The 72,089-nt window shown below is 34.7% G+C and overlaps 2 protein-coding genes and 1 pseudogene across 2 annotated transcripts in view; 1 reads left to right on the forward strand and 2 right to left on the reverse strand.

Moving 5' to 3' along the window:
- The first annotated feature begins 20,725 nt into the window (after positions 1-20,725).
- On the forward strand, positions 20,726-24,494 carry LOC138396357 (NKG2-A/NKG2-B type II integral membrane protein-like). Its single transcript, XM_069489572.1, has 6 exons — positions 20,726-20,912; positions 21,296-21,400; positions 21,537-21,590; positions 22,105-22,256; positions 23,919-24,019; positions 24,383-24,494. Exons 1-6 carry the CDS (start codon positions 20,726-20,728, stop codon positions 24,492-24,494), a joined length of 711 nt encoding a protein of 236 aa, XP_069345673.1.
- Positions 24,495-52,883: 28,389 nt separating this feature from the next.
- Positions 52,884-57,562, reverse strand: LOC138396648 (NKG2-A/NKG2-B type II integral membrane protein-like; annotated as a pseudogene).
- Positions 57,563-69,126: 11,564 nt separating this feature from the next.
- LOC138396867 (NKG2-C type II integral membrane protein-like) overlaps positions 69,127-72,089 on the reverse strand; it is a 4,202-nt gene continuing 1,239 nt past the window's right edge. The window contains exons 4-6 of the mRNA XM_069490606.1: positions 71,817-71,968; positions 70,091-70,191; positions 69,127-69,238 (exon numbers count right to left, since the gene is read on the reverse strand). Of these exons, the coding sequence (XP_069346707.1) occupies positions 69,127-69,238; positions 70,091-70,191; positions 71,817-71,968 (365 nt within the window). The remainder of the gene's footprint in view (positions 69,239-70,090; positions 70,192-71,816; positions 71,969-72,089) is intronic.

Below are 72,089 nucleotides of genomic sequence, written 5' to 3' on the forward strand. Positions count from 1 at the left end.
AAGTTTCACTTAAATTATGTTTGCTAACTTACCCAGATATATCAATATGTTTATGTGTTCTTGACTAGGTTTCCTGAGGTTGTTGTAAATTTAGGAATTTTCTAACGTATTTTATATTTTAGGTTATTACCCTGAATCTTCATATAAAGAAATCAATTTCCATTTTAATTTTATTGTAGATTAATTATACCTCAGTTGCATCACTCAGAGTACTTGGAAGCTTCCACTGAATGAGGTAGGCTAGTAGAAAGATAAAGAGTAGCAGCACATACCTTCTGTCCCCCGAAAGTCACGTAGTGCAGAGGCCAGGTTACTCTCATAAAAATCCCTGTGGTAGCTGGGAAATAAAACGTAAAATTTCAAGGCATAAATCCAGGATAAGAACAAACAATGTCTGTGATCTTCACAGTAACCTGTGAAGGCTCAGAGTGAGGCAAGAGTGGAAAAAGTAGATTTCTCAGCACTGTGTGTGTCACTGAAGGTCTGAACAGGAAATTGTCACACATGGGCTTCTTTGATATCAGTTTATCTCATCACACACCTCCAAAATATAGGAGACTTTGGGATCCTATTGCAAGGACAAAGTAGAATTCTAAAATGTGTCATTTAGTTTTTCCATTTTAAGTGACTGTGAGAAGCTCCTTTCCTATTTTACGAGATATGGGGAGACAAAGGAGTTGACTGCCCATGCAGTTAACCTTTTCTCATCTCAATCACAAATCTGCCAACTTAATTTTTAAGACTGTCTTAAATGTTTAATGGAACAAAAAAGAGAGCACAGATATAAAGCCATCTACCTATAACCAACTGATCTATGACAAAGGAGCCAGCAAGACATACTGGGGAAAGGAAGCACTATTCAATAAATTGTGCTGTTATGGTAGTAATACTCACTGGGTGCCGGTCAGGTTGGGGGGTGGGGGGTGGGGGCTAGAGGGGATGGGGTGAATAAACCCACAGCTAATGGAGATGGGGCACACTGTGTGGGGGAAGGACATGCTTGTGGCCCTGGCTTGAGTGGGACAAATGCATTTCATGAAACCAAAATGTTTGTACACCCATAATATCCTGAATTATAAATAAATAAATAAATAATAAAAAATAAAGCTAACATGGGAAAAATAAATAAATAGTGCTGGGAAAACTGGATAGTCACATGCAGAAGAAGGAAACAGGACACCTATCTCTCATCAGATACAAAAATTAACCCAAGGTGGATATAAGACTTAAATGTAAGGCATGAAACCATAAAATTTCTATAAGAAATTGTTGGAAAAACTCTTCTGGACATTGGTCCAGGCAAAAAAATTATGATTAAGACCATATAAGCAATTAAAACAACAAAATATATGCATAGAGATTTGATAATATTCAGAGATGATATTTTGTAACCCCGGGTGTCAGTTGTAATTTCTCTTTTTTCATTACTGATTTAGCTTATTAGAGTCCTTTCTTTTCTGCTTCTGGTTAATCTAGCAAGAGGGGTGCATCAATTTTGTTTATCTTTTCAAAGAACAAACTTTTTGTTTCATTAATCTTCCATATAGTTCTTTTGTTATGGATTTCATTTAGTTTTGCTCTAATCTTGGTTATTTGTTTACTTCTGCTTGCATTGGGGTTGGTTTGCTATTTCTTTTTCATTTTTTTTTATTTTTATTTTTTGTTTCAGCATATTATGGGGGTACAAATAATTGGGTTACATATATTGCCCTCGTCCCATCAGAGTCAGAGCTTCAAGCATGTCAAACACCCTCTCCTCCTCCCTCCCATCTGCCCCACACCTCTGAATGTTATTACTATATGTGCACTTAAAGGTTGATCAGTTAATACCAATTTGATGGTGATTACATGTGGTGCGTGTTTTTCCATTCTTGGGGTATTTCACTTGGTAGAATGGTTTCCAACTCTATCCAGCATAATACAAGAGGTGCTATATCACCATTGTTTTTTGTGGTGGAGTAGGACACCATGGTATACATATACCACATTTTATTAATCCACTCATGTATTGATGGGCACTTGGGTTGTTTCCACATCTTTGCAATTGTGAATTGTGCTGCTATAAACATTCGAGTGCAGATGTCTTTTTCATAGAATCTCTTTTGTTCTTTTTGGTAGATGCCCAGTAATGGGATTGCTGGATCAAATGGTAGTTCTACTTGTAGCTCTTTGACATATCTACATATTACTTTCCACAGAGGTTATGTTAGTTTGCAGTCCTACCAGCAGTGTATGAGTGTTCCCATCTCTCCGCATCCATGCCAACATTTAATGTTTTGGAACTTTTTGATAAAGGCCATTCTCACTGGAGATAAGTGATATCTCATTGTGGTTTTGATTTGCATTTTCCCAATGATTAGAGATGTTGAACATTTTTCCATGTGTTTGTTAGCCATTAGTCTATCTTCTTTTGAAACGTTTCTGTTCATGTCCATTGTCCACTTTTTGATAGGGTTATTTGATATTTTCTTGCTGATTTTCCTGAGTTCTATATAGATTCTAGTTATCTGCCCTTTATCGGATGTGTAACATGTGAATATTTTCTCCCATTCTGTAGGTTGTCTGTTTCCTTTGATGATAGTTTCCTTGGCTGTGCAGAAGTTTTTTAATTTGACAGGATCCATTTATTTATTTTTGTTGTTGCTGTAATTGCCTTTGGGGTCTTCTTCAAAGATCTTTGCCTAGGCCAATGTCTATAAGAGTTTTTCCAACATTTTCTTCTAGACTTCTTATGGTTTCACGCCTTAGGTTTACATCTATTATGCACCATGAGTTGATTTTTCTGAGAGGAGAAAGATGTGGATCCTGTTTTTGAGTCCATTCATTAGGTTGTTGATTTGTGATCTTTCTGTGTTATAGATGTGGACTTTTATGGCTTGAATTTTCCTCTCAGGACTGTTTTAGCTGTGTCCCACAAATACTGATAACATGTTTCCCCTTTATCATTAGGGTCAAAGGATCTTTTGATTTCCATCTTAATTTCCTCCTTGACCTGTGTATCATTCAGCAATAGGTTATTTAGTCTCCATGGCTTTGTGTATGGATGAGTATTTCTGTTGGAGTGGATTTTTAATTTTATTCTACTGTGGTCTTACAAGATACACGGATTAATTGCTATTTTTTTAAACTTGTTAAGATATGTTCTGGGGTCCTCGATGTGGTCATTCTTAGAGAATGTCTCATAAGCTGATCAGAAGAATGCATATTCAGTGGCTTTTGGGTAGAATGTCTATAAATGTCTGTTAGGCCCATTTGTTCTAGAGTTCTGTTTAAATCCATTGATTCTTTGTTTATTTTCTGTTTGGAGGATCTGTCCTATTCTGTCAAATGAGTCTTGACATCCTTGGCTATTATGGTGCTAGTGTTTATCATTTTGTTTAGATTAATTAGGATTTGCTTTATGAATCTGGGCATACCTGCTTTGGGTGCATAAATATTTAGAATTGTTATATCTTCTTGTTGAATTGTTCCTTTTACCATTATATACTGACCATCTTTCTCCTTCATTACTTTTGTTGATTTGAACACTAAGTTCTCTGATATGAGAACTTCTAATACCCCAGATTTCTTTTGCTTTTCATTACCATGGAATATTGCTTTTCATCCCTTCACCTTGAGTGTGAATGAATCCTTGTGGGTTAGATGTGTTTCCTGAAGACATCAGATATCTTGACTTGTATACATTTATCCGATCAGCTACCTTATGTCTTCAAGTCATTTACATTTATTTCAAGAAGTGATACATGGGATGGATTTCTGTTCATCCTGTTGAGTAGACCATTACTGCTTTGTTTTACCTCTTGAGCCATTGTGGTATCTGGGCTCTGAAGTTTAGGTTTGAATGATTTTATGCTGATGAGTGTCCGTTTTGCTGATCAGTATATAATTTTGGTCTGTGTACCTCCTGCAGAGTCAGTATTGTCTCTGCAAATACCCTCAGTGATTGCTTGTCTGAGAAAGTCTTTTAATTCTTGCTCTTCTAAGAAACCTCAGTTTGCAGCATGCAAAATTCTTGGCTTGCCATTACTGTCTTTTAGAGGACTGCAGATGGGTCCCTAGTCCCTTCTGACTTTTAAGGTTTCAGATGAGAAGTCTGCAGTTAGTCTGATAGGTTTTTCTTTGTAAGTTGCCTGCTACTTTTGCCTTACTGCTCATATGAGTGCCTCTTTTATGTTTACTTTGGCCAACCTAATCCCTATGCATTGTGGCAATTGCCTCTTTATGATGAGTCTCCCATAGGTCCTCTGTGCTGCTGTACCTGGATATCCAGATTTCTAGCAAGGGCAGGGAAATTTTCCTTAATTATATCCTCAAATAAATTATCCAACCTTTATATATTTTCTTCTTTGCCCTCAGAGATGCCTAGAATTCATTTGTTTGGCCGATTTACATAATCCCCCATTTCTTATAGGCTTTTTTCCTTCCCATTTTTCTCTATTCATCTCTTTGACTGATTTGTTTAGCTCACAGGTGTTATGTTCAAGCTCTGAGATTCTTTCTTCTCCTGATGTAGCCTATTCTTAAGATTTTCCATGTGTTTTGCAATTCTTTGAATAAATTGTTTGATTTCCAGAATTTCTGTTTGAATTTTCCTTAATACTTTGATTTCTTTAGAGAATTTTTCATTCATTCTTCCATTTATTTTCTGGAGCTTTTTTGTGTTGGGTTTCAATTTTCTTTTGTATTTCATTGAGCTTTCTTAAAATTCATATTTGAAATTCTTCATCTGACACTTTAACCATTTCATTTAGGTTGGTATCCATTGCTGAAGAGCTACTGAATTCTTGGGAGGCATCTTTCTGCTCTGTTTTTCATGTTTCCAGAGTTCTTTCACTTAATTCCTCTCATCTGGCCTCTTGGTTGACAGCTGGGTTTCCTAGGGCTAGTTTCTGAACCCAAATACCCCAAGCTTTAAGAGGGACCCTTTTGCTCCCAAGGGGTTGCTTTGTACCTACTCCCCCTGAGATGTGGGGAGGAGCAAGACAGATCATGGCTGGAGTGTGAGAGCTTGTCGGGCTTTGCTAAGCTTCTACAGGACTCAGAGCTTGCTTATCGAGTGGCCTGGGGCAGCTGCTGATATGAAGTTCAAGGCAATCTCCCCAATCCTAGAGATCTTCCAAGGCTGGGGGGCCTACTTGTGTGATTGCTAAGGCCCCGAGCCATTCTTTCCTGTCCCTGTCAATAATTCTGTTTCTCTGTGGGGTGGGATATGCACCCTCCTTATTTTCTCCCTGGTACTCCATACCACTCTCCTTTCTGATTAGTCCCCATGCATTTCCTCTCTGCCCAAGACCGCTCTTGACTACCCCACCATTTGTGTGTCTGAACTGCTGGCATGCATCTTCACGTGTTGCTGGTGGATAGGGGGATCCTCAATTGTGCACTCCTGTTCCACCACTAGATCCCAAGGTGAAGGAGGTAGGCCTCTATTTGCAGAGTTCTCTACAAGGGGCACACTCATGCAGAAGCAGAAGCCACAACTCAGAGGTCTGTCGGATCAAGATCATTCCCTGTTGTAGTGAGTGATAGGAGGGGCCACTGCTATGGTTCAGCCCATGTTTCCAAGGCACTCCATTGCCATAGGAATCGGGGGCAAAGCTAAATCAGTCTAACTGCCTCAGCATTCTCCAATAAGGAGGTTTTTTAGCTGGGGGGAGGATGGGGTGCGCTCACAGAATCCCACACCTCTGTGTCCCTTCACACCATCCTGTTGGATATGGTCACAAGGGCTCTCTCACGACACCACCTAAGCCTGAAACCCTGACTTATTCCCTACATCTCCTTGACATCTCCCATCACCTCTCTCCAGATGGGGGGGTTTGGGGTGCAACCAAGTTCCATCTGCCTGTCTGAGCTGCCAGCGGGTGATCCTGACAAATGCCTGTGGGCAGGAAGATCGCAGACTACACCTGTCCTACGGGTTCAGCTGTGAACGTGCCCCAGTCCCTGAGAACCAAGCTTCTCAGCACATAGCACTCTAGCGGACCCTACAGTGGGGACAGGACCTGTGGTCTCTGTGCACCGCTCTCGTGTCTGGCGGGTACCAGGTCCTCCCTGCCTGTCTGCGTCACCAGCAGGCAATCCTGCCCTGTGCAGATGCAGCAGCTCTGTGATTCACGTCGGGTTCAGGTGGGAATGCTTCCCCTTTGCCTATAGACAGGCCCCTCAATACAAAGTTCTTTCACGGTTGCTATGGGGAGGCAGCGTGGCTAAAAGCTACCTTGAGCCAAAATTACTTTCTGGGATGCCAGGAATGGAGGAGGTGCAGAGGGGGACGCGTCCATATGGAAGAATGACGTCTCTTCGGTCCCTCCTGGCACTCCCCCTGTGGGATAAGAGAGCCCTGTGTCCCGCTGCTGGCGGGAGGTACCCAGATAAGGGAAGGGAGCCCCGCTTACCCTTCACTAGGCTCCAGGCCTCCCTGGATTTGTTCCGCAGAGCTGATCTCTTGTCTCTATCCTCCTCTATCTCAGCTTTGCAGCTCCTCTTTGTGGGGTCCCTGGACTCCTCTTTTGTCTCTCCTTCTGGACCACATATGAGCAGTATTTGTTTTCTGCTCTCCTCAGTCCAACCCTCTACTCTTCTGCCAGGAGGGTCTGAAAAGCTGTCTCTAGTCGGCCATCTTGGGGGTCTCCAATGCTCTGCATTTTGTAGCATACATTATTCACTCATTAACGCCTAACACATCAGTACTTTTAACCCTTCCTAACAGTAAAATGATCTAACTATCCTTGCTAGAGTTTGAATGTCTGTGTGTCCACCAAAGTTCATGTTGAAACTTAATCCCTATTATGGTGGTAATAAGAGGTGGGGACTTATAAGTAGTGATTAAGTTATGATTGGATTATTGCCTTAGAAAAGGACTTCTGCTTTCCACCAGTGAGGATGCAGCCAAAAGGCACTTTCTTGGATCAGAGATCAGCCCACACCATGCACTGAATTTCCACAAACTTGATCTTGGACTTTTCTGCCCCCAGACCTGAGAGCAGAAATTTCTATTGTTCATGTTCATAAATTGCCCAGTATGTGGTATTTTGTTATAGCAGCAGAAAGTGACTGAGACTGCCCTGTACTTTTACTACTGATTATGCTGTATTTACTTTCTGAACTCTAATACAAACCTACACTTTAAAGTTTGAAACTTTGTGATTAATATTTTATCCATTCAATATCCATTTAGATATAGCTACACAGTTCATTTTCTTCAACTCGCCTTTCTGCATATCCAAATTTTGATGGAAAAGAAGTGCATCATCTTTAAAAGATATTTAAATTTTATTTTCTGTAGTTAGAATGAGTGGTAACTAATTCTCTCCATTTAAAAAAATTATTTTCCCCAGAGTATGTTTTTGTCTGCTTTGTCAAAGATTAGATGGCTATATGAGGATGGTTTTATATTTGGATTTTCTGTTCTGTTCCACTGGTCTGTGTCCCTGCACTTGTGCCAATACCAAGCAGTTTTAATAATCACAGCCTTGTATTAACTAGTGCAACCCCTGTGGAAAGCAATATGGAGATACCTTAAACAGATTCAAGTAGACCTACCATTCGATCCAACAATCCCATTATTGGGCATCTACCCAGAAGAACAAAAGTCATTCTATAAAAAAGACATCTGCACCCGAATGTTTATAGCAGCACAATTCACAATTGCAAAGATGTGGAAACAACCCAAATGCCCATCAATTCATGAATGGATTAGCAAAATGTGGTATATGTATACCATGGAGTATTACTCAGCTATAAGAAATAATGGTGATATGGCATCTCTTTGGTTCTCCTGGAGAGAGTTGGAACCCATTCTATTAAGTGAAACATCCCAAGAATGGAAAAACAAGCACCACATGTACTCACCAGCAAATTGGTTTCCCTGATCATCACCCAAGTGCACATTTGGGAATAACACCAATTGGGTATCGGACAGAGGTGGGGGGTGGGGGAGGGGATGGGTGTATACCTACATGATGAGTGCGATGTGCACTGTCTGGGAAATGGCACACTTGAAGCTCAGACTCACGGGGATGGGGGGGGCATGGGCAGTATATATAATCTGAACTTTTGTACCACTATAATAAGCTGAAATAAAAAAAAGATGAAAAAAAAATTCTTGAAGGTCAATATTTGTCATAATATTAAAAGAAAAATTTAACTCATTATTCGCTTCTAATGTACTTAGGATACTAGGTATTGTAATTATTAGACATAGTCACAGTATTATATATATTTAGTGTATATTTGGGTTATATATATATATCTGTGTGTGTGCATATATATTTAGATCATATAGAGTAAATTCTAACTGCTCCTAATATTTTGAATAACTTTGGCGGTTGTCTTTATATTTTTATTAAGTCTTTTTCTGAGCCTAGAATCTTTAGTAAAGTTAAATGCCATAATAGTGGAAATATCATACCATTCCATATGAGAAATGACATGACATAGAGTCATTCAGTGCATGACATTTTTGTCAATGATGAATTACATATACAACAGTTGTCCTATAAGATTAAAAGGTAGCTGAAACATTCCTATCTACTTGTTATTTCATAGCTATTGTTTAGCACAATGCATCATTCATGTGTGTTATAAACACACCTACTCTGGTGGCAGTCATATAAAAGTGTACATATGTTTATGTACAGTACATAATACCTGATAATGATAATAAACAACTATGTTACTTTTTACAGTTTTACATGGTTATGATTTTATATACTTGGAGTAGATACTAAGTGATCTAATATCATCCACAAGAGTGTGAACTAATATCTTTTGTATAAGAAACAACCTGGATGGAACTGGAAACCATTCTTCTAAGAGAAATATCGCAAGATAGTACTATCGCAAGAATGGAAAAAGTATTAATAAGTGTAGTATTGATAGCAAGTACTTAAATTTTAATTGGCTCATTTCTCCTACCTTTATCCTCAGTAGATTTATTTGTGTACAGAGTAACAAAAAATGCATGTAGTTTAATCCCTACAACACTTACGTTATCCTTTTGAAGAATATGAGAATCACTGTTAAAATCTTGCAATGTTCCTTCTCTAGTTTTACCCAAGATGCCATGGGAGTCTTTCTATGATGCATTAATTCCTTTCTCCATTATTTGGCATAGAAGTAACAGCTCCAAAGTTCAACAAAAATACATAAGTAAATAAGAAGGAAATTGCTGATATTTTTGTGAAAACCAATCTCTATTTATTTATTGACTTTGTATCTAGTAATAATCTCTATGTGGCAAGAATACTATTTAGCCATGGATATACAAAGTTAAAGTATAAAGCACAAGTCATTCCCCCACTTTTTAATGGGGTGGTTTGATTTTTTTTTTTTTTTTTTTTTTGCTGATTTTCCTGAGTTCTATATAGATTCTAGTTAACAGCCCTTTATCGGATGTGCAGCATACAAATATTTTCTCCCATTCTGTACGTTGTCTGTTTCCTCTGATGATAGTTTCTTTGGCTGCTCAGAAGCTTTTTTTTTTTTTTTCCTTATTTCAGCATATTGTGGGGATACAAAAGTTTAGGTTACGTATACTGCTTTTCCCCCCCACCCCCCCAAGCCGGAGCTTCAAACGTATCCATCCCCTAGACAGTGTGCATTGCACTCACTATGTATATATACACCCATACCCTCCCCTACCTACATTTGCTCGACACCTGATCAATGTTATTTGTAAATGTGCTCTTAGGTGATGATCAGTGAAACCAATTTGATGGTGAGTACATATGGTGCTTATTTTCAATTTGATCAAGTGCCACTTATTTATTTTTGCTGTTGTTATGATTGCTTTTGGGCTCTTCTTCATAAATTCTTTGTTTAGGCCAATGTGTATAAGAGTTTTTCTAACATTTTCTTCTAGAACTTTTATGGTTTCATGCCTTACATTTAAGTGCTTCATCTATTTTTAATTAATTGTTGTGAGTGGTGAGAAATAGGGGTCCTGTTTCATTTTTCTGCATGTGGCCATCCAATGAGATGAATAACTTTATTTCTGAGTGTTCTATTCTGTTTCATTGGTCCACATGTGTGTTTTTATGTCAATACCATGCTGTTTTGGATATTACAGGCCTGTGGTATAATTTGAACTCGGGTAATGTGATTCTTCCAGTTCTGTTCTTTTCTCTCAGTGTATCTGGCTATTTTGGCTTTTGTGGTTCCATATAAATTTCAGGATTTATTTTTTATTTCTGTGAAGAATGTCATAGGTATTGTGATGCAGATTGCATTTAATCTACAGACTGTTTAGTAGTATGGACATTTGAAAAATATTAGTTCTTCCAATCCATAAGCATGGAATATCTTTCCATTTTTTATGTCCTCTGCAATTTCTTTCATCAATTTTCTCTAGTTTTCTTTGTAGAGATATCTCCCTTCTTTGGTTAAGTTTATTTCTAGGAATTTTATTTTATTTATAGCTATTGTAAAGGGAATTACTGTCTTGGTTTCTTTTTCAGATTGTTTACTGTCAGCATATGGAAATGGTACTGATTTTTGTATGTTAATTTTGTATCTTGCAACCTTATGAATTTTTTATCAGTTCTAATAGTGTTTTTTGTGAAGCCTTTAGGATTCTCTAGATATAAGATTATATCATCTACAAACAGAGAAAATTTGACTTCTTCCTTTTGAATTTTGATGCCGTTTCTTTCTTTGTCATGTCTGATTGCTCTAGCTAGAACTTCTAGTACTACATTGAACAACAGTGGTGCAAGTGGACATCCTTGTTATGTTCCACACCTTAGAGGAAAGGATTTCAATTTTTCCCCATTAAGTATGATCCTTAGCTGTGGGTCTGTCATATATGGATTTCATTGCATTGAAGTAAGTTCTTTCTATATTCAGTTTTTTGAGGTTTTATCATGAAGTGATAAATTTTATAAAATGTTTTCTTAGCATCAGTTGAAATGATCATGTGGGCTTGTCCTTTAGTCTGTTGATATGATGTGTAACATTGATTTACAAATGTTGAACCATCCTTACATCCCTGGAGTGAATCCCATTTGATTATAATAAACTATGTTTTAACATGTTGTTGAATTCAGATCATTAGTATTTTTTGAAGATATTTGCATCTATGTCCATCAGACATATTAGCTGATAGTTTCCTGTCTCTCTCTCTTCTTTCTTTCTTTCTTTCTTCCTTTTTTTTTTTTTTTTCGTGGTCTTTCATTTTAGTATCAGGGTGATACAGCACCTGTAGAATAAGTTTGGGAGCATTCCCTCCTCCTTGATTTTGGGAATAGTTTAAGTAGCATTGATATTAATTCTTCTTTGAATACATGGTAGAATTCAGCAGTGAAGCCATTGGGTCCTAGACTTCTTCTTTATTTTTTATTTTTATTACTGTTTTTCCCTCATTACTTATTATTGGTTTACTCAGATTTTGAATTTTTTCCTGGTTCAATCATGGTAGGCTGTATGTGTCTAGGAATTTATCTATTTCTTCTAGGTTTTCCAATTTCTTGGCCTATAGTTGTTCATAGTAGTGTCTAATGATCTTTTGGATTTCTGCAGTACCCATTGTCATGTATCTTTTTTTATCTCTGGTTTTATTTATTTGGATCTTCTCTCTTTTTTCTTTGTCTGACTAGGTATGTCTATTTTGCTTTTCTTTTTAAAAAATCAACTCTTTGTTTCAATCACCTTTTGTACATTTTTTTTATTTTCAACTTTATTTCTGCTCTGATTTTTATTATTTCTTTTTTACTATTGCTCTTGTTTTTCTAGTTCTTTGAGACACATAATTAGGTTTTTTGTTTGAAGTTTTTTTTACTTTGTTGATGTAGGCATTTATTGCTATAAACTTTCCTCTTACAATTGCTTCCACTGTATCTCATAGGTTTTGATATGTTTTGTTTTCATTTTCATTGGTTTGAGAAAATTTTAAATTTTCTTCTTAATCTTTTCAAGGAACCACCAGTCATTCAGGAGCATATTGTTTAATTTCCACATATTTGTATATTTTCCAATGTTCCTCTTGTTATTGACTGCTAATTTTATTTCATTATGATAAGAGAAAATACTTCATATGATTTCAATTTTTTTTAATTTTTTGAGACTAGTTGTGTCACCTAAGTATGATCTACTTTTAAGAATGATCCAAGACAAGAATGTGAATTCTGCAGCTGTTGGATGAAACATTCTGTAAATATCTACTAGATCCATTTGGTTAAGTCCAACGTTTCATTGTTGTTTTTCTGTCTGCTTTCTCTTTCCAGTGATGAAAATGGAGTGTTGAGGTCTCCAACAATTTTTGTTTTGGGCTCTATCTCTCTTTAGCTCTGACAATATTTGCTTCATATATGTGGCTTCTCCAGTATTGGGTGCATATATATTTAAAATTGTTATTACCTCTTGTTCAATTGACACTTTATCATTATATAATGACTTTCTTTGTCTGTTTTTACAGTTTTTATCTTGAAATCTATTTTACCTGGTAGAAGTATGGGTACTCCTGGTCCTTTTTGGTTTCTGTTTGCATGGAATGTCTTTTTACATCCCTTTATTTTGTGTGTGTATCTTTATGGGTGAAGAGTGGTTCTTTCAGACAATATATGGTTGGTTCTTGTTTTTTTTAATCCATTCAGCCACTCTAGGTGTTTTGATTGGGGAGTTTAGTCCATTTGCATTCACAGTTTTTATTGATAGGTAAGGACTGAAATGTTGTTACTTGATTTCTGGTTGTTTTGTGGTTGTTTGTTTCTCCCATCCATCCTTCCTTCCATCGTTCCTTCCTTCCTTCATTCATTCCTGTCTGCTTTTGTTAACAGGTACAGTGAACACTGTGGGTGATAGGCACACGTATAACCTGACAAGCATAAATAAATTGAGATATTTAACCTAAAACATTTTCCCCTATAAAATTTTGAAATAATAAAAAAGTGATTTTCTCTGGTAGTTTCTTGCTTTTATTTTGTGTGTATCTTTGTTTTATTTAATGTTAGCATGATATTTGCAAAAACCACTTTATGACCAATTATATTAAACATATTACAACTATACTTACAAAGAAACAAACAAGCAAAAAAAATTTTAACAGAAATTCTAGACTTTATCCACTACACTTTTTAACTTTTTGTTGTTTCCATCTGTATCTTTTTATATTATCTATCTCTCAAAAAGTTGTTGTAGGTATTTTTGATAGGTTTGTCTTTTAGACACACCACAATTATTACAGCAGTAAAGCAAGTGTATTTGCTGGACTTTTCTATGCAGCCATCTTTCTCTGTATCTCTCTCTACAAATACACAAAATCTTGTGACTAACTGTAGTCACCATGTTGTACCATAGATCTCTTAAATTTATTCTACATGTCTAACTGAAATTTTGTGTCCTTTGACCAACATTTCTCTAATTCCCTCACCTCCAGCCTCTGGTAATCACCATTTTACTCTCTATTCCCGTAAGTTCAACATTTGACACTGCATATGTCAGTGAGATCATGCAGTATTTGTCTTTCTGTGACTGGCTTATTTCACTTAACATAATGTCTTCTAGATATATTCATGTTGTTGAAAATGATAGGACTTCCTTCTTTTTTAAGGCTGAATAGTATTTCATTCTGTATATATATGTATATATTGTATTTTCTTCATCCACCCATACGTAGATGAACACTTAAGTTGATCCCATATGTTGGCTATTGTGAGTAATGCTGCAGTGAACATGAGAGTGCAGATATCTCTGTAATGCATTGATTTCATTTCTTTTGGACATATACACCATAATAGGATTGCTGAATTTTGTGGTCTGCCATGTCCATTATGCCACTCTATATGACCATGTATACCCATTGCTTAGCTCCCATCATTAATACAGCAAGAATATGTGGTATTTTTTTTCCATTCCTGAGACACTTCCCTTAGGACAATGGTCTCTAGTTCTATCCAAGTTGCTGCAAAAGGCATCATTTCATTCCTTGTTGTGGCTGAGTGGTATTCCATGGTATATATTCATGTGTGTGTGTGTGTGTGTGTGTGTGTGTGTTTATAAATACATTTTTTATCCACTCATCAGTTGATGGTCACTTATGTTGATTCTATACCTTTGCAATTGTGAATTGTGCTGCAATAAACACATAAATACATTTTTAAAATTTTAATGACTTCTTTTCTTTTGGGTAGATACCCAGTAGCGGGATTGCTAGATCAAATGGTAGGGATACTTTCAGTTATTCGAGAAATATTCATACGGTTTTCCATAGAGGTTGTTCTAACTTGCATTCCCACCAACAGCGTATAAGTATTCTCTTTTTACTGTGTCACAGACAGCATCTATTGTTCAAGTGCTCAATAATGGCCATTCTGACATGGGTACTGTGTTAGTTCATTGTGTTTTTCATTTTCATTTTTCTCATGATTGCTGATGTTGAGAATATTTTTCATATGCTTATTGGCCATTTTTTGTCTTCTTTTTGGAAAACATTTTTTCATGTCTTTGGCCCACTTTTTAATGGGTCGTTTGGTTTTTTGCTTGCTGATTTCTTTGAGTTCCTTGTAGAATCTGGATATTAGTTCTTTGTCAGATGTGTAGTTTGTAAGAATTTTCTCTCATTCTGTAGGTTTTCTATTAAATATTTACTCCGTTGAATATTTCTTTTGTTGTGTAGAAGCTTTTTGTTTGATTTAGTCCCATTTATTTATTTTTGTTTTTGTTGTATTTGCTTTTGGGGGTCTTAATCATAAATTGTTTGCCCTAGGCCAATGTCCAGGAAAGTTTTTTTCTAGGTTTGCTCCTAGGATTTTTATGGTTTTAGGCCTTACATTTAAATCCCTAATCAAACTTGGGTTAATTTTTATATATGGTCAGAAATAGGAATGCAGTTTCATTCTTCTGTGTGTGCCTATTCAATTTGAAAGCTTGTTATTTCTTTCTTTTACTTAATTGCCCTGGCTAGGCAATATACAGTTAATTATGTCACCATTTTCCTCTGAAATGAGTATTTAAATGAGTTCTGGGTACTAATATAAGTAACCCATTATTTTCCACACCTAATTGGCACTCTCAGAAAGTTTGACAAAACTACAATTTTGATCTTTAAATCCCTGACTGCTTTTTGACTTTTCTACTCCACATTCAACCATTGGTTATCATCTTCCTATATTGTTCCCTATATACAGGTAAATTTGGAGGACATGAGCTAAGCTTACTTTGTCAAATAATTCACATGTTTTAGTGTGTGTGTATGTGTATGTGTGTATATCTATCTCTCTATATATAAAACTTAGGCACCTTTTGAGTGCATTTCCTTAGACATTTAAAAATTGGGAGAAAATCATAAGGTTTTTTCAACAAAATGTATTATAAAACATTTCTATTACACTCTCCCATTCCCACAGTACTAGGTGCATCTGTGTGCATGGGACACTCCAACATTGGCAGAGAAAAGACATTTCAGTCTCTTCTTCCCCTAGGACACTATAAACTTTCATCTGGTTGGAAATGTAGGTAGAGTTAAAGACCGTCTGGACAAAACTTGGTAGTTTTTTTTTTCCCAAAATTTCTTCAAAATAACATCAGGGGATGACACTTGGGTTCTGGAACAATATGAATCAGAATAATAGATGCAACTTGTTTTCACTAGTGGAAATGCATAATCAATAAAAAATTGCCCCTGTTTATTTTTTATATATGAGATGAATTAACTTGTCAAAATCTTCTTTAAAATGCAGATAGATGTCTTTAATATATGATTGAATTAGTTAAATCAGATTACATATTTATTTTTTTCTGTCACTTTTTTTTTTTTTTTTTTTGAATTTCAGGATATTACAAGAGTACAGAGATTTTGGTTACATTTTATGTCTTTGCCTCACCCAAGCGAGGATTAGAGGCATGCCCTTCCCCTCTACAATGCTCACCGTGTCCATTAGTTGTGAGTTTATCCCCCCCCCCAATCCCTGGAGAATATTACTACTGTGTGAGCACCATAGTGTTGATCAGTCAGTGCTAGTTTGATGGCGAGTACATGTGGAGCCTATTCTTTTGATCTTGTGATACCTCACTTCGGATAATGGTCTCAAGCTCTATGCAGGAAAATATAAGAGTTGCTAGAGCACTGTTGTTTCTTATAATTGAGTAATATTCCATTGTATAAATACATCAAATTTTAACAATCCACTCATGAATTGATGGGCATTTGGGTTGTTTCCACATCTTTGCAATAGTGAATTATGCTGCCATAAACATTTGGGTGCAGATGTCTTTATTATAGAATGTCTTGCTCTTTGGGGCAGATGCCTAATAGTGCTATTGCTGGGTGGAATGGTATTTCTATTTTTAGCTCCTTGAGATATCTCCAAATTCTTTTCCACAAAAGTTGCACTAATTTGCAGTCCCACCAGTAGTGGGAACAAGAAAAAAATCAAGCAACCCAATAAATAATGGGCAAAGGACATGAACAGAAACTTTTCAAAAGAAGACAGAATAATGGCCAGCAAACATATAAAAAAGTGCTCAATAACTCTAATCATCAGAGAAATGCAAATCAAAACCACAATGAGATATTACCTAACTCCAGTGAGAATGGCCTTTATCAAAAGTCCCAAAACAACAAATCTTGATGGCGATGTGGAGAGACAGGAACACTCTTACACTTCTGGTGGGACTGCAAACTAGTACAACCCCTGTGGAAAGTAATTTAGAGATATCTTAAAGGGCTAAAAATAGAAATACCATTAGATCCAGCAATTCCACTACTAGGCATCTATGCAAAGGAAAAAAAGACATTCTATAATAAAGACATCTACACTTGAATGTTTATGGCAGCACAATTCACAATTGCAAAGATGTGGAAACAACCCAGGTGTCTATCAATACATAAGTGGATTAATAAAATGTGGTGTGTGTATACCATGGAATACCACTCAACTACAAAAAACAATGGTGATCTAGCACCTCTTATATTATCCTGGATAGAGCTTGAACCCATTCTTCAAAGTGAGGTATCATAAAGATGGAAAAACATGCACCACATGTATTCACGATCAAATAGATACTAACTGACCAACACTAAGGTGTTCACATGGTAGTAATACTCATTGGGTGCTGGTGGGGGTGGGGTGGGGTCAGGTAAACCCACAAATAATGGAAACTGAACGCACTGTTTGCAGGAGGGACAGGCTTGTAGCCCTGGCTTGGGCAGGGCAAACACATTACATGTAACCTAAATGTTTGTACCCACGTGATATCGTGAATGAATTAAAAAAATTTTTTTTAAAGTTACAGTTTAAGTTAAGGAGTTAAGGTTAATTTATTATTGAACAAATAAAAAATTTTTATGAATTTAATGTAGACTAAGTGTACAGTGTTTACAATGTCTGCAATAGTATGCAGTAATGTCCTAGGCCTTCACATTCACTCACTACTCTCTCACTGACTCACCTGGAGAGACTTCTATTCGTGTGGGCTTCATTTATGGTAAGTGAACTGTACAGGTATACCATTTTTTTATCTTTTACACCATATTTTTCACTGGACTTTTTCTATGTTGAAATATGTTTAACACAGAAATATTAACCTTGTGTTACAATTGCATATATTATTCAGAATAATAGCATGCTACACAGGTTTGAAGCCGAGAAGCCAGAGTTTATATGATATAGGCTAAAGATGTAGTAGGTTATACCATCTAGATCATAAAAATATACTGTGTGAGGTTCACACAATGATGAAATAACCTAACAATGTCTTTCCCAGAATGTATCCCTGTTGCTAAGTGACAAGTGACTGTAAAACGTTATTTAATTGGAATTATCAAGTGGATGTTTGTAGACATAGTAGATATTAGTACCACAAATTTAAAAAGAAGACATTAGTGAATTTTATATTATTTGCCATTTTTAATGTTGGTTTTGTTGTTCTAATTCTATAATGTGAGCAATAGAAAGGATTAATTTAGTTTATGAAAATGTAATAATATAAATATAAATAAATTTACTTCTAATAGAAACACATAAAACATGAACACAAGTATATATATCAGATTATTAATTTAGTTTATGAAAACATATTAAAATATAAGTAACAGAAATACATATATACCTAGCCAACCTTAGCCATTCTCCTGGAAGGCTCAAATAATTGCTCTGATTCCAGGGACGTAAATATAGATTTAAATTCCATTTTGGTAGATTTAGAAAGCTGAAGATTGAGTTTTTCTGAAATCAATCTTTAAGAGGTTTCATGGAGTAGCCTTTGGAATTATAAATAACAAACAATCTCCCTTTTCTTAATATGAAATGAGGAATGATGAAAAGATTTCCATTTGATACAAACTAGATAAAGTTATTCCCTTTATGTTTGTGTGTCATTTAACCTGTATTTTAAAAGTCTACTTTTTTTGCTCTACCCGTTTTTAGTTAGGTGGCATTTTTTAAAATTTGTGTTTCCTCCTACATAGTTTAACTCAGGCTTTAGTCATTTACAACTAATATTCCTATTAAAATACAGACAATTCATTATGATTGGAGAATAAGTCAGTGAACAATACTGAGTAGTTATTTAATATTTCAATTTCTGGCATGATGATATAGCTCAATATTGTTTAATATATTATCCTTCTCAGAGACATTTAGCTTTTCTGATAAATCTGAATCGCTTATTTATAAGTATAAAACTGAATGTGAGAATTCTAAGTACTACGTAAGAGAAATCAAAACGATAAGTTTTGGAATTTATGTATGAGTATCAATGTCATATTGATTACAGTAATGTTGAAAATGTAGCAAGGCCTTAGAATAATTAGTAACAAACACATTAAATTCCTACTAATAATGTGATTATGATTTAAAATTATTTTTCATTATAATAGCAATTATGTTAATAAGAGCATAAGGAAAAGAAGTATGCAATGCCAAGTTTCAGCGACCTTGTCTAAATGTAGAACATAGACACTTAAGATACTGTTAACAAAGCCTAGGATTTTAGTGTTTGTGATTGAGATGGAGAAACTTAACTGCATGGCTAGTCAAGCCTCTGTTCTCCTTCATATTGTCCAATATGAAAATAATTTCTAGAGGCACTTGAAAATGGACAAACTAAACAACACTAGGAGCCCAAAGTCTCCTATATTCTGGAGGAGTGTGATGAAATCAACTGACTTCAAAATAGCCCAAGTGTGAGAATTTCCTGTTCAGACCCTGAAGTGACACATTGATGAGAAATCTACCTTCTCCACTCTTGCTTCACTCTGAGCCTTCACAGGGCACCCTGCGGAGATCACAGACATTTCTTCTTTCTTCTCAGGAGTGGCCTGGATTCTACACTAAAAGCTGCAGGACGTTCTGGGGACAGAAGGTAGGTGCTGATATTCTCTTCTATCTCTACCAGCCCATCTCACTCAGTGAGAAATTGTAAATACTAAAATAATATCAGAGTAGAACATTGGTGTTTTTACTTGAATAATTGAAGGTGAAAAAGAAGCCTAAAGTATAAAATATGTTGAAGGGTTTTCTCAAGTACTCAAATTATTGCCAGTGGAGAATTAATCAAGAACTTACACGATTAGGTGTGCTAATCAATACTATTTAAAGTGAAAACCATAACAATCGTGACAATTGATATTGGATTTTATAATCAGTACACATCTAATAATATTTTCTATTTAGCCCAGCCTTTAGAAATAGATGTTTAAAATAAATACTTCATATTATGTATGTCAAACGTGATTTCCCATTTATGTTTTTAGACTAAATGCAGGCTGTTTTACTTTGGGTAAAATAAGAATGAGATAACTAATAAAATGTGAATCTAACCTTAATTATAAATAATTGAAAGACTTAAAAAATATTTGAGCAAAACATTGCAACAAAAATATAAGAGACTCCTATCTGATGAATTATTTTACATGCTCTAATATGAACCAGATATAATAATGGAGCAATGGTAATAAAAACAATTAAAATACTAATATTTTGATAGCTTATAAGTGCCATGTATGTGTTAAGTGTTTTACATACATTATACTTCATAAATCATTTTTTTGATTCTAGATTAGTAAACTATGTTACTAGACACTAGGTAACTTTCGAGGGTTGCACATTATGAATTTCAATACCAGATGTAATTCTAGATCTCGGTGACTACGGAGCTCATTGACTATCTTATCATATTACATTATCTAAATTATCATACTTATTTACACAATGAAAGTGCCTTACGATTTTGACACCATGGGGTCTTTCTTAAAGTTCAAGTGTAAATCACTAACTAAAAGCATTTTAATGTAAGAAATTACTATATGTGCTAATATTACTATTTCTCTATCTCATAGCACTCAATTATTCATGATTAATGAATTGTAAAAGTGTCTTAGAATTAGTGCATTATTTCCAATACAGAATTTTAATAATTTAACATGCAAATTCTAAATGGTGTTAAAATGTTTCTTCAGTACCTGACTTTAATAAAGATATTTGTATTTATGAGCTTCTATTCCTCACTAGCTTATTATTTTTTATTGCTTCAACCAATAATATTATGTCAAATGTAGACTATGTTTTTTGAAAATTACCTACTCAATTATTAGACTTTGTATAAAGCTTTAAGGAAATTAGTATCAGACTTTCACATTGTTCACCCGCAAAATGAATGTTATTACTCAGCCCCCAATACACCCTAGTCTGACTACACCAGGGATCTTATCATTAAATAAATAGTTTATTAACTTCTTAAGCACAGTTATCACAGTTCACAGTCTCTGAATCACACAGCTGCAGAGATGAAGAATCAAACAGTAACCTACTCAGGACTGAATCTGGCCAAGGACCCAAAGAGGCAGCAAAGAAAATCTAAGGGCGAGAAAAGCTCCATTTCTATAACTGAACAGGAAATAACCCAAGTGGAATTAAACCTTCAAAATGCTCTTCTGGATCTTCAGGGGAAGGAGAAAACCTGCTACCACAAATGTGAGCATTTACTAGATCCTCAATATAACTGTTCTGGGATGTGCTGGTTTGGTGAAGAGTTGTGGGAAAGATGAGGGAATATTTTTCATTTGTGAGGATGAGAGCTCAAAGTTTGGATATGGTACTCTAATATGAATCTGAAGGCTAATTTTATTCAGGCGTTGTTAAACATGTAGGCCTTCATCAACATAAATCATGGGGCATCATATTTACTGAATATGCAACAGTGTATTTTGAGAGAAAGATGACCATGATAGATGTGGGTTTAGAGACAAGAATTTATCCCTTTGATTCCCTGTACGTGTGGGTTCTCTTGTATGTAAACCTTCTAATCAACTGTCTCCATTTCTCCTTTCTCAGTGTTTCTGTTTCTCTCCCTGCAGTTTCACTGTTGCCTCCAGAGAAGCTCACTGCTGAGATCCTGGCCGTCATTTGCATTGTCCTAGTGGGCTCTGTGTTAAAAATGGTATTAATAGCTCTTATTCCCTGTAAGTATATTTTTGAATGGTTACAATAGAACTTTTCACCTCAATGATGGAAAGTGCCTCTAAGCATTTCATAAGAATAGGAAATAAAATATTTAGATATTAATTATTTAATAAGGATTGTTTGAATTTTTTCCAGTTACATTAACACAGAAGCTGAACAATTCTCTACAGACTATAAGAATTCAGAAAGGTACATTTTATATTTTATCTCTATCTTAGCCTGGGGCAAAAATATAATAGATTTTTTGGGGGGAAAATAAAATAGAATATTGGATTATAAATGTTCATAAATAAAGATTGTAGGAGGATACTCTCTTTTCTTCAACAATAAATAGAAATACTCTTTAAAATTATTATACCCTATTTTTGCCATTTTACTCAAATTACTACTGCTGTCATCTGATAAGAATTAAATAGTTCTGCTATTCTAAAAAAAGTGTTTTGTTCAGTGATTTCTCAGACATGTGTAGGGTGGATTTTGTTTGATGTTTATCTTTATGTGGGAACATAATTAGGAGAGCACAAACTTGCCATTTTCAGTGCGTGCATGTATGAGCGAGAATGTGTTTTTTACATGTAGGAGCTCTCTGGATGCGCAGATATGCTATGTGCATATAAGTTTATACATTTACAAATACATAGATTGATATTTGTTTTAAAAAATTCACATTCTTTCTGGATAATAATTCAGAGTCTTTCTTCAGCATATGATTGTGGCCGTTGTGCAGAGGAGTGGTTCACATATTCCACCAATTGTTATTACATTAGTAAGGAATGGAAAACTTGGGATGAGAGTGTGACGGCCTGTGCTTCTAACAACTCCAATCTGCTTTACATAGACAATGAAGAAGAAATGGTAAGATGTTAAATGTTAAAAACATTTTATTAAAAGCTTCTCTCAGTCAAGATTATATTTATAGAATTCATCAATATTTATGTGCATACAATTAGCTTATTTATTTTCAAACCTGTAAATAATCCATTGATTGACTTCACAATAGGTTATTTATATTTCTATGTTGATAATACACATTAAATTATTTTCACTTCTTGCTTCTCACACAAAAAAATGCTTGTATCCATGCTTTTATTTTTAAATAAATATTGCTACTTAGTTTTACTATATATAAAGAACTAAATACATCATGATTGTGCAAATTGATCATGCAGTGAATGGACTCATGTAATACAAGACAGATCATGAATTAGAAGTTTCCAACACCAACATCCTCACCCCTGTGTGTGCCCCAATCACTTCTCCTTCCCCTTCCCCAAAATACTGTCTTTACATCTAATACATAAAAAGCTTTTCATGTTTTAGAATGTACATAAATGGAATCACACCTTATTCATTCTTATATCTGTGTCCTTTCACTCCCATGTGATATTTTTGCAATTTATTTATACTAATGAATTAACTATAGTTTAATAATTTTCACTGCAGTATTATGTACATATAACATTTTAAAATCCATTCTATCCGGTGTCTGTGGATGGGGGATGTGAGTTTCATGCCCTCAGGGACACAGAGGCATACTGGATGGAGTACTGTAGCCATGGGACTTCTTTGCTGGTCCTCCTCAGCCACACCTACCCTGGTGTCTCTTGGTGGGGGACAGAAGGACTTCCTCTGGCTACTTATGTTAGCAAGTCTCCTGTTAGACCACCCTTGGCAGTGGTGCCAGCCTTGCTGGTGTTGCCGGCAGGACTCCCTCTCAGTACAGAGGGGGAAATGACTTTACCTGAAGCACCTCTCATTGCATATTAGGTACGGGGGTATAGGAGGCCTAGGTCGCTTTCTTCTGTAATGTGGGAACTTAAAATGCCCTGCCTGTGTGTTGATGCCTGATCCTGGAGTCCCAAACCACTCCACCTTTCTCTTTCCAGCTTTCAAAGTCTACTTGCTTGTGTCTTTCATAACTTTCGAAATTTATGGTTGTATTAGGTAAGGGGAGGCACCTGTTTGGGCCCACTGGTATTCATCCTGTACCAAAATAGGCAAAACTGGGGACTTAGCTAGTTAAAGAATGGTGTGGTGCCCAGAAAAGCATATTTTGGCTTATATATCATTCATTTCCTGAATGGCAGCCCTTTTAATTCCCTTCTAAACCCCAAAATCTAAGAAATGTAGAAATATACATTGATTTAATATTACATTGATTTAATATTATCAGCAGGAGAAATGGATGTACAGTGTCTTGAAAGTTATTTAAATTCATTTATATTAGTTTTGTCAATACTGGTTACTACTAAATTACATGGGTCATAATTTTCTTCATTAACATAATAAGAAGAATGATACTACTAAGTATAAATATTTAAGAGTTCATTTTAAATGAAAATTATATTTGTGAAAGTTCTTAGCACTATATAAAGGGGTTTACAACTTTAATATTGCTTAAAACAGTAATTTTGTTTTGACAGTTATAGATCCAATGAAAGAACACACTACTGGCACTTTAAAAAATTGTTAAATATTCAATAATTATTAAAATATACAATATTTATATTTCTATAGAAATTTCTGGGCTCCCTTTCAAAGCAAGCATGGATTGGAGTCCTTCGTCACAGCAGCCATCACCCATGGGTGTCAATAAATGGTTCCACTTTCAAACCTAAGTAAGTTTTTTAGAGTGGTGGGATATGGTAGAAAAAAATATAAATGGAAAAATTCAGGAGAATAATATGAGGACGTTTAAGTTGAATTAAAGACATGATAAAGATGTAGAAATTTAGTGACATGCTGATATAAATATTAAAGAATGAACAACACTTGTTTCCCTTTATTGTTGGTTTTATTTTCTGTAGTTTGAGGTATGGTATTCAACTGTGTTCCATTTTCATAGTAACCAACTCTTAATAGTATTACATTAAAATATGATTAAATGATAAAATTCTTTCCTTAAAGAATGTGAAAAATCCTGTTGTTTCGTGAATTGTCCCATAAAATATAAAAGAAGTATGAATTTTTCTTCATTACAGAATAGATGAAACCATACATGGTAAACATCACTGTGCTGCACTAGACTCACTCAGTCTTCAATCAAGTGGATGTGGATCTAATAAAACATATATTTGTAAGCACGAGCTTTAGAAGTAAAGCAGTTGAGTTTGGTTTCAGCCAGGTAATATTATATTTTCTGAAATGGAAATAATATTATGATTGCATAAGTCAATGAATTTTAATTTATATAATATTGAAGATATATTCAAAAATAATATTTGTAGTATAATACATACACCAGAAAGAACAGGATATCGTTGCTTTTGTGTCTGTTTTTTTGTTTTTTTGTTTTTTTTGCTCAACATTCTACTTGTGGCATTCATGTGTTTTAAAAATTGCATGTTATGCAAATCTGTCTATATGAATATCAAGAATGGGTGAACCCTTAGAGATTGCAAAAGGAATAGTCATTGTCAAAGGCTAACAGGAGGTTGGACTAGGAAATGACCACTAATTGCTACATTTTTCGGGTGATGAAAATTTTCCAAATTTTGGAAGTACTTTGGTTGTAACTCTGTAAATATACTCAAATTAATTGATTTATACACTTTAAATAGATGAAATTTATGCTATCTACCTGGCATCTCCATAGCAGTTATTTGGAAATCTCTCTCCTGCAATCATGTTTGGGACTGCAAATTCAAAGATTAGGCCTCTATATAAAGTTAACTTTTCCAATCAATATCATGTTATGTCCAGCAATGTATTGGGTTTTCTTTAATTTCTTTCTATCATATTTTGAATTGTTTGGTATTGAAGGCTTACAGAAATACAGATATTTCACCTTTATGCCTTTATAAATAGCATCCTCATTTAAAATTTCCTTTGACTATTTTGCTGCTGTAAATAGAAATACAATTGAAGTTTGTATGTTGATCTCATATCCAGTTACTTCACTGATTTTAAGTATTAATTCTACCACTTCAGGTATAGGATTTTGTGGATTTTCTACATAAACTACTATTTTTCCTATAATAATCACACTTTTATTTTTTTTCCAAGTGCCATAAATTTTTTCTTTCTTTTCAATGTCTAGAATTTTATTTTCAATGATGAAGAGAAGGTACAATAATGGTTCTATGTATATCATATGTATTATTTCCTGTTTTTGATGAGATTTCAACATTTCATATTTTTGAATTTTCTTATAGTTTTAGCATATTCAAGCGGTTTTATAATATTCCCATTTTTCTAACATCTTTTTCTTTGAATCTTTGTTACATTTTAATATTTTTGCATCAATTGATTTGATATATTCTTTCCCTCTGTCATGTCCATAATCTAATCTACTTTTATTTCTTTAAATGTTTAACAAGTTTTGGATTTCTGAGATAAAATCATACTGGTCATTCCATATTATCGCTTTAACATAAGTCAGTGCATATATTACATTAGAGTAACATTTGTTTCATGATCCAGGTTCCCAAGATTCTATTGTTTTCATTCATTGCTACGTACTTGAAAGTTCTTGCTATCAAGGGTGGGGAGGGAATGGCTAGGGGATGGACACGCTTGAAGCTCTGATTCGGGGAGGGGGTATGGGTGGAGCAAGGGCAATACACATAACCTAAACTTTTGTACCCCCATAATATGCTGAAATAAAATAAAAAATAAAATAAATAAATAACAGAGACTAATAATATATAATTCCAAAAAAAAAAAAAAAAAAACACTATACTGAGAAGCATTTCTTTTCTGATAACCTGGAAGCCTTTGTGTATGAGTACTGTTTATTATTCATTAGCGATGCCATCTGAGTTTGTAGAATATATTGGTAGGGATGTTTATATAACAACTTCAATTTGTTTAATACATGTAGGGTTTACTCAGGTGTCTGCTGTTTTACTAATTTTTGTAATATGCACATTTTAAGAATATTTTATTTCACATGGATATTAAATTGTATTTATGAAATGGTTTCATACTTTTTGATATCTGTTAAAACCATAAGATAGTCCTACATTTAAACTAGAAAAAAAAATGTGTGCCTTCTCTGGTTATTTCTTAAATAGTCTTTTATCAATTTTATTGTTGTCAATAAAAATATCTTTGGCTTTGTCGATCATCTCTGCTTACTGCCTGATGATTTTATAGTATTTGTTTTTTTCTTTCTTCTACTTCACTTGTATTTAATTTAATTTAATGTCAGCTTTTTTCCTTTTGTTTTGTTTTGATATGTGCTCAGATAATTCCACTTCTTATTTCATTTTTTGCAACATACGTATTTAAGGCAATCAATTTTTCACAAGAAAGACCTCTCTTCTATTTTAGTCATAATTCATATAGAAATTGTTACTATCCTTTGTAGTAATTTCTTTGGCTCTTACTTTCTTTAGCAATATGACAGAATTAAAACCTATGTAGATTTTCAGATTTTTGGTTACTGACTTCTATATGAGATAACTGTAGTTACAGTATTTTATGTCAAGCTGAAAATGTTCTACATGTCTGTTACAATGTGGCTGGTAGGATGAAGGAACTGATTTTAAGTGTTATTTATTTTTCATTAATTATTATTATTAGAACTGAATAGCTACATTTCAAGTGTCACTGGCCAAGCTGATACTTGAGATTATAGTATATCTTGGAATATTCCCATGAGAACTCAAAAATATGAGTACTCTGTATTAGCGTAGAGTGTATATGTGTGTGTGTGTGTGCATGTGCATGTTTGTAACGGTTAATTGTCTAGTTTAAATCTTTCTGCAGGCTCACTAATGTACCTATGTAATAAGCATTGAGACAAAATTGTTTATTACATGTTTATGATTGTTTATTCATTCACTCCTTTCAGTTCTATGTTGAAATAGGATTGTTAGGTACATACATATTCTAAAAGATTGTGACTAATGGTTTGAAAAAGAAGTCAATCATTTTTAAATTACATTTCTAATAATGATTATTGTGATATATAATGACATTATATTAACCATAGCAGTTTCCTTCCTCGCTGTTTTGCATGGTATATGTTTTTATTTTTTCTTTTCATTTTATTTACATTTTTAAATTTCAAAATATTAAAGTGTTCCAAAGTTTTGTTACATGGATACCTTCTGTCATGCTTAAGTCAAGCCTTTTGTTATGCCAATAACCTGGATAATGTTCATTGTACCCAATAGGTATGTATTTATTCCTATCTTCCTCACCATCTCCCCTTCTTTGTTACCAATGTCCTTCATATCTCCCTGTGCCTGGTGTGTACCCATCGTTTAGCTTCAACTTATTAATGAGAACATATGGTGTTTGGTTTCCCATTTCTGAGCTACTTCACTTAGGATAATAGTTCCCAGTTCCATCTAAATTGGTGCAACAGACAGTATTTCATTTAATTTAAGGCTGAGTGATACCAAATGGTATATGTACACACACACACACACACACACCCCATATTTTGTTTATTCACTAATAAATTGATCATCACTTAATTTGATTCCGCATCTTTCCAATTTTGAATTGTGCTGCTATAAACATTCGAGTGCTGTTTTCTTTTTATAAAGTTATGTTTTTTACATTTATTTCCTTGATGAATCCCCATACTGTTTTCCATAGAAGTTATACAAATTTATAGATCCACCATTCTCTCTGGAAGCATGTCAGAATCAATTTTTTTCTTTTTTCTTTTTATTAATGGCCATTCTGACTGGGGTAAGGAGGTATCTCCATGTAGTTCTAACTTGCATTTCCTTGAGGATTAGTGGTGGTGAACATTTTTTCATATGTTTCTTGGCCATTTGTCTGTCTTCTCTTGAGAAATCTCTGTTCATGTCTTTTGCCCACATTTTGATGGGTTGTTTTTTGTTTTTGTCTTGCTGTTTTGTTTGAATTCTTTGTAGATTATGGATATTAGTCCTTGATCTGAAGTATAGTTGGTAAATATTTTCTCCCATTCTGTAGGTTGTCTATTTACTCTGTTGAGTATTACCTTTTCTAGGCAGAAACTTTTCAATTTAATCAATTCCCATTTATTTATTTTTGTTCTTGCTGTAAATGATTTGGGCTCTTACTCATAAATTCATTGCCTAGGACAATGTCTAGAAGAGGTTTTCCTACATTTTCTTGTAGAATTTAGAATATTTCATGTCTTTCATTTAAGTGTTTTATCCATCTTGGATTAACTCTTCTATATGGCAAGAGATGGGGGTCCTGTTTCATTCTTCTGCATGTGGCTATCCAGTTTTCCCAGCACCATTTCTTGAATAAGGTATCCTTTCCCCAGTGTATGTTGTTGTATACTTTGTGGAAGATCAGTTGGTCACACCTATATGTTTTATTTCTGGGTTGTCTAGTCTGTTTCATTGGTCCATGTCTCTACTTTTATACCAGTACCATGCTGTTTTCGTTACTAGGGCTTATAGTACAATTTGAAATCAGATAATATGATGCTTCCAGATATGTTCTTTTTGCTTAAGATTGCTTTGGCTATTCAGGTTCTTTTTTGGTTTTAAATGAAACGTAGGATTATTTTTTATAGGTCTGTGAACTATCGCATTGGCATTTTGGTGAGGATTGCCCTGAGTCTGTAAATCACTTTAGGTAGTATGGACATTTTAACAATATTGATTCTGACAATCCATGAGCAAGGGATGTTTTTCCATTTGTTTGTGTCATCTACAGTTTCTTTATTCAGTGTTTTGTACTTCTCTTTGTAGAGATCTTTCAGCCCCTTGGTAAAGTATATTCCCAGGTATTTTATTTTCTTTATAGCTATTGAGAATACACTGAGTCCTTAATTCACCTCTCAGCTTGACTGTTATCAGTATGTAAAAACGCTCCCGATTTGTGTCAATTCCATGAGTCGTTTGGTGAACTCTTTAGAGTTTTCTACTTGAAAAATCATATCACTAGCAAATGGGGATAGTTTGACTCCCTTTTCTTAATTTGAGTACATTTTATTTCTTTTTTTGGATGATTACTCTGTCTAGGAATTCCAGTATTATGTTGAATAGAAGTGGTGACAGAAAGAACACCAGTCTCATTGTAGTTCTTACGGGAAATGATTTCAACTTTTCCCCATTTAATATGATGTTGGCTATGGGTCTGTCATAAATGGTTTTTATAATTTTGAGCGATATTCTTTATATGCCTAGTTTGTTGAGAGTTTTTATCATGGAAGGGTGCTGGATTTTACCAAATGTTTTTCTACATCTATTGAGATAATCATATGTCTTGTTTTTGCTTTTGTTTATGTAGTGAATAATGTTATTGATTTGAATATGTTGAACCATCCTTGCATCCCAGCAAACTTCATCATGGTGGATTATCTTTTTGATGTGCTGTTGAATTTGCTTTGCTAGTATTTTGTTGAGAATTTCTGCTTCTATATTTATAAGAGATATTGCTCCGTAATTTTCTTTTTTTGTTGTGTCTTTTCTTAGTTTTGGTATTAAGGTGATATTGGCTTTGGAGAATGAGTTAGGGAGGATTCCCTCCTTCTCGATGCTGTGAAATCATTTTTATAGGATAGGAACCAGTTCCTTATAGGCCTGTCAGAATTCATATTTGAATCCATCTGGTCTGGGCTTTTAGGTTTCTGTTGGGAGATTTTTTATTACTGCTTCAATCTCATTGCCTGTTATTCGTCTGTTCAAGATTTCTATTCTTCCTGATTCAGGTTTGGGAGATTGTGTTTTTCCAGGAATTTATTCATTTCCTGCATGTTTTCCAGTTTGTGTGCACAGAGGTTATCGTAGTATCACAAATAATATTTTGTATTTTGTGGCATCAGTTGTAATGTTTCCTTTTTCATTTCTCATGAGCTTATTTGAGTCCTTTTCTTCTGCTTCTCATTAATCTGACAAGTGGTCTATCGATTTTATTTATCTTCAAAGAATCAACTTTTGTTTTATTGATTCTTTGTATTTTTGTTATTGTTGTTTTTGTTTCCATTTTATTTAGTTGTACTCTCAGCTTGGTTATGTATTTTTTTTTTCTGCTGGTTTTGGGTTTGGTTTCTTTTTCTTTTTCTAGTTCCTAGAGATTTGATATTAGGTTGTTAATTTGTGATCTTTCTGTCTTTTTGGTGCAGGCATTTAAAGATATAAGCTTTCCCATTAGTACTGCTTTTTATGTGTCCCCTTTATAATTCAATCTGAGGAATCTTTTGATTTCCATTTTAATTTCATTATTGACCAAAGAATCATTCAGCAGGTTGTTTAATTTCCATAACTTTTGTAGATTTCAATGTTTCTCTTAGACTTGAAAGCTGCATTTATTCCACTGTGGTCTGAGAAATGCATCTGGAATGCTTTCGATTTTTTTTTTTTTTTGTATTTGCTGAGAGACTTGTTTTGTGGCCTAATGTTCAATTAATCTTGGATTATGTCTCATGAGCTGATTAGAAGATGTATATTCAGTGGTTTTGAGGTAGAGTGATATGTAAATGTCTCTTAGGTCCATTTGTTATAGAGTCCTGTCTAAATCCAGTGTTGACTTATTTGTGTTCTGCTTCAGTGATCTGTCAAGTTCCATCAGTGGAGTGTTGAAGTCCCTGGCAATTAAAATGCTCCTGGTTATTTCTTTGCTAGGAACTAGAAGAATTTGCTTTATGATACTGGGAGTTCCTGTGTTGAGTGCATATATGTTAAGGGTTGCTAGGTCTTCTTGTTGAATTGCTCCCTTTACAATTACATAGTGACCATATTTGTCTTTTTTTACCATTATGGATTTAAGGTCTATTTTATCTGATGTGAGAATGGCTATACTTTCTTGCTTTTGGTTTCCATTTACTTGGACTGCTTTTTTCCTTCCCCTTTCCCTTCGTCTCTGCAACTCCTTGTGGTTTAGATGTATTTCTTGGAGATAGCTACTATATGAGGTATTTTTTCATCCATTCAGCTAGTCTATGTCTTTTAAGTGGGGCATTCAGACAGTTCATATTGAGTATGACTATTGATATATGGATGCTTTTGTATTCATCATGTTGCACGATACCTTATTGTTTGGTTTTCCTCTTGTGCTATTGTTTATATGAGCTGTGAGCTTTACCTTTGGGTGTATTTACAGTGGCGTGTATCTATTGTGCTATTGCATGTATAGTGCACTTTTGAGCAGTTTTGTAGGGCAGGTTTAGTAGCAACAAATTCCCTTAGTGTTTGTTTCTCTGGGAAAGTATTTATTTCTACATCATTTATGAAACTTAATTTTTCAGGACACAAACTTCTTGGCTGTCATTTGTTCTCTTTAAGAACATTAAAAATAGGGTGCCAGTGCCTTCTGGCTTGTAATGTCTCTGCTGAGAGGTCAGCTATTAGCCTGATGGGTTTTCCTTTTAGGTTAGCTGTTGCTTTCATCTTGCAGCTTGTAGAAATTTCTCCCTCATTTTCAGTTTGCCCAGGTTGATACCTATGTGTCTTTTAGATGTTCTATATGCTGTGAATCTTCCTGATGCTTGATGACCATCTTGTATCTGGATACCTTAATCTCTGGCAATACTGGGGAAGTTCTCCTCATTATTTCCCTTGAATGGGTTTTCTATGCTTTTGGTTTTCTTCTTCTGTCTCTGTGATACCTATAATTCCTATACTGACCTACTTTTCATAGACCCATATTTCTCTGAGTGATTGTTCATTCTTCTTAATTCATTTATCTGCCTCTTTGACTGGCTATATTAGTTCAACAGCCTTGTCTTCAAGCTCTGAGATTCTTTTTTCTGCTTGGTCTAGCCTGTTGAAACTCTCTGCTGTATTTTTTAATTTGCTACATGACTCTTTCACTTCTTTAATTTCTGTTATGTTTTTCTTACATTGTCAATCTATTTAGCAAGTTTTCCAAAATTTTTATTTTTGTTCTGAAATATTTTCTTGGTTTCCTTGTTTTGGTTTTTCAACTTTCTATTCTATTCCATTCACCTGTGTGCCACCTATATTCTGAATTCCATTTTGACATTTTGACAATTTTCTTTTGGTTTTGGTCCATTGTTGTGGATCTACTGTGATCCTTTGGTGGTATTGAATTAGCTTATTTTTTCATATTGTCAGAATTCTTTTTCTGGTTTCTTCTCATCTGAAACCTCTTATCTTGGAGCTGATAGGTTTGCAATGCACTGTTCTCCCTGACTAGGAACTCTCCTAGCTAGTGAGAAGGAGGAGAATTCCATGGATAATAAATTTATGTCCCTCTTTGAAGGATTGACCCAGGGGTAGATGGGAGAATAGACTGAGAGCCATTTTCCTGCATCATGTTGATCCCTTCTGGTTGTCACATTTTAAGGTGGTGCTGGGATTTACTCATTTATACTGGTGGGTTGGTCCTAAGGCTGCTGATAGAAGCTTGGGAAGGGGGGTGTGCAAGTCTCTCTACATGGAGGTGAGTGGCCTGATCTTGGCTGACACCTTGGTAGGTCACAGAATCTTTTCAGGCACCTGGGCACATCACAGGATTGTAGTCTGCAGTGGGTTGAGTTGTGGGACCTTGGCACATACCTGGGTGTATTGCAGGACCTTGGCCAGTGCCTGGGCAAGTCATTGGACCTGGGCCAGTGCTGGTGGATCTTCAGGTGGAGTAGTGCATTTGTCCCAAGGCTGCTGTTGAAAGTTCAGGCATTGGCTGGATGAGTCCCTCTCCACTGAGGTGAGTGCTGTGGGAGAGTCCTCTGTCCAGGTCTCCCAGGTGGTGACAGTGGCTGTTTGGTGAGGCTATCTAGGTGGTGGACACAGGTGTCAGGGCTAGAGGTGTTTGCTCCACTCAGGTCTACGTGTAATGGCAGTACATGATGGGCAGTGGATTGGGGTGTAGGGGGGAAACTTGTGGCTAGAAGATCCATGGTGGAGAACTGTACTGCAGGCATGACATGAGGTGGTGCCTCCAGGGAATGGCTCACCTGGTGGTGTGTAGGGCTGGGACCTTGTTTTGCTGGTTGGCACTTGGGGGGATTGTAGTCTGTCACACAGTGTGCAGGTCTGTGGGGTCATGGGCCTCTTTGTGGCACGTGGGCCAGAGGTCTTTTTCCTCTGTTTGGCACACAGGGTGGGGGGAATGGCCTGCTGGTTGGTGGTCAAAATCAAGGGACATGGTCCTCCATCTGGAAGATGGGTCCACAGGAGTGTTTCCCATGCTTGGTGCACAGGTCCATGGAAGTACGGGGCCCTGGGGTTCTCTCCTTTATCCCTTCCCCACCTGTAGGGGTTTCCACCAGGTACCTTCTGATCTTGGCAAGGGGAACTCCTGGTCACCATCTCCTTCACTTAGTGTCTCCTATCACTTGTCTGATGATTTATAATACAATGCTTTCTCCAAGAGGGTCCATCTATAGGTGGGCATCTACTTGCAGTTTTTGATCCTCCCCTAGAGAGTGGCCTGTCCCAGCTGCTTCTGTTCTGCCATTTTGGCCCCAAGGTACAGTTTATCTTTTCTTATGTCATTTTCTAATTTCCCCCCTCCCATAAGTGTTTTCTGTTCTAAGTAAATGTACTCAAGCAAAGAATCTATATAGTGATTATGTATTTTCTCACTTTCAAATCACTAATCAGAACATTGTTATTTGACTTCTCTTTTCTCGTCTTTATTGACACTGCTTTTCTTTCAGACACTAACGTTTTATTTGTTATTCATTCATTCAATTTGAGTTCTTTTTATACATCTTTCTTACCATTGATGGTGAGATTTGTAATTTCATGTGCTTTGATGTTGTTTTTTATTAATAGCATACTTTTGTACTTTTGTTTCAACTTCAACTTCCTTTAGCAGTTCTTGTGGCTAGGTCTATTGGTAACAAACTTCCTCAACTTTGTATATCTGGGAAAGTTTTCATCTGGCCTTCATTTTTAAGAACAATTTTTCCAGGAATGCTGTTTACTTTCACCCATTTGGCAATATCATCCCACTCTTTATTGATCTACAGGGTTTCTACTGAGAAATATGTTGATAGTTTATGGAGCTTCCCTTGTTTGTGATAGATAATTTTTCTCTTGCTGTCTTCAAAATTCTCTGTCTTTGACTTTTAGCTTTCCAGATCAGAGGAGATCGGGCGCCTTCAGGGCCATGTGGCCTTAGCCTGTCTTTGACTTTTAAGAATTTCATCATAACGTTTCTCAATATAGACCTTGTTAGGCTCCTCCTACTTGGGTCCTTTGGACTTCATGTACCTAGAAGTCTATTTCCCTCCCTAGATTAGGGGAGTTTTCAGCCATTATTTCATTAAATAAATTTTCTGCCTTTTTCTCTTCTCTTTCTAGGATTCCTATAATGTATATATAGATTTACTTCATGTGTCTCACATATCCTGTGACTTTCTTCACTCTTTGATGTGTTTTTCTTTTTGTTCCTTTGACTGAGGTAATTTTCAATGACTATCTTGAAGCTCATTGATTCTTTCTTCTGCTTGATTATGTCTGGTGTATAATCTCTCTAACAAATCATTTACTTCAGTCATTGTGTTCTCCTGCTCCAGAATTTGTTTTTTTATTTGTTTGTTTATGATTATCTCTCTTTCTTTAATGCTTATTTGTTCATATATTTTTTCCTGATTTCTTTCAGTTGTCTATATTTGCTCTCTTGTACCTAAGCTTCTTCAAGATAATTATTTTAAATTCTTTGTCAGACAGTTCATTATGTCCTTTTCTTTAGGGTCAGTTACTGGAGCTTTATTGTGTCCTTTATGGTGTCATATTTCCTTGTTTCTTCTTGATCCTTGTATTTTGTGTTGGTGTCTCTATATTTGAATATGTAGTATCTTTCCCAGTCCTTACAAACTGTCATTGGCAGGGAAATGGCTTCATTAGTCAGCCTTGACCTCTAGATTCTGGGTGGGTCTCCAGGCAAGATCTGGGTGTACAGAGGTCCTGTTCCAGGGTTACAGATAAGTAGGTCTGGTTCAGAGGTCAATAAGCATGCCTGAAGACAGGGTCAACAGAGTAGATATGGAGGCTGGGTCCATAGGACTATACCTGGTGCCAAGGCCTCCAATGAACTAGGATACTCACTCCACTCTCTTTCCCCCATGGAGAACTCATAAGCTAAAGAAATATCTCTTGGTGCTTCACTGCAAAGTACTAGAGCAGTGGTGATGTGGAAAAAGTGAAACTGTCCTTCTTATCTTCCTAATGCATCTTTTCCTGGTTCTGTGTTCCACATGGGTGCTATAATCTCTAACATGGATTTCAGAGCCCTCATGGAATCCATGAATGGTTGTCAAATTTCTCAAATTGGTGCATCTGTGGGGGTTAGCTTTTCTAACTGTTCTGAGTCTGCTTTAAGTGATTCCTTTTCTTCTGTATTACTTTCTTACATTTCTATATGCATGGTATAATAGTCTTTTGTTACTTTTCTTTTTTTCTTTTAGTGATTAAGCATGATCTTATTTCTTAGTCTTAACTGAAACACCAGATCCAGATCCTGAAACTCTTGTTCAGCCATTTTGCTGAGGTTATTTCTCATTAATTCAGTTTATATAAAATAATTATAATTGTTTTATTTTCCGTCCCCTCAGGAATGAAGGTGAAAAGATATGAAATACTACTCCAGAAAAAAAGAATGGGGATTTGCCATAGTGAAACACATTGGGAACTGCAATGAAGGTAAACATGAGTGGGGATTGAGAAGCGTGTTTGCTAAAGGAGAAGGGGCCCCACAAGGTGAAGTCTACGACTGGGACCAGTGATGCCATCCAGACATTTTTTGACCTGCAGCAGCAACTGCCCTCTTCCATTTCTCCTTTTCAGCCAAGATCTGTGAAAGTGGTGGGTGATCATGGGGGCTGAGCACAGAGGAGCCCTGGGATGAAGTTTGCTCTGTAGAGATGAATTCTGAAATGACTGTAGTGCTGGAGGCATCAAAGAAAGTGAAGAAAATGCTTGTACTAGAAAGATAAGTACTATTTCCACTAAGGCCTAGAATTGTCTACCATACAAATAGTCCTGATCAAGCAATATACAAATGTCCCAAAAAAGCCATCAAGTTTATTTTTCAGGTTTTCACATGAACCATGATTTAATCTATAGTAAAATTCTACCCATATTAGGTCTTTGTAAAATTTTATTATTGTTTTTTCTTTATTTTTTTAATTTTTAATTTTTTTATTTCAGCATATTATAGGGGTACAAATGTTTAGGTGACTGACATATATTGCCTTTGCCCCACCCAAGTCAGAGCTTCAAGAGTGTCCATTCCCCAGATAGTGTGCACCGCACACATTATGTTTGAATATACCTATCCCCTCTGCCCTCCTCCCACCTGCCCGACACCCGATGAATATTACTACTATATGTACACTGAAGTGTTGGCCATATTAGGTCTTATATTATAACTTCTAGTTACCACCATTCTGACTATATCACAATTTATTCTCATGAACCCTTAAAATTCTATTAACTTGAAGCACCTGAAATTGCTTTCTTCAGGTTCATGTTACAGAATCTTAACAACTTGGATGCCTGTTATGAAGTTATCTCTCAACATAATACAGGTACATTTATAGTGAATGAGATTTCAACTTTCAGATAATTTTGTAATTTTTGGTCTGTGCAATCACATGACTTCCCTGTACTTGGATTTTAAGTCACAGAACATTTAACACAGGAAGAGAAAAGAGTAGAATCAATGGAAGTAATACCCTCAAAATTTTATCAACTGTTGCAACCTATTCCCTTGACTACTCATTCTAAATCTAATCTTCTGTCACATACATCGACATAACAAAATCAGCAAGGTCACCAGACTTCTCACATCTACATGCCCACTAGTTCACATACTACTCTACAAGCACCAAAAATTCATTTGGCAGTTCAGAGTCTTCTGGCAATATAAATCTGGATATGTATGTGTATATATATATATATATACACACACACACACACACACCACACACATATATATATGTGTGTGTATATAATATATATGTGTGTGTATATATTACATTCAGAATATTCCAATAGGGCCTCTAAAAAAAAACAAACTGATATCAAACATGAACTACCACAAATAAGCAATTCTTTAAAATTTCATTCCTATGGATCTCAAACCTCTAGAAGTTTCTGTTTTGTCAATTTCCAGACCTTGTCTAGATTGTGTTTTGTCAATATCCAAATTCCAAATATTGATGAGTTTATGTCCGGTAGCCAACATATGGTCTGCATTTCAGCTAATTCCTCCACAGGAGCAGACAAATAGGTCATGCAAAATCACCCCACATTCTTATATCCACAAACTCTGAGTCATTTGCTGCTTCCAGGAATATGTCTGGGTGAGTGAACACGAATCCTGCCTTTACTCATTATCACCCTCCCACAAGTGGAGCCATCAGCAATAGCTCTGCAACTCTTCTCCTAAAGAGGTGCTCATTCAACCCTATACAAAGTATACTTTCAAATTTACAGTTTCTCCAAATAAACCCTTTGCAGTTTCACCAGGAATGGTGTCCCCATCTTTGAACTTTCAAAAATTCTATACTTTCAAGATTATTATATAGAAACAGTATTCGGCATCTTACAGACTCCACTTTAGCACATGTGGATGGAAAAAGTGAAGCACAGAAATTGAATATTCTGGTGATGCCGTCCACATACCACTTTATTGGAACAACAGAAGGCGAGAAGACAACGACTTCAAAGAGAACTTGAGATTTAAGAGAAAAATCTGGAAAAATTAAAATCTAAGGTCAATGAAATATAGGCTAATATAACTTAGAGGAACTTGAAAAGATCAAATTCCATTTCCCAAATACCTTCACTTGTAAAATGCAGTAGGTGAAAAATTATAATAGATAATTGTGACATTGACTACTGACAGCTTAACCAAAGAGGTTGATCTTTTTCAAATCTGAGGAACACATTTTAATCCTAGTGCTATTCATAACTTTTATAACAATATTGGATTTATAAATTCTGTGCCACAAAACTTAAAGATCAGAGGTTCATCGTCAAAACACCAAAAACTTAACACACACAGGATGATAAGATAATTCAGAGGAATTTTATTGTCTGTACCTTTTGAACCATCCAGTCTTAATTCACTGTAAACAGTCAAGATTCCAAGACATGTCTGAACCAAAGACTATATATTTTTTTTAAAACTATAGCTAAAGTTTGAGGAACTAATCTTTCCTCAGGAGAAAAATTCACCAATACATACGCTTTTGTCACATTGAAGGTGTTACACATGCTGTTGTGCTAATGTTAAATGTCAGCCCACACAGCTAATAATGTCTCAATCTAATTTTGCAGGCAGTTGCAATTCACAGCATGAAAGGTAATCTGCTGAAAGAATTAGTTGTCCACTGCCTACCGTATCCCATTATGGACAATTCTCAACATTCAATGTTCAATATTCAATATTAAATGTTTGAGTGTTCGCAATAATATCTCCCTACTTAATTTTGACAGGAGAAAGGGATAGAATGATAACATGTTTTAAAACTTCTAGTGAAATGCTATATATAAAAGAAACAAGATTTAACAATTTCAACTGCTTGCTGCCACAGACTGCAAGTGGATACGGGAAGAAATACAAACTTCTGTGATACTCTTGGCTTTATCTTTGTCTTCCCTAAAGACATCTCCATTCATTGAAGCCAGGATCTGGGATCTCAAGTACAGAAAAACAGAATGCATTGTCTATAAAAATGTGCAATGAAATATCCCAAAGCTTTTCTGACTGTACTGAATCTGATTTCAGTGATTCATTTTCTTCTGTATTGTTTTCTTACATTTTTATATGTATGGTATAAGAGTCTTTTGTTACTTTTCTTTTTTTCTTTTAGTGATTAATCATGATCTTATTATCGCTTAGCCTTAACTGAAAGAAGAGATGCCTGAAATTTAAACAGTATTAGTGAAATGAAACTATGCACAAAATAACTTTACATTTCTGTACTCTGTTTTTATTAGTGCTGTAAAGATGTGCGGACGTTCATAGTGAATTTCAAAACATATGACAAGAATTATATCCACAGGTCACACTATCTGCTGATGTTAGGGTGGGTGACACAACATAGTGGGGTATTTCCGATAGGGAAGCTTAAAACAAAAAATATTTTGAAAGCAATAAGGTTAAACTCACTTATCTGTCTGGTGTCCTGCAGAAGTTTCACAAGAGATTATTGGGAAAGTAAAGTTTCAGAAACAGTAGTGATATCTATGACCCTTTTTTCCTAACCTGGCATTAGTGTCAGTACTGTGTGTATATGTATACACACACACACACACACACACACACACATATATATATTTAAAACAAGTCTATTCATATTTAGGACAACTGAACAAAAACAGGAAAAATTAAAAACAGCAAAGTTGAACACTGAAGAAACCTCAAACAGCTCTGTATTTTGATTATGTATTTTATAAACAAAATTATTCAGAGGATTAGGAAAATTGAATTAAATCAACCAAAAGAAATAACAGTATGCATTTTAAAAGAAGAATTATGAAATTATGTATCAGTGCTTAAAATGAGGCTAAATGAACTGCTGAAATGTAGCAAAAGATGAGAGACAAGCAAAGCCAAAACATACAGCACCATCCACGGTAAATGTTTGCAAGTAGACATTTTAAAAATAAATAGATTGCTTAATGCCTCTTTTCTCATGGACACTCTCTAAATAAATGTCAAAACATCACCTTCTAGACATACATTTTATTTGTGAGAAGAAATATTACAATTCTATTCAATTTTATGAAAGATGCAAAGCCCTTGCATTTGATATTCTTTCTTTTAAAAATAGGCCTTACTTCCTAGTTTCACCTACGGTTCTATGTGAAGATTGATAGATCAGTTTTTATTTCTTTTAGTCATAAAACCTAATTTGACTACCTTAAAAAAGAAACGATAATGACACTTATGACTCTGAAGGAGGACAGATACCTAATTAAGGAAAATTTTCCTTTGACCGTGTGGATTTAGATAATAGCCTTCCACTCATCCTCAATCCCACTTCCCTTTCCATGAGTATATTGCATGTTCACTACAAGTTTCCAACAATACAATTATCTACTTACAAGTTATGTATATTTTAAGGATTTTGGTATATTTTACCAAATTATTCTCTAAGCATTTTATACCAGCTTACCCTCCATGAAAAACATATAAGAAAGCCTCTCAAAAATGTTAGCTATTTAAAAAATATCAAATCACACTTTTTATTTTAATGCCTTTATTTTGGTAAGAATATTTATTTTTACATCAATGCCTTTTAATCTCTCATTTTTTCCTTTATGTAAAGAAACATTCTTCACCAAATAGAGAATAAAAATGTTTACTTCTGAGTTTTCAAAAATCTCATCTATAATTCATTTTGGGGGTATATTTTAAAATTTAGGATAGATAAGTTATTAGGTAGACAGATAGACATCTTGATTATTTCTACTTACGGGAAAGTCTATTTTTGCCCTATCTATACTGTCCTCTCACAGAATAAGCATATAATAAATAATGGTTACTAATTTACTGTTAATAATTCTTACATTTATGAAAAACTACTTTATTTAGTTTTATAATATGTTTAGCATTTATTCATGCTAATATTATTATTGTGTTTAATAAAAATTTCCTAGCAAGTTCTCAGTGGTCCTATCTTTATTGGATTTCTGCAAAAAAAAAAAGCAAAAAGACAAAAATGCCCTAACTAATCTTTGCCATTTTCTCCTCTACGTGAACTTCACAGCCATAGTATTCACTCGTGTGTTATTCCTCAAGTTACTCCAGATGTCTTTAGTCATACTATACAAAGCCACAATCTTTCTTATCACTGATGATGAGATAAACATTTATTTTTTTAAAAAGTGTATTTTGGCCAGGCATGGTGCTTATGCCTGTAATCCCAGTAATCTTGTTGGCCAAGGCAGGAGCATTGCCTGAGGCCAAGAGTTCAAGACCACCCTGAGCAACATAGCATGACCTCATCTTTACAGAGAGTAAAAATAAAAAGAAAATTTTAAAAGCATTTCTTTTAATTTATTTGTTAATTTAATCCTTCTATCTTTCCATTTATTCACCTAATGATCCATCTACATAACTTGGGAAAATGTTGTAAATACATGTAAAATATTTCCTCTAAAAGGAGTAAATCACATGCCCTATAAGGACAGGGGCTTTGGGCCTTGCTCAACTCTGTGTCTCTAGCATATAGAATAGCGGAACACAGTGATACTAAATAAATGTTTAAGTAATTAAAATATGAATGAAATGGAGAGTTGGGTTTTACTTATTGAAGTACACATTAAAAATAGTTTTACTTTAAGAGACAACATCAGATTTGAGTCCTAAATAATTACAATGAGTTAAGGATGTCAATTAGGAGAATAACAGAAAAAACAAACAAAGCAACATGAGCGAATCACGGACAAGACCAGGAGTGCTCACAGCAGCATAAAGCATTAGTTGGCCAATGAGAGGAAATGAAATGGGAAAGGCTGCAGGAGTGAAGAATGACTTTGCATCTCTTTAAGCAGCTCTATTATTATTCCATAGATCTGACACCTGCTGATTTGAATTTTAAATATATAACTGGCTGCTGTGGACAAATGGAATTGACATTTAAGAAGAACAAGGAAGATCATAAAGGCACAGTTATAAGGCACCTGCAGCAGTTCAGGAGAAACCTAAGAAGGGTTTCAATGAGAGATGTCATGATAGGAATGTAAAACGTAGTAAATAATAATGATGTTTATTAATAACAATAATAGATTTAGGAGTGGTGCTACCAGGGCTTGATGAATGATTGAACTTTAAGAGGCTAAAAGAGAATGGAGAGAGGCAAAATCTGGAATGATATTGGCATTTTCTTGGAACTGAACTGGTATTGGAGGGAGACATTACTTAACATATGGACATGTTGAACATGAGGTACCTATTGTCAGAGTTGAGGACTTCATCCTACCCAAACCTGGAGTTTTACAACAGTAAAAGACAGCCTTCAAATGACAAGAGTGGGCCCACTCTGCCACACATAAAACACATTAAGTGGGTTGAATCTCTGACAAAAACATTGATTTAATTCTTAAAGTTTCCAGACAAACATTTGAAAATCTTCTGGGCTCTAGTTTGGGAACTATTCTGTTCAGAAGGTCTGTTTTTAAAGAAAGAAGACAGGCTTGTTTCCTAAGTCTGTCTCAGAACAGAAATAAACATTCTCAGTTAGACTCTTTACTAAACACACTAGCACAAATTAAATTATATCTACATTAAGATGTGTGTATATCAATGTTCACATTATTTTCATATATACCTCATTTTAAACCTTGCTAAAACCTCTCAAATATTTCTTGATGGAAAATAACACACAGAACATTTCACAAAAGCTCTTTGAAATCTAGCATGCAGATTAATATAATATATAGTTAGCATCAAACATTCTAAGCCCTACAATAAAATATAGTTATGTAAGTAAGATTTTCTTCTTTCAAGTAAGTATCAAGTAAGTAAATATTCCAATAAGACTAAATCTAATTGAAACATCAATAAAGCTCAAATTGCACTGTATTTCAAGAACTAAAATTTTCTACTTTACTAGCTTCTAACAAAGTAATTCAATGGTATGCAAAAATTTATGCTTCATTTATGAAAGAATTGGACAATTTACAATTTTATTCTGAAATTATAATGCCATACCCATTTTTGATAATATCTTTGCATCTTTGCAAAATTGCATCATTGCCCAACAATCATAGGTTCAAATTTATTATTATTCCTTTAAAATTCTAAAGACTGTCTCCAAACTTCCCAAGTTTGTGAATTTTTCAGAATTAAAATAACAATTTCTACACTCCCTGGTCAGACAATTTTCTAGAATATAACTAGACTGTAACCTACATATTTAAGAACACCTTCCTAACCTTGGCTTTTAGAAATTCAGCTTTGTATTACCCCATTTCTTTATCAGTAAGTTTATAGCTGATTTTGTGTCTGATACACCAAAGACTGTCACTTCTGTCAGGCTAAAGAAATTTTGAAAAATCTATTCATCAGAAATGGAAAGCAAAATCACACAGCTAACCATTAAACAAGGCATTTAATGCAAGTCTATAAAAAAAAAGTATTTTTATATATCAATCCCCCATAAATGTTACCATTGTGTATAGGAAATTGCAAGTTTGTAAAGCCTAACTTTTGGTTCTATAACTGAAATATCAATTAACAAGACAAATTATTTTTAAAACAAATCACTTTCAAAGAGAAAACAAACAAGAAAATCAAAATAGTCTTTTCAATGTTATCTTTTATATTTTAATATTATTTCCAAAATCAATGTGAAAATGTATAAATTTTTTATATTAATACAAACATGAATAGTCACTTTGTGTGTACAGTTAGACCACATATGTTCAGTTAAAGAAATGATTATTAAGAAAACATCATTCTTCAATGCAATCAGGTAATTAATATTTGTAATAGATTTGTAATGTCACTTTCAGCCATTGACTAACAATCATAGATTTAAATTTCTTTCTAGCAAATCTATTTTATAACAATAAATTTTACATTCGTACTGCTGTGTTTTTAAATGTAATCAGTGGTAAAAGATGAACTCATGTATGTTAATATCATTTCTAATAAAAAGCTGATTGAATTTTAATGCAAGCCCTAGCAACATAATTCCTAAGCTTTCAGATTCCCCTCCACACAATATATTCATGGTCAAACTTCCTAAGCTGATGAGTATGAGAGCTTAGTCTTCTCTTTTCCTCTTTTTTAATATATTTGCGAATATCTTGAGATCAATCTTACTTTCTCTACCGGTGTCTTATTCACCTCATTGCCCAGAAAAATTCCATATTTGATCTTCTTTTTGGTATTTCTGTTGTCAAGAAATATATTTACAGAAATTGTTTGATTGTAAAACTTTCTGTTAAGCCGTTCACACATAATTCAGGCCACTGCTTTGAGCCAAGTAGTCAGTAAACAGCACCTCAGACCACACTGACCCCATAGGCTGAACTGCACATGCCCTAGAAGCCACAGAGGTTCCATCACAACCTTGGCAGCACTGAGGTTTGCTGTACATCTACAAGGGTGGGGAAAACACCCATTGCACACGTCCAACCACTCTCACACACTGTTATTTCCATTCATTCTTCTGTTACAGTCAGTTTTTGTATACATTTAACTTTGTTGGTCATATTTCACTTGTAAGTGCTTCGTGAGTGCAGAAGCTACACCACCTCCTTTTTTAATTCTCCACAGTCCCTGAGAACCAATAAGTATTTTATCTATTATCTTGTTCTTGTTGCTTGCTAGAGCATATAAAATTATTGACATAGAAAACAGCATATTTTTCAACATGATGTCTCTTGTGTGAAATATTCTTTTTCATGTGGTTCAATTATAAATATCCCAAAACACTGATTTCACAAGTGCAAACTCTGAGCAGCCTAAGCGTTTGGGTAAGGGGCATTTTACAGACTCCTATCACAGCCAGGATCACATTTGCCATCGTGCTACTGCTGTGCACTGTAATTTCCATGTCCTGGTCCCCTGAGTATTACAAGTGCCTTGATGGACTACACTTACTTCTCTCTGTAACCTGGGACTAACACAGTAACTGGCCACATATGCTAACTCAATAAATGTGAGTTCAGTGAATAATCAAATGGTACAGAATCAGTGCTGTTTCCTAGAACTTCTATTCATTCTGTACGACAGATAGAAAAGCACAAAATTATATTTTAAACATAACTCAGGTAAGTATTCCTTTTTTCTTTTCTACTTTTCTAACAGCCATAACTTTTAAAGAGCATGAATAAAAAAAGAAGTCTTTGTGAGAAAAATATAAAATATAAACAATTAGAATCCAATATTTTTTAAATAAACTATTTGAAATAAATTTAAAATGGTTAATACATTTAAATTTTCACTTTTTTTTTCTTTGATGGGCTGATCTCCTCAACCCTAAACTCAGTTGTCTGCAGTCCAAACTAAAAATTGCTTATATTAAATTATAGTCAAATTAGTAAGTGCAGTTAAGAAGTAGTAAAAGAGAAAGTATTACTTAAATCTGAATAGTTGGCAAACACAATCCATTTTTTTCTATTTTGTTAATTAACAAAAATTTAACAAAAGCCTTAACATATTTTTTATAAAGATTTTAACTCTCAAATTCATTTTCACTCTCTTGACATGACCTTATAATTATGTATACTTATCAAAACAAGGAACATTATCAGGAATAAACAGGGACATTCCAAAATTAAAGATGTCAAGTATCCAATAAGACAAAAGTCCTTAGTGTGTACATAACAATGGAGCATAAAATACGTGAGTCAAAAACTGATAGAACCTCACAGGGAAATGGACAAATAAACTGTAATTATTGGAGATATCAACACACTACTCTATCAGTAATTGATAGGTCCAGGAGGCAGGGCTATCAGTCAACTTAACATAGTCAACATTTATAGAATAATTCATTCAACTACAGCAAACTACATATTCTCAAAGTTGCATGGAACATTTATCAAGATTAGTTATAAAACATATTGAATAAATTTAAAAAAATAAAAATCCTACAAAATAATTTGTTAAACCACAATATAATTAATATAGAAATCAACAGTAAAAGATAGCTGAACTATCCCAAAATATTTGACGGTTAAATAACATTCTTCTAAAAACAAGAGCATCAATGATGAAACCCAAAGGGAAATTATTATAAAATACACGTTTAACTAAATAAAAATGCACCTTGTTAGGTAGAGACAAGGAGGGAGAGGAGCAGATGGCACTAGCAGATGCTTTGTCTACAGTAGGAGGAACAAACTGACCAGAGGGGGCCACCAAGAAGGAACAGAAGACATGTCAAGGGGGCTTCCAAGGACTGAACAGATGTTTAGTCTGCGATAGGGGGTCTCCAAGGACTGACCAACCAGAAAGAGGTAGAAAGGCCACAAAGTGGAGATATGATCAAAGCCACAAAAGCAGGTCTTTGGAGCATGTGTATAAATAAGGTGACAGTAACCGCAAGTGACCTGCCTTCATTAACATAGTAAAAATCACACCCACCAGCACCATGGCCATTTACAAATACCATGGAAACCTCCAGAAATTGCCCTACAATTATATAAAAGGGGAGGACTGGCCATTCTGGGAATTCTCCACCCCTTTCCAAGAAAAACCATGTATATTCTGCCCCCACTTAACATAAAATTAGGAAATCAGCATAAAGGGAAGATATCTTGTTAAACCCAGGGTCTTCTTGACTCACAGAGATGGACTCATTCTTTCTCTGGAACACACTATGTTTACTTAAATAAACTTTGGCACTTTGCCTGCTTGCATCTGCTTGATGTGCTCATTTGTTCCATTGAATCGGTTATCAATAATCACTCTTCGGTTCAGGGAACCAAAAACCAGTGAACACAGAGCTAATATCTGACCTCCATGCCTGACATTTTGGTACCAAAACCCAGGACTTCTTAAAACACTTCTGTATCATCTTGAGAGAAATATTCACATCTCCTAGTAAGGGAAGATAACGAAACACGTGTGAAAATGGATCTCAGCCTTCCTTTCTCAGACTCTTAGAGAAGCTTAACTGAGACTTTACATACAACCTTCCTTTTCCCTTTATCTAGGTAAAAATGTAAAAATAAGATAGAAGAAACCAGGAAGTAGGGGAGAGAGAGAGGTGAAGAAAGTTAAGGATACGAAGATATATTTCTGATAAGGAAGGTAAAAAGGAAAGAGAATAATATTGGATAGAAAGGATCTTGTATGAAAAAATTTTGTCTTAAGATAATGGGTTGTTAAATAAAGGGAATATTTTGGGTCAAAAACAGAAAGTTTACATATGTCATTGAGGGTCAGTGTAAGTCGAGATAAGATTCATGAAGGGGAAATTAGAAAGAATTCTGTATGTGATCAAGTTGGCTACAACTAAAGGGGAAATTTCTAGTTAAAACAATGCTTTTTTGTTCTGTTATGGGCTTATGTTTGAAACCTCTTAAATATCTGCTGTTGTACAGCAGTTTAATCTAATGGGAAAATTACATCAAATGGTTGGAATTCAAAGGGTTAATCTGCCACTATAGAGTTAAAATGCGCAGCTTGTTAAACTGCCATCTTCTGCCTGCTGAAGCTGTGGTTGCTAAGGTACGGGTGTTGAGAAAATCTCACTGAACTATTAATATGTTATCACTACTCAAGGACATCGGGAATAGCTAGATATTTATTTGAAACTGAAGAAAAGATAACAAAAAAACAAAGCCATCTTTTTCCCTTTAAACCCCAGCTGCTTTTGCTCAACTGCCAGTATTTTCACTCCTTCCTATGTGTGTTGTGGCCGTTTCCTAAGTCTCTTGACTTTTCTTCCCTAAGGTAAGATGATGGAGCATGTATGTTTACCTACTGCAGCACTTAAACATCAGCTTTTTCCTTTCCTTCTCCCTTGGCTGTGAATTCTGGCCACACTAGACTATGTTTGATTGTGGGTCAAACCAGGAACTCCATGCCTTTCTTGCTGCCCTTTTTGTTTTCTGACTTTCTCGCAACTGGAAGAGGTGTTCAAACTTGATTTATCCACTTGCCAGGTCACTGGTGCTCTTTTTAAACACCCATGGGCTTGCTCTGCCCTTGGCTTTAAGGGAGCCCTGGTTTAACCCCACTCAACAGGAAGCCAATGGGCTGGTGTTGAACCTCTTCAAGGACTCCCTGAAAAGATACAGAGAGGAAACTCAGAATCCTCTCAGGTCAGTCAGTGGGCAGTTCTTTCACTATTGTCACCACTAAAAACCAGGGCAGATTGGGAGGCCATCCAAGCTAGGGGACTCAGGGAAGCAAAGGCAAAAATGTGGTATACAGACACCGGTAAACATCGACTCTGAGAAATCAAGGGTAGGACGGGGGTGCACACCCAATAAGGGATGTCTCTGTCCTCCGGAATCTGCTGCACAGTTTGGGGGGAAAGCATGGGGCTCAGAGGGCTCTGGTCATGTGAGAGGGAGTGAGGCATCTCCATGGGAAACACTCTCTGCTGTCCATGACTGGGACAAAGGTACAACTGACCAAATGGAACTGGCGATGCCAGTTCCAGAAAGTAGAATTCCCTCTCTTCTCTCCCCATAGAAACATGGGACAAGAAGTATCAATCTGCATGAGTTCACCCCTGGGATGTTTGTTAAGAAAGTAGAAGATCCTTGGATTTGACAGCCTTTGGACAAAGAAACTAATATTCTTTTGCAACACAGCCTGGTCCAGTACCAACTACCAGATGGAGAATCCTGGGCTGGCTGAAAAATAGAGTCTTAATTAAAATAGCATCTAACAACTAGACCTCTTTTGTAGAGGGGAGCGGAAGAGGTCAGAGGTTTCATATGTTCAGGACTTTGTGTCCTTAAAAGACAACCCCAGCACTGTGACTATCATGTCAAGAGGTGCCAATAGAAAGAAATGGGAAGTAGTCAGGAGGTGGAAAGGCAACTGTGGCCATAGCCTTGGCTAGAGTGGGCCACAGGCTCCACCTAAATATGTCCCTCCACCTCCCATATGTCCCCTGCAAGAGATATCCCAGGACCAGGAGGGCAGCCTATGAGCGTACACATGCATTCTCCATGGGAGATCTGAAAACATGCAAAGAGAAACTGGGGAGTTTCCCTGTTGACCCTGGGTTATTCATAGAGGAATTTTCCAGAACACATAGTTTCGACAAACCCTTTATATTGTATGTTGACGAAAAAGAAAAGCTGCAATGAGAGTTTTAGTGCAAGAGTTTGGAGAGAGAGTTGTGGCTGGTGGGATATTTCTCTAAGAATCTAGACCCGTTAGCCAGTGGCCCCATTGCTTGAGATTATTGGTTGCTGCAACCATCCTAGTAGAGGAAGCACAAAAGTTGGTCTTTTCCAGAACTTTCAAGGTTTGGGCCCCACACAGCCTGGCCCCCCCTTAACCAAGAACAAGTCAAGTGGCTCTTCAATAGTGGGGTGCTAAGAAATCACCTCCTCCTAATAGAACATCCAGAAGTCACCCTGGAAACCTGTGTGGCCTTAAATACAGTCAATACTTATTGTGGCAGAGCAGGAGGAGGACAAAAGTATAGATCAAAGTTGTGAAGAAACATTACTAACAGTGTCAACAGGAAACACAGATTTAAAGGATATCCCTCTGTCAAATCCAGGGGACATTTGGTTTACTGATGAAAGTAGTATGGTGACAGATGGACATCGAGGGCTGGATATGCTGTGGTCTCCCACACTCAGGTTCTCCAGAGCAGGCCTTCACCACCAAACACCTCAGCCCAAAGGCTGAGCTGATAGTCCTAAGGCAGGCACTAGAACTGGCAGAGGATAGAATACAAATATGCACTGGCAGTAATATGTCTTTATGATTCACCATGCACATGGCCAGATTTGGAAGGAGAGGGGGCTACTCTTAGCCGGAAACTCTCTGATCAAACATGGAGAAGAGTTTCAGAAACTTTTACAGGCAGTCTGTTTACCAAAAGAAGTCTCTGTCCTACATTGTAAAGGACACCAAAGGGAGGGAGATGTAGGACAAGGAAATAACAAGGCCGCTAGAGAGGCCAAGAGAGTAGAACAGGAAGAGGAATTTGTAATAGCAGTGTTGCAAATGGCACCCACACCATCAGAAATACAGGACAAACCAATGCATTCTAAAAAGGAGGAGAAATGGGCCAAGAAAAGGGATTTTCCTTCACTCCTACAGGATGGTGGGAACAAGGAGGAAAGCCCTTCATCCTTTCTAGTATCTCTCAAAAGGCAGTTTCTAGCTTCCACCAAGCTTTCCAAAGGCTGAGCCTCTGAAGATCCTTTTAGAAAAAATGGTGATTATTCAAAGATTGGATAAATTACTCAAATTACTGCTTCATGCTACCTCTGTATTTAGGATAATTCACGAGGGGGAACTCTTTTACCTCCGTTGCTGGAGCCAATAAAGTCAGGAGGCAGATATGGGGGAAGACTGGCAACATGATTTTACTGTAATGAATTGACGCAGAGGTTATGAATATCTTTTGGTGTTGGTGGACACCTTTTCAGGATGGGTTGATACATACCCAACCCATACAGAAAAGGCAACAGAAGTTATATAACAAATCACTAAGAGAAATGATACTTCACTTTGTGTAAGGGAAATCCATTTGTATAGGCAATAGGTTTCTTAGGCCAATCTGAAGTAATTGCTGGCATGTCTCCCAGGGGTCTTCCAGGGAGGTGAGAGTCAACACACTTATGTAACCAAGGTGTTATCTCCTATGTGAACCCATATGATCTCACCTTCCCATGGCATGTTGCCACTATTGTTCTGAGCCATATATGCGTTTGCCAGGTTCTTGGCCATGCTCTGCCCTCTGCTGCATCCCCCTGACAATAAAGGAACATGTCTCATCTGCCAACTGCTGCCCCTCTCTTCTTTCAACTCCCTGAAGCCTGTTCTGTTGCCCTTGCTAGCCACAGAGCCCACTCCCCACACTTTGGTCTTCCCCTGAGCCTTCAAAGTGATAATGGGTCAGTTTACATCTAAATAGCACAGGGACTGACAACAGCCTTGAGGGTAGATTATCATTTACATACCTTTTGGTAAAGGACCAACCAAACTTTAAAAAGAAACTTAGCCAAGTTTTGTCAAGAAACAAAACAAACTGGGTTCAAAATCTTCCAGTTGCCTTAATGAGAATTTGTGTCTCTCTCAAAAAGGCACTAAGAGAGAAGAGTGAAATTAAATTAAATTAAATACAAGTGAATTAGAAGAAAGAAAAGAACAAATAGTATAAAATCATGAGACACAGTTAGTAGAAAGGATCAAAAAAGCCAAAGATATTTCCATTGAAAACAATAAAATTGATAAAAGACTATGTAAGAAAGAACCAGAGAAGGCACAAATATTTTATTTCTAGATTAAGCGTAGGCTTACCTTATGATTCTTATACCTAGACATCAAACAAATAATAAAACCATGTTAAAAATACAATTTCATATCGATGTGAAATAAAAAATTCCTAAAATGTGCAAATTACCTAAGTGTAGCAAAACAACAAACACCTGAGTAAACCCTACATGTATCAAACAAACTGAGTTTGTTATATAAATATTCCTACCAATATATTCTAGGAACTCAGATGGCATCACTAATGAATAATAAACAGCAGTCTACACAAAGGCTTCCAGGTTATCAGTAAAGGAATGTGTCCCAGTGTAGCCTTGACAGCAGGGCCTCTCAAGTATGTAGCAATGAATCAAAACATAATAAAATCTCCTTGTGAACATGGATGGAGAAACAAATTTCACTCTAAATGTAATGTATTCACTGATTTTTTTTTTTTTTTTTAAAGGGCCAAGACAGAATGACCAGTAAATCAGAAACACAAGTCAGGTTTCACATTTAAAAAAATAAAAGTAGCTCAATTTATAAATACTATACAGAGAAAACATATATCATTTCAACCGATGCAAAAATATAACATTGATTCAAAGCAAAATCTATTAGAAATATGGGAATATTATAAAACTTCTTGAATACGAGAAAGCTCTCATAAAAACTTCATCAATATGAATGAAATGTTGAAATCTTCTTATCAAAAAGTGCAAGTAATACATATGATGCACATAGAACCATTATCATATCTTCTCTTTATCATTGGAAATAAAAACTTAGGGAAAATAAATCAAGAAAAAAATTTATGGCACCTAGAAAAAAATATTAAAAGAGTGATCATTACAGATAAAAGAGTTGTGTACATAAACAATCAGAACCTATACTTGAACTAGTAGAATTAATACATAAAATCAACAGAGTAACGATATAATGTCAACATGCACACTTCAATTGTATTTCTATTTACAGCAACAAAATAACTAAAGGACATTTTAAAATAAGGATGCTATTTACAAAAGCATAAATGTGAAATATCTGTATTTTTGTGTGACTTCAATAGCAAAAAATGCAATATATGATAGAGAGAAATTAAAGAAAACCTAATACTTTGCTGGACATACCATGATATTGATTGGAAAAGTCAACTTTATATAGAGACCTAATCTTTAAATATGACTTTAGAGGTTCATGCAGTCCCAAACATAATCCCAGGAGAATTATTTTCAAATAGCTCTTATTGAGATGTCATGCTGATAGCATGTCATCCATTTAAAGTGTATGAATCAGTACATTTTAGTATATTTACAGAGTTACAGCTAAAACCTTTCTGAAATTTAGAAAATTTTCATCACTCGAAAGACAGAAAGTGTAGCAATTAGTGGTGACTTCCTATTCTAACCTCCCCTTAACCTTTGACAACAGCTATTCCACTTTCTATCTCTAAGGGTTTGCCTATCCTTGATATTTCATATAAACAGATTCACAGAGCATTCAAATTTTAGAAATGTTAAATGCCACAAATACAATGTTGAGCAAAAAGAGCCAGACACAAAAGCAATAACATCCTGTTCTTTGTGGTGTGTGTTATACTACAAATATTATTGTTGACAATCTTTTCATTATTAAAACAAATAACAATTCATTTTGACACATACAATCATCATATTATTTCCATTGCACAAAATATAAAAATTACATGGCTGACTCCAAATTCAAGACGCTTTACTTCTAAAGCTTGTGCTTACAATGATATCTTTTTGAAGATTCACATCCATCTGATTGAAGACTACCATCATGTAGCATAGCACAGTTATACTTATATTCTGTATCTGCTATTCTGTAATGGAGAAAAATCCATACTTCTATTACATATTATGGGGACAATCAATGAAACAAGAGTATTTTCCATGTACTTTAAGAAAAGAATTTTATGAAAGCAGTTAATGACATTTTAATATAATATTAGTTAAGACTTGGTTATTATTAAAGCTGAACACAGTAGTCCCACATAGCTACAGGGGATTTATTTCAAGACCACCAGTGAATGGCTGAAACCACCTATTTTACTGTACCCTTTGTATACTTTGTTTATTCTATATATATTCACCTGTGATAAAGTTTCATTTATAAATAGGCACAATAAAGATTAACAACAATAACTAATAGCATAGAAGAGTAAGAACAGCAATATGCCAGCAAAACTACCCTTGGGCTTTGGGCCATTATTAAGTAAAATAAGAGGTACTGGAATGAAAGCACTGTGACACTCTGACAATTGATCTGATCACCAGAACTACCAAGTGACTAATGGGTGGGTCACCTCTACAGTGTGGATCTGCTGGTCAAAGAAATGATTCACATCCCAGGCAAGACAGATGGGACAATGTGAAATTTCATCACCCTACTCAGAACACTGAACAAGTTAAAGGTCATAAAGTGTTTTTTTTCTGGAAGTTTCAGTTCAAAATTTTTTCTCCATGGTTGACTATAGTTACCTGAAACAACAGAAAGTGAAACCACCAATAAGGGGGGACTACTGAGGTCCATTCTTTAATATTTATATCGACATTTCTCTGACTTTCAACATTTTTTCATGTCTATAATTCAACTTAAACTCATATTATTATTCTGAATTTATCCTTTTTATATTTTTCTACTATACAGTACCATTCAAAAAAACTTACTGAAGTTTGAAAGTTGAGCCATGTAATGACACCCAGGGATGATCACTGCTGTTACGAAAGACTCTAATCCATGATTGAGGTAGCAGGGAGTCCAGAAATACCTATAGAATATAAATATTTTACATTTAAATAATTAGGAAACATTTTACAAATTTTTAAAAGTGCAAGTAGTGTGTTCTTACAGTGGATCTATAATTGTCAAAACAATGAATATTTTAAGCAATATATTAAAGTTGAAAACCACTTTTTATATTAGCAAAGACTTTCACAAGTTTTGTAATTTTTGCTTAAAATGAAGTCTTAAACAGTTATACTTAGGAGTTCATTATTCTTCTTACATTAATGAGGAAAATTATGATCCATGTAATTTAATATCTACCCATGTTGGCAAAACAAAAAGAGCATGAATTTAAATAAATTTCTAGAAACTGTACATACATTTCTCCTGATGCTAATGTTAAACAATGTATATTTCTACTACGTTTCTCAGAGTTTGGGGTTCGGAATGGAATTAAAGAGGCTGCCATTGAAGAATTAATGTATATGCCAAGAATAATGGTTTTCTGGGCATCACACTTCTTAAGCCCCCACTTTTCTCTGTTTTGTTATTCATGAAACATCAGTGGTCCGGTACAGGTGCTACTACCTACTAAATACAACCACAGATTCTAGAACTTATGAAAGACAAAAGCATAAGAGACACTGAAAGGTGGAAAGAAAAAGGTGGAATGATTTAGGACCCAAGATCAGGGCATCTTAAGTCCCCTGCCCTACAGAAGAAAGTGACCTAGGTCTGCTTGCACCCAGCGCCCACCCTGGCTATCAGAGGTGCCTCAGGTAAGCTCACTCCCCCTCTGTACTGAGAGGAAGTCCTGCCAGCAACACCAGCAAGGCTGGCACCACCGCCAAGAGTGATCTGTCAGGAGACCTGCTAACAGTAAGTACCCAGAGGAAGTGCTTCTGCTCCCCACCAAGAAACACCAGGGTAGGTGTGGCTGAGGGGGACCAGCAAAGGAATCCCATGATTCAAGTGCTTCATCCAGAAGGCCTCTGTGTCCCTAAGGACTGAGACTCACGTCCCCCACCCAGAGACACCACATAAAATGGATTTTAAAATGTTATATGTACATAATACTGCAGTGAAAATTATTAAACTATAGCTAATTCATTAGTATGAATAAATCGCAAAAATATCACATGGGAGTGGAGGACACAGACATAGGAATGCATAATGTATGATTCCATTTATGTAAATTCTAAAACAGGCAAAGCTTTTTCATGTATTAGATGTCAGGACAGTATCTTGGGGAAGGGGAAGGAGAAGTGATCGGGGCATACACAGGGGTGAGGCTGCTGGGGTTGGAAATCTCTAATTCATGATCTGTCTTGTATTACATGAGTCCATTCACTGCATGATCAATCTGCACAATCATAATGTGTTTAGTTCTTTATATATACTAAAATTAAATAGCAATATTTATTTTAAAATAAAAGCATATATACAAGCATGGTTTTCTGTGACAAGCAAGAAGTGAAAATAATTTAATGTGCATTATCAGCATATGAATATAAATAACCTATTGCGAAGTCAATCAATGGATTATTTACAGGTTTGAAAACAAAGTAGCTAATTATATGTACATAAATATTGATGAATTCTATAAATGTAATATTTGCTGATAGAAGCTTTTAATAAAGTATTTTTAACATTTAGCATCTTACCATTTCCTCTTCATTATCTATGTAAAGCAGACTAGAGTTCTTAGAAGCACAGGCCGTCAAACTCTCATCCCAAGTCTTGAATTCCTTACCAATGTAATAACAATTGGTGGAATATGTGAACCACTCCTCTGGACAACGACCACAGTGATGTGCTGAGGAAAGACTATGAATTATTATCCAGAAAGTATATGAATTTTTTAAATAAAAATCAGTCTATATATTTGTAAACATATAAACTTATATGCACATAAAATGTCTTTGCATCCAGATAATCTGGTACATGTAAAAAACACATGCTCACAGATATACACAAATACGCAGAAAACGGTCAGTCTCTCATCCCCTAATTATATTTCCACATATATTAAAACATAAAACATAAATCCACCCTGCACATGTCTGGAAAATCACTGAACAAAAATATTTTTTGGAACAGCATAATATTTAACTCTTATCATACGATAGCAATAGTCAATTGAGTCAAATAAGAAAAAGAGGTATAGTGATTATAAATGAGTATTTCTACTTATTTTTGAAGGAAAGTGAATGCCCTCCTATAATCTTCATTTATGATTATTACTCAACATTTTATTTCCAAAAAAAATATCTATTATCATTTTTACACAGCCTAAGATTGAGACAATATATAACATAACTAACATCAGTACCTTTCTCAATGCTTGCATTCTCGAAGGAATTGTTCTGGGTTTGTATTGCTAGAGCAAGAAAAATTAATCCTTATTAAACATTAGTATCTAAATAATACACAGTAATTTTTAGATTTTGTTTGAAATTTGGTGTATCACTTAGAATTATCTGTAGTAAAATTAATTTTAGCAAGAAAAAATTAATAAAGTAGTGAAGGTTTTCAGGAAAAAAATCCTTACGAAGCCTATAAAAGCAAACCACCATCTCTGTCTACTCTATATAATACAATACAGTAAGTATTTGATTTAACCACTTTCAAAAATTAATTTCTATTTCTTGATAAGCTTTTTCAGTCTCCTACAACATGTATTTAAGTTACGAAGTTTGAATACATATATATTATTAAAAGCAAAGCGTCTCTACAATTATTCTTTTATATATACTTTTGAACAATTCGCATTAACCATTTCTCATTTAGTCCAAAATATATGTTAAAATGTGAATTCTATTCCTTAATACTATGAAATGTTTAGAGGCACTCCCAAACATTAACTGTTAAACTTCCCTATTAGTATTCCAAAACCTACATACAGAGAATGACAACTCTTGTTACTACACTGAAAATTAATGCAAGGCAGATGATTCCCAGGATCCCAGCAGTGAGCTTCTCTGGAGGAAACAGTAAATCTGCAGGGACAGAAACAGAAACACTGAGAAAGTAGAGAGAGATGGACGGTTAGAATATTTACATACAAGAGACCCCACATGCACAAGGACTCATAGATGAAATTGGAACCAAAACTCACATCTACCATAGTAATCTTTTGCTTACAATATACCACAGCATTTTCAGTAAATGTAGCACTCCATGAGTTGTTGGACAAAGACTACAAATTTCAATGATGTGTGAGTGAAATTTGTCTGTATATTTCATATAAAATAGCATATCTCAACTTAGAACTCTTATCTTGCTGAATAAAACTATGTGAGCATGTCCTGCGCTTTCCCCACACCCCTGCTCCCTAGCTGTACATCCCTAAAATAGCATATCTCAACTTAGAACTCTTATCTTGCTGAATAAAACTATGTGAGCATGTCCTGCGCTTTCCCCACACCCCTAGCTCCCTAGCTGTACAGTTGGATTGAGGAGCTGTTAAGTGCTTTACCTTTGCATTGGTAACATTTGTCATCCCCTCGAAGATCCTAAGCAGCATTTTGAAGGTTTAATTCCACATAGGTTATTTTCTGTTCAGTTTCTGAAATGGAGCTTTTCGAGTCCTTAGCTTTCCTTTGCTGCCTTTTTGAATTTTTGGGTAGATTCATTTCAGAGTAGATTACTCTTTGATTATCCATCTCTGCAACTGTGTGAGGTCAGACTGTGCTGTATGGCACATGGACTTAAGAAATTAATAAATTGTTTATACAATGACAAGGTTCCTCGTGCAGTCAAAAAGGATGAGGTGGAGAGTGAGTATTAGTTCTAATTTTGCAATGAAGAATCTAAATTTTTCACTCTGATTTTCTTAGAGCTTAACCAATTGTCTTAGGGTAAAGTGTTTTTAAAAAGATATACCCATCTTGCCCAAAAAAACCCATTTTCTATGTTTGTCAAAATATTATTGCTGGAACAATGCAAAGCAATTCACAAGCAAGGAATAAAAAAATACATGAATAAAAATGTACTTATTAAAGTCTGATTCCACAGATATATTTTAAAATCAATATAAACCTATATCAAAAATTAAAATATTATATTAGAAAAACTTATGCTCTGATTTATCATGATTTTGAAAGCAAATAATGGTTAAGAACTGAGTGATCTTAAAATGAAGAATAGGAAAATTGACATATATATTATTCTCTTACACTAAATGACTTTTATTTTGTAGTTTATACTTATTTATTAAAATGGATTCAGGTTATTAGTGGTCTTTTGTTTAAATGGCTGAAGGGTTCTGTGAAAACATTAAACTATTTAAAATATTTTATCTGTTGGAAAAGGCACATGACACAAACTTATGCGTAACCTAAACAGTGCTAGAAACACTACAAAAAACTTTTAATTCTTTTTCATAGAAGTATTGGCAATTGATTCTATTGCTAATATGTTAAACCATAAACTTATAAACAAAAACATAAACTATATATGGAAGAACATTTTTGTTTCAAACTTTCAGAAAGATATGATGTTTGTCAACATCGATAAAGCTTACTTTATTTGTATAGGCATTTGTAATAATTCATGCAATGTAATATTTTAGTCAATGGGCTATGGAGGCAGTGAGATCTAGAATTAAGTTTGGATTTGCAATTCACAATGTGTGACCTTTAAAAAGTTGCTTAGTATAAACATATACTGTATATATATATGTATATGTGTAGAATATATATAATGCATATGAAACTTCTACTGGTCAAACTGACACCTAAAGTTCTCTACAAATATTAGCTATTTTATTATTTTATTCACATTTGCTATGTTGTTGTTTCTGATTCATGTCAGTTAAACCACTGAAAATAAATCATTAGACAAGTCTTTTATATCAGTGTGGTACATTTTTCTGCAATATTTGATAAATGTTTTAAGTCTTTTGATTGTTTATAACTAAGTTATAAAATTTACTTTGCCCTGAATTTAATTAAAAATGAAAGTATCGGATGAATTATGTCTGGCTTTCATCAATGAAGTAATTCTTTTAATAATATTATCACTGAGCTACATGTAAATTATGTAATTATTCAATAATATACAATATAATGATTATTAATCCAAAGTTAATTGTTCACTGTCATGATGTTTAGTTATTTCAGTTGAATTATGTTTGCTAACTAACCAGATTTATGTATATGCCATTGAGTAGGACTCCACAGGCAACAATTTGCAAACTTAGGAAATCCTACATCATATTTTAGGTTTTTATCCCTAATTATTCAAATTAAGAAATCAATTTCTACTTTGATTTTACTACAAATCAATTGTATTTGGAATCTTCCACTAAATGAGGTAGGCTAGTAGCGAGATAAAGAGTAGCAACACATACCTTCTGTCCCCAGAAAGTCGGGTGTCCTTTAGTGCAGAGGCCAGGTTACTCTCATTCAAAGGCCTGAAGTAGCTGGGAAATAAAAGGGGAAATCAAAAGGCATAAATCCAGGATAAGAACAAACAATGTCTGTGATCTTCACAGTAACCTGTGAAGGCTCAGAGTGAGGCAAGAGTGGAAAAAGTAGATTTCTCATCATTGTGTCATTGAAGGTCTGAACAGGAAATTCTCACACGTGGGCTACTTTGAAATCAGTTGATCTCATCACATACCTTCAAAATATAGGAGACTTTAGGATCCTATTGCAAGGACAAAATAGAATTCTAAAATGTGTCCTTTAGTTTGTCCATTTTAAACGCCTGAGAAGCTGCTTTCATATTTTATGAGCTATGAAGAGAAAGAGACTTGACCACCCACGCAGTTAACTTTTTTCCATCTCAATCACAAATATGACAACATAATTGCTAAGAGTGTGTTGGATGTTTAAGACCCATTTTTAGACTAAATTGCTAAATCTTAATATGACATACTTCTTTTTTTTGTATTCTTACCATGTCACCTATGTTATGATGGAAAAATTCTAAAATTCATAGTAACATTATCAACAGATATTTACTGATTATTTGTTATTAATTATTCTGAGAAATGAATATAGTTTCACCTTTTTGTAGCTGGCATAAAATCCATCATGCCAAATTTGTCTTCTCAATATTTCTGCCTTAATTCTTAAATCCTTACATTTAGTTTTATTTTTTAAACAAATTATTTAATCTTTAGATTTTCCTTAATAAAAATAAATGTTTCTGAGAAGGATAAAACATTTAATCAATTTTTAAACATATCAGCATGTCAAACATTGAAATATTAAATAACTCTTCTTTATACTGTTAATTGATTCATTCTCCACTGTGACTGTCTGTGTTTTAAAAGGAATATTTGTTGTAAATGATTACAGCCTGAGTCAAACTAAGTGAGGGAAGGGAAGTAATTTCAAAAAAATTTCCTCTAAGTAAAAAATAGTGAGGACAAAATAAATAGCCATTTAAACGTTCGGGTACAGGTGTCTTTTTCATAGAATGACTTTTGTTCTTTTGGGTAGATGCCCAATAATGGGATTCCTGGATCGAATTGTAGGTCTACTTGTATCTGTTTAAGGTATCTCCTTATTGCTTTCCACAGAGGTTGGACTAGTTTGTAGTCCCACCAGTAGTGTATGAGTGTTCCTGTCTCTCCACATCCATGCCAACATTTATTGTTATGAGACTTTTTGATAAAGGCCATTCTCACTGGAGTTAAGTGACATCTCATTGTGGTTTTGATTTGCATTTCCCTGATGATTAGGGATGTTGAGCATTTTTTCATATGTTTGTTGACCATTCTTTTGTCTTTTTTTGAAAAATTTCTGTTCGTGTCCTTTGCCCACTTTTTGGCAGAGTTGTTTGATTTTTTCTTGCTGATTTTCTTGAGTTCTAAATAGATTCTACTTATCAGTCCTTTATCAGATATGTAGCATGCAAAAATTTTTTCCCATTCTTTAGGTTATTTACTCTCGTGACAGTTTCTTTGGCTGGGCAGAAGCTTTTTAATTTGATCAGGTCCCATTCATTTATTTTTGTTGTTGCTGTGATTGCCTTTGGGGTCTTCTTTATGAATTCTTTGCCTAGGCCAATGTCTATAGGAGTCTTTCCCACATTTTCTTCTAGAATTCTAATAGTTTCACACCTAAGGTTTAAGTCTGTTATCCACTGTGATTTGATTTTTGTGAGAGGTGAAAGGTATGGATCCTGTTTCAGTCTTCTACATGTGGCTATCCAGTTTTCCCAGCACCCTTTATTGAATAAGGATTCTTTTCCCTAGAGTATGTTTTTGTCTGCTTTGTCTAAGATTAGATGGCTATATGAGGATGGTTTTATATCTAGATTCTCAATTCTGTTCCACTCATCTGTATCCCTGTTCTTGGACCAATACCAAGCTGTTTTAATAACTACAGCCTTGTAGTATAGTTTGAAGTTTGGTAAATTAATACCTCCTATTTTGTTCTTATTGCCTAAAATTGCTTTTGCTAAATGGGCTCTTCTCTGGTTCCATACAAAGTGTGAAATTATTTTTTCTGTGTCTGTGAAAAATGATGTTGGTAATTTAAAAGGGATTGCATTGAATCTGTAGATCACTTTGGGCAGTACAGACATTTTAACAATGTTGATTCTTCCGATCCATGAGCATGGTATGGGTTTCCACTTGTTTACGTGCTCTGCGATTTCCTTCCTCAGTGTTTCATAGTTCTACAGGGGTAGAGGTCTTTTACCTCTTAGTTAAATGTATTCCTAGATATTTTATTTTCTTTGTTGCTATTGTGAAGGGTATTGAGTTTTTGATTTGGTTCTTAGTTTGACTGTTATTGGCATATATGAATGCCTCTGATTTGTATGTATTGATTTTGTATCCTGAGATTCTACTGAATTCATTTATCAGTTCCAGGAGTCTCTTGGTTGAATCCTTGGGGTTTTCTAGATATAATATCATGTCATCCACAAAGAGTGAGAGTTTGATCTCTTCTGTCCCCATTTGGACATCCTTGATTCTGCTCTCTTGCCTGATTGCTCTTGCAAGGACTTCCAGCTCTATGTTGAATAGCAGTGGGGACAGTGGGCAACCTTGTCTGATCCAGTTCTAAGTGGGAAGGCTTTCAATTTTTCCCATTCAGTATGATGTTGGCAGATCACAGTGGAATAAAAGTAGAAATCAACCCTAACAGAAATTCTCATTCTACTCAAAGTCATGGAAGCTAAACAACCTTCTCCTAAATGATCATTTCATAAATGAGGAAATAAAGACGGAAATCAAAAGATTCTCTGAACTAAATGTCAAAGGAGATACGAGTTTTCAAAATCTATGGGACACAGCTAAAGCAGTACTGAGAGGAAAGTTTATTTCCATAAATGCCTATATCAAATAGACAGAAAATTTACAAATAGACAACCTAATAAATAGACTCAAAGTGCTGGAGAAAGAAGAACAGACCGACCCCCAACCCAGCAGAAAGAATGAAATTAATAAGATCAAATCAGAACTAAATGAAATGGACAACAGGAAAACTATATGGGAGATTAATAAAACAAATAGTTGGTTCTTTGAAAAGATAAACAAAATCGACACACCTTTGGCTAGACTAATTAAGACCAGAAAAGAAAAATCTCTAATAATGTCCATCAGGAACATGAAAGGAGAAATTACAACTGATGCCACAGAGATACAAGATATCATCTATGAATTCTACGAAAACTTTTATGCCCACAAATTGGAAAATGTGGAGGAAATGGACACACTTTTAGAAACACACAACTCCCTAGGCTCAACCAGGAAGAAATAGAATTCCTGAACAGACCAGTATCAAGAACTGAAATTGAAACAGCAATAAAAAAACCTCCCCAAAAAGAAAAGCCCAGGACCAGATGGGTTCACACCCAAATTTTACCACACCTACAAAGAAGAACTGGTGCCTATCCTACAAAAGTTATTCCACAACATCGAGAAAGACAGAATCCTGCCCAACACATTTTATGAAGCCAACATAACTCTAATACTGAAACCAGGAAAGGACGCAACAAAAATAGAAAACTACAGACCAATATCCCTCTTGAATATAGATGAAAAAATTCTCAATAAAATCTTAGCAAATCAAATCCAGGTGCTTATCAAGAAAATAATCCATCACGATCAAGTGGGCTTCATCCCAGAGATGCAGGGATAGTTCAACATATGCAAATCTATAAATGTAATACACCACATAAATAGAAGCAAAACAAAGATCATATGATCCTCTCAGTAGACTCACAAAAAGTATTTGACAAAATTCAACACCCTTTTATGATAAGAACACTTAACAAAATAGGCATAGACAGGGCCTACCTAAAAATGATACAAACCATATATGACAAATCCACAGTAAAAATCTTTCTTATGAAAAATTGATTGCTATCAATATATCACAAAAACAAAAGCAGAAATTGAATTATCTAAGTATTGAAACAAATTAAAAACAAAAAAGGTGAAATTAACTGAAATTGAGCACAAGTGAAATAGTAGGGAGAACATAATAAATAGTACAAATCATGACAAAGACTGGAAAATTACAGTAGAGAAGATAAATAATGTTAAATTATTTTCATTAAAATGACTTATAAAATTGATGAAAGACTTTTTTAGACAGAATCTCAGAAGACATAATTATTTTATTTCTGGTTTAAACATGGGAATAAAATTATGATATTTACACATATCAAGCAGATAATAAACCATATTATGCATATCTATATGAAATAGAAATTTCTTAGAAAATACAGACTGCCAAAATGCAGTAAAAAACGGAAACCTGAGCAAAACCTACATGTATTAAACAAGTTGATTTTGTTATGCAAACCTTCTTACAGAAATAATCTGCAAACTCATATGCATCACTAGTAAGAATGACATTAAAAATCAAACAGCACTCTTACACAAAGGTTTCTAGGTAGAGAAAAAGAATGCTTTATCAATATAGCGTTGATAGGAAAACCTCTCAAGTACATTGCTGTATAAAAATATAATCGAATTGCCTTCTGAAGAAGAATGAAAAAATAAATTTTATTCTAAAAATAATATATGCATTGATTTGGTTTTAAAGGAGCAGTACAGTATGATAAATATGCTTTTATTTCAAAAAGGAAGATTGATTTTACATTTGAAAGGATACAGGTAGCTTATAAAAGTTATATAGAGAAAACATATCATTCCTATTTATAAGAAATAAAATAATAAAACATCAATTGATAATGAAATCTATTAGATAAATGGGAATATTATAAAACTACATGAACATGAAAAAAGGCATCATAAAAAAATTCCTAAACATAAATGAAATGTTGAAATGTTTTCAACAAACAATAAATGATACATATGATAAACATGAAACCTTTATCATATCTTCTATTCAACATTTTAGAAATAATTTCTAGATGGTGAAAATAAAACAAGAAAAAAAATCAGAGCACCTGCAAAGGAAAAAAAAGTGTGTTTTTTTCCAGGTAAAATATTTGTTTATTCAGAAAACCCAGGAAAATATATACTTGAAATGACAGGTTTAACACATAAAACCAGTGAAGTAACTGGATATAAGATCAAAAAGCAAACTTTGATTATATTTCTATTTATAGCAACAAAAATTATTAAAGACAATTTAAAAATAACGATGTCATCTACAAAAGCATGAATGTGAAATACCTATATCTCTGTCTGAATTTAATACCCAAAATACAAAGTATAATGGAAATTATAGAAAACCTAGAACCTAATACATTGAAGCTCATAGCATAATATTGATTGGAAAATTTAACTTTATAAATATGACGAATATTTTCAAATTTACTTTAGAGATTAACACAGTCCCAAGCACAATTCCATTAGGTTTTTTTTTTTAACAGTTTTATTGAGGTGTCAGTATATAGTCTAAATGTCATCCACTTAAAAGTGGTTTTTAGTATAGTCAGAGTTAAAACCATCCCCACTACCAAATTTAGAAAACTTTCCTCATCCTAAAAAGAAACATTGTAGCCATTAGCAGTCACTTCCCATTTCAACCTCCCCTTAGCCCTTGGCAACCACTATTCCACTTTCTGTCTCTGTGGGTTTGTCTATCCTTGATAGTTCATAGAAACAGACTCACATAAAACACACTTTTTAGAATATTTGAATGCCACAAATACAGTGTTGAGCAAAAAGAGCTAGACACAAAAGCAATGATATCTTTACTTTGCGGTGTGTGTATGTATTATACTTCAATAATTGATTTTGAAAAATTTTCTTTGTTACAACAAACAATATAATTTATTATAAGACTTATGCAATCATAACATTATTTCCATTTCATGAAATATGAAATTACCTGGCTGACTCCAAACTCAAGTACTTTAATTTTAAAGCTTATGTGTACAACTATATTATATGTGAAGATTCACACCTGTCTTACGTAAGTCCATATGAGTATAGCCTTGCACAGTTGTTTTTACCATAATCTGATCTGGTAATTATATAATGGAGAAAACTCCATAATTCTATTATATTTTATGGGGAAAAAAAATCCATGAAACGAGCATTTTCTATGTACTGTAAAAAAAAATCTTATGAAAACAGATAATGACATTTTCCATATAATGGTAGTAAGAGTTGGCTATTATGAAAACTAAACAGGAGTCCCCCGTTATCCACAGAAAATATGCTTCAGTATCCCCAGTGGATACTTGAAACCATGAACAGCACAAAATGGTCAGCACTTGGGGGGATTGTAGTCTGCCACACAGTGTGCAGGTCTGTGGGGACATGGGCCTCCCTGTGGCACGTGGGTCCTGGGTTCTTGTTCTTCTGTTTGGCACATAGAGTGGGGGAGGGGGAGTGGCCTGCCAGCTGGTGCTCAAAATCAAGGGGTGTGGTCCTCCATATGGGAGACGGGTCCACAGGAGAGTTTGCCTGTGCTTGGTGCATGGGTCCCTGGTGGTGCAGGGCCCTCGGGTTCTCTCCTTTATCTCTTCCCCATGTGTAGGGGTCTCCCCCAGGTACCTTCTGATCTTGGCAAGAGGAACTCCCGGTCCCCATCTCCTTCACTTAGTGTCTTCTGTCACTTGTCTGACGATTTATAATACAATGCTCCCTCCAAGAGGGTCCATCCATACGTGGGCATCTACTTGCAGTTTTTGAGCGCCCCCCAGAGAGTGGCCTGTGCCAGCTGCTTCTAGTCTGCCATTTGGTCCCAAGGTCCAGTTTTTCTTTTCTTATGTAATCTTCTAATTGCTCCCGTATAAGTGTTTTCTGTTCTAAGTAAATGTACTTACACAAAGAATCTGTATAGTGATTATGTACTTTCTCACTTTCAAATCCTTATTCAGAACATTGTTATTTGGCTTCTCTTTTCTCATCTTTATTGAGACTGCTTTTCATTAAGACACTAACGTTTTATTTGTTATTCATTCTTTCATTCATTCACTTTGAGTTCTTTTTATATGTCTCTCTGTTTTAGCAGTAAATTTTATCCTTAAATCCAATATATTGCAAGCTTTACATTATTTTATCTATCAACACATTTTACTAGATTTTTCCATTCTTTTTGACAATTATTATTATTATTATTGACATTCATATTATTTTGCATTCCCCAGTTTTGCCCTTTCTTGTTTTTTTCCTACCACTCTGGCCCTGTAATTTTAGTGTATGGACTACGCAATAATCATTATTGGAAATGTAGTGTAACAATTGATTTATTTTTCAAACAGTTATGATCTTTTAGAATATGCATGCACCTAATAATCCTATTTCAATATAGAACTGAAAGGAGTGAATGAATAAACAATTATAAACATGGAATAAACAATTTTCTCTCAACACTTATTACATAGGTACATCAGTGAGCCTATAGAAAGATTTAAATTAGAAAATAACCATTACAAACATGCACACGCACACACACACACACACACACACACAAATATACACTCTACACTAATACAGAGTACTCATATTTTTTAAGTTCTCATGGGAATTGTCCAAGATATACTATAATCTCAAGTATCAGCTTGGCTAGTGACACTTGAAATGTAGCTATTCGGTTCTGATAATAATTAATGAAAAATAACACTTAAAATCAGGTCCTCCATGACACCAGCCAAATTTTAACAGACATATAGAACATTTTCAGCTTCACACAAAATACTGCAACTGTAGTTAACGTGTATAGAAGTCAATAAGCAAAAATTCGAAAATCTACAGAATTTTTAATTCTGTCATATATTGCTAAAGAAAGTAAGAGCCAAAGAAATTACTACAATGGATAGTCACAATTTTTATATTAATTATGACTAAAATAGAGCAGAGGTCTTTCTTGTGAAAAATTAGTTGCCTTAAATACGTATATTGCAAAAAAATGAAATCAAAACTAGAATAACCTGAGCATGTATCAAAACAAAAGGAAAAAAGCTGAAATTAAATTAAATTAAATACAAGTGAAGTAGAAGAAAGAAAAAAACAAATAATATAAAATCATGAGACACAGTGAGCAGAGAAGATCGACAAAGCCAAAGATATTTTTATTGAAAAAAATAAAATTGATAAAAGAATATCTAAAAAATAACCAGGGAAGGCACAAATTTTTTTTCTAGTTTAAATGTAGGACTATCTTACGGTTTTAACAGATATCAAAAAGTATGAAACCATTTCATAAATACAATTTAATATCCATGTGAAATAAAAAATTCCTAAAATGGGCATACTACTAAAATTAGTAAAACAGACACCTGAATAAACCCTACATGTATTAAATAAATTGAGTTGGTTATATAAACATCCCTATCAATATATTCTACGAACTCAGATGGCATCACTAATGAGTAGTAGACAGTACTAGTACACAAAGGCTTGCAGGTCATCAAAAAAGAAATGCTTCTCAGTGTAGCCTTGATAGCAAGAACTTTCAAGTGTGTAGCAATGAATGAAAACATAATAGAATCTCCTAATGAACAAGGATCATGAAAGAAATGTTACTCTAATATGAGATATGCACAGATTTACATTAAAGGGATAATATGGAATGACCAGTATGATTTTTATCTCAGAAATGCAAGACTTGTTTAACATTTAAAAGAAATAAAAGTAGTTCACATTATAAACATTACACAGAAAGTATATAACATTTTGATTGATGCAAAAATATTAAAATTTAACAAGGATTCAAAGCAAAGTCTGTTAGAAAAATAGGAATGTTATAAAATTGCATGAATATGCAAAAGTTATAAGAAAATTCAAAAATATGATATGTTGAAATCTCATCAAAAACAGGAAATAATACATATGATATACATAGAACCATTATTGTACCTTCTCTTCATCATTGAAAATAAAATTCTAGACAATGAAAATAAAGAAAAAATTTATGGCACCTGGAAAAAAATAAAAGTGTGATTATTACAGGAAAAATAGTAGTTTATGTAGAAAATCCAGAAAATCCTATACCTGAAGTGGTAGAATTAAAACACAAAAACAATGAAGTAACTGGATATGGGCTCAACATACAAAGCTCAATTGTATTTCTATTTACAGCAACAAAATAACTAAAGGAAATTTTTTAAAATGAGGTTGCTATTTATAAAGGCATAAATGTGAAATATCTGTATTTCTGTATGACTTTAATACCAAACAATTCAAAATATAATAGAAAGAAATTAAAGAAAATTTAATACATTGCTGGACATAACATGATATTGGTTGGAAAAGTTTACTTTATATAGAGGCCTAATCTTTGACTATGACTTAAGAGAATAATGCAGTCCCAAATATAATTGTAGGAGAGATATTTCCAAATAACTGCTATTGAGATGTCATGTAGATAGCATAAATTTCATCTATTTAAAGTGTATAAATCAGTTAATTTTAGTATATTTACAGTTACAACCAAAGCATTTCCAAAATTTGGAAAATTTTCATCACCCAAAAAATGTAGCTATTAGGGCTCACGTCCTATTCCAACCTTCCCTTAGCCTTTAATGACTATTCCCCTTTCAGTCTCTGAGGGTTCGCCCATTCTTGATATTCATATAGACAGATTGGCATAACATGCAATTTTTAGAACCCATGAATGCCACAAGTAGAATGTTGAGCCAAAAAAAAAAAAAAAAACCGACACAAAAGCAAAGATATCCTGTTCCTTCTGTTGTGTATATTATGCTACAAATATTATTTTTGAATATCTTTTCATTATTAAAACAAATTACAGTTCATTGACTTATGCAATCATAATATTTCCATTTCACAAAATATAATATTACCTGGCAGACTCCAAACTCAGGTGCTTTACTTCTAAATCTTGTGCTTACAAATATATGTTTTTGAAGATCCACATCCAACTGATTGAAGTCTAAGTGACTGTAGCACAGCACAGTTATGTTTACCATATATTGTTTCCTCTACTCTGTAATGGAGAAAAATTCATACTTCTTTTATATTTTATGGGGGAAATTCATGAAACAAGACGATTTTCCAGTCCATTAAGAAAAGGATTTGTATCATTTAATCATATTTTCATGTAGTATTAGTAAGAGTTGGTTATTATGAAAACCAAACACAGTAGTCCCCCACATCTATAGGGGATGTGTTTCAAGACACCAGTGGATGCCTGAATCCACCTATTTTACTGAACCTTATTATATATTGTGATTATTCTATATATACACACCTTTGGTAAAGTTTAACTTATAAATTAGGCACAAGAAGGAATTAATAACAATAACTAATAATACAAAAGAGGTTGTATAACAATATGCCAGCATCACTACTCTTGAGCTTTTGGGTTATTTTTAAGTAATATAAGATGTACTTGAACACAAGCACTTCAATACTGTGACAATTTATATGATCACCAGAGGGATCCTAAGTGACTAAATTGTGGGTCACCTGTACAGTGTGGACCTACTGGTCAAAAGAGATAATTCACATCCCAGGCAAGACAGAGTGGGACAGTGTGAAATTTCATTCTGCTACTCAGAAAATTAAGCAATTTAAAGCTCATAAAATGATGTTTTCTGAATATTTAATTCAAACTTTTCCAAACATGGTTGAGTGCTGTACCCTCAAGCTACAAAAAAATGAAAACACCAATAACGGCGTACCACTGTGGTCCATTCTTTAACATTTATATCAGCATTTCACTAACTTTCAACAACTTTTCCATGTCTTTAATTCAGTTTAAACTTACTCATATTGTTCTCCTAAATTTCTCCTTTTTCTATTTTTTCTACTATATCCCACCACTCAAAAAACTTACTTAAGTTTGAAAGTTGAGACATTTATTGACACCCATGGATGATGGCTGCTGTTACGAAAGACTCCAATCCATGTTTTCTCTGAAAGGGAGCCCAGAAATTTCTACAGAAATATAAATGTTGTACATTTAAATACTTATTAAATATTTAACAATTTTTTAAACTGCCAGTAGTGTGTTCTTTCATTGGATCTATGACTGTCAAAATAAAATTACTGTTTTAAGCAATATTAAAGTTGAAAACTCCTTCATATAGTGCTAAGAACTTTCACAAATGTGTGTAATTTTCACTTGAAATGAACTCTTAAACATTTATACTTAGTAGTGTCATTCTTCTTCTTACGTTAATGAAGAAAATTATGACCCATGTAACTTAATAGTAACCAGCATTGGCAAAACTAATATAAATGAATTTAAATAACTTTCAAGACACTTTACATACATTATTAAATCAATGAATATTTCTACTACATTCCTGAGATTTTGGGATTTAGAAAGGAATTAAAAGAGCTGCAATTTGGGAAATAAATGATATATAAGCCAAAATATGGTTTTCTGGGTACCACACCATTCTTTAGCTAAGCCCCCAATTTTGTCCGTTTTGGTACTGGTGGAATACCAATGGTCTAAATCAGGTGCTTCCCCTTACTAAATACAACCATAAATTCTGGAACTTATGAAAGACACAAGTAAGTAGACTCTGAAAGTTGGAAAGGGAAAGGTGGAGTGGTTTGGGACTCCAGGATCAGGGATCAAGCTGGCTGGGCGTCTTAAGTCCGCACCCTACAGAAGAAAGTGACCTAGGCCTGCTCTTCCCAGCACCCGTCCTGGCAGTGAGAGGTGCCTCAGGTAAGCTCATTCCCCCTCTGTACTGAAAGGGAGTCCTGCCTGCACCTCCAGCACGGTTGGCAACTGAAAGGTTGGCGCCTGCAAGGGTGATCTATCAGGAGACCTGCTAACAGTAAGTAGCCAGAGGAAGTGCTTCTGCTCCCCACCAAGACACACCAGGGTAGGTGTGGCTGAGGGGGACCAGCAAAGGAGTCCCATGACTACAAGTGCTCCATCCAGGAAGCTTCTGTGTCCCTGAGGGCATGAGACTGACGTCCCCATCCAGAGACACCAGATAGAATGGATTTTAAAATGATATATGTACATATTACTGCAGTGAAAATTATCCTACTATAGCTAATTCATTAGTATAAATAAATTGCAAAAATATCACCTGGGAGTGAAAGGACACAGACATAATAATGCATAATGTATGACAGGCATAAAACAGGCAAAGCTTTTTTATGTATTAGATGTCAGGACAGTGGTTTGGGGAAGGGGAAGGAGAAGTGATCAGGGCATACACAGGGGTGTTGGGGTTGGAAATCTCAATTCATGATCTGTCTTGTGTTACATGAGTCCATTTACTGCATGATGAATGTGCATAATCAGGATGTACTTAGTTCTTTATATATAGTAAAACTAAATAGGAATATTTATTTTAAAATAAAGACATGAATACAAGCATGGTTTTCTGTGAGAAGCAAGAAGCGAAAATAATTTAATGTGTATTATCAACATATGAATACAAATAACTTTTTGTAAAGTCAATCAGTGGATTATTTACAGGTTTGAAAATAAATAAGCTAATTATATGTACATAAATATTAATGAATTCTATAAATATAATACTGGCTGAGAGAAGCTTTTAATAAAGTGCTTTCAACATTTAACATCTTACCATTTCCTCTTCATTATCTATGTAAAGCAGATTAGAGTTGTTAGAAGCACAGGCCGTCACACTCTCATCCCAAGTTTTCAATTCCTTACCAATGTAATAACAATTGGTGGAATATGTGAACCACTCCTCTGGACAACGACCACAGTGATATGCTGAGAAAAGACTATGAATTATTATCCAGAAAGAATATGACTTTTTAAAAATAAAAATCAATCTATGTATTTGTAAAGGTATAAATTTACATGCACATAACATATCTGTGCATCCAGACAG

The sequence above is a fragment of the Eulemur rufifrons genome, chromosome 16 (genome assembly GCF_041146395.1).
Source record: "Eulemur rufifrons isolate Redbay chromosome 16, OSU_ERuf_1, whole genome shotgun sequence".
In the NCBI taxonomy this organism is placed as follows: domain Eukaryota; kingdom Metazoa; phylum Chordata; class Mammalia; order Primates; family Lemuridae; genus Eulemur; species Eulemur rufifrons.

Bases quoted from the DNA above. Each gene is read 5' to 3' on its own strand.
- LOC138396357 (XM_069489572.1), top strand. From the start codon at position 20,726: ATGAAGAATCAAACAGTAACCTACTCAGGACTGAATCTGGCCAAGGAC. The intron at 20,913-21,295 runs GTGAGCATTTAC...CTCTCCCTGCAG, and splicing joins GAAAACCTGCTACCACAAAT to TTTCACTGTTGCCTCCAGAG. The intron at 21,401-21,536 runs GTAAGTATATTT...AATTTTTTCCAG, and splicing joins ATTAATAGCTCTTATTCCCT to TTACATTAACACAGAAGCTG.